Source organism: Citrus clementina, unplaced genomic scaffold (genome assembly GCF_000493195.1).
Source record: "Citrus clementina cultivar Clemenules unplaced genomic scaffold, Citrus_clementina_v1.0 scaffold_1, whole genome shotgun sequence".
Classification (NCBI taxonomy): domain Eukaryota; kingdom Viridiplantae; phylum Streptophyta; class Magnoliopsida; order Sapindales; family Rutaceae; genus Citrus; species Citrus x clementina.
In genome coordinates, this window is record NW_006263303.1 from 2,814,738 (window position 1) to 2,873,330 (window position 58,593).

The 58,593-nt window shown below is 34.5% G+C and overlaps 7 protein-coding genes and 2 non-coding genes across 10 annotated transcripts; 5 read left to right on the forward strand and 4 right to left on the reverse strand.

Moving 5' to 3' along the window:
• Window positions 1–2,377: 2,377 nt before the first annotated feature.
• TRNAF-GAA lies at window positions 2,378–2,450 on the reverse strand. The gene has a single exon. It is a non-coding gene; the product is annotated as a tRNA-Phe (tRNA).
• Window positions 2,451–7,152: 4,702 nt separating this feature from the next.
• Window positions 7,153–8,435, forward strand: LOC18054533 (60S ribosomal protein L37-3). The gene is made up of 4 exons (XM_006450556.2): window positions 7,153–7,261; window positions 7,377–7,512; window positions 8,063–8,164; window positions 8,258–8,435. Exons 1-4 carry the CDS (start codon window positions 7,259–7,261, stop codon window positions 8,302–8,304), a joined length of 288 nt encoding a protein of 95 aa, XP_006450619.1. The 5' UTR covers window positions 7,153–7,258; the 3' UTR covers window positions 8,305–8,435.
• Window positions 8,436–9,062: 627 nt separating this feature from the next.
• On the reverse strand, window positions 9,063–11,864 carry LOC18054535 (GTP-binding protein At2g22870). Its single transcript, XM_006450555.2, has 5 exons — window positions 11,283–11,864; window positions 10,700–10,769; window positions 9,814–9,976; window positions 9,323–9,567; window positions 9,063–9,188 (listed from the first exon to the last, which is right to left on the reverse strand). Exons 1-4 carry the CDS (start codon window positions 11,755–11,757, stop codon window positions 9,349–9,351), a joined length of 927 nt encoding a protein of 308 aa, XP_006450618.1. The 5' UTR covers window positions 11,758–11,864; the 3' UTR covers window positions 9,063–9,188; window positions 9,323–9,348.
• A 617-nt stretch (window positions 11,865–12,481) lies between these two features.
• LOC18054534 (beta-adaptin-like protein A) lies at window positions 12,482–19,299 on the forward strand. Its single transcript, XM_006450557.2, has 11 exons — window positions 12,482–12,732; window positions 13,040–13,556; window positions 14,098–14,222; window positions 14,817–15,015; window positions 15,406–15,634; window positions 15,752–15,918; window positions 16,092–16,301; window positions 16,969–17,079; window positions 17,202–17,378; window positions 17,566–18,012; window positions 18,551–19,299. The coding sequence occupies exons 1-11, from the start codon at window positions 12,680–12,682 to the stop codon at window positions 18,836–18,838; spliced, it is 2,523 nt and encodes an 840-aa protein (XP_006450620.1). The 5' UTR covers window positions 12,482–12,679; the 3' UTR covers window positions 18,839–19,299.
• A 1,427-nt stretch (window positions 19,300–20,726) lies between these two features.
• Window positions 20,727–22,440, forward strand: LOC18054890 (pentatricopeptide repeat-containing protein At2g48000). Its single transcript, XM_006450558.2, has 2 exons — window positions 20,727–21,036; window positions 21,282–22,440. Exons 1-2 carry the CDS (start codon window positions 20,764–20,766, stop codon window positions 22,278–22,280), a joined length of 1,272 nt encoding a protein of 423 aa, XP_006450621.1. The 5' UTR covers window positions 20,727–20,763; the 3' UTR covers window positions 22,281–22,440.
• A 7,602-nt stretch (window positions 22,441–30,042) lies between these two features.
• On the reverse strand, window positions 30,043–32,399 carry LOC18054892 (protein sym-1). Its single transcript, XM_006450560.2, has 3 exons — window positions 32,114–32,399; window positions 31,295–31,413; window positions 30,043–30,852 (listed from the first exon to the last, which is right to left on the reverse strand). The coding sequence occupies exons 1-3, from the start codon at window positions 32,261–32,263 to the stop codon at window positions 30,444–30,446; spliced, it is 678 nt and encodes a 225-aa protein (XP_006450623.1). The 5' UTR covers window positions 32,264–32,399; the 3' UTR covers window positions 30,043–30,443.
• A 4,071-nt stretch (window positions 32,400–36,470) lies between these two features.
• On the forward strand, window positions 36,471–39,732 carry LOC18054893 (pentatricopeptide repeat-containing protein At5g25630). Of its 2 annotated transcripts, none has more exons than XM_006450562.2 (4): window positions 36,471–36,717; window positions 37,081–37,307; window positions 37,546–38,457; window positions 38,601–39,732. In XM_006450562.2, exons 2-4 carry the CDS (start codon window positions 37,203–37,205, stop codon window positions 39,495–39,497), a joined length of 1,914 nt encoding a protein of 637 aa, XP_006450625.1. In that variant the 5' UTR covers window positions 36,471–36,717; window positions 37,081–37,202; the 3' UTR covers window positions 39,498–39,732. The 2 variants fall into 2 exon arrangements, with proteins under 2 accessions (XP_006450625.1, XP_006450624.1); XM_006450561.2 differs by having other exon boundaries at window positions 36,471–36,652.
• Window positions 39,733–40,226: 494 nt separating this feature from the next.
• On the reverse strand, window positions 40,227–41,461 carry LOC18054894 (rhomboid-like protein 11, chloroplastic). The gene is made up of 5 exons (XM_024177993.1): window positions 41,336–41,461; window positions 41,182–41,222; window positions 40,923–41,089; window positions 40,780–40,842; window positions 40,227–40,452 (listed from the first exon to the last, which is right to left on the reverse strand). Exons 1-5 carry the CDS (start codon window positions 41,389–41,391, stop codon window positions 40,294–40,296), a joined length of 486 nt encoding a protein of 161 aa, XP_024033761.1. The 5' UTR covers window positions 41,392–41,461; the 3' UTR covers window positions 40,227–40,293.
• An 8,143-nt stretch (window positions 41,462–49,604) lies between these two features.
• LOC112096031 lies at window positions 49,605–49,711 on the forward strand. The gene has a single exon (XR_002904189.1). It is a non-coding gene; the product is annotated as a small nucleolar RNA R71 (small nucleolar RNA).
• The last annotated feature ends 8,882 nt before the right edge of the window (window positions 49,712–58,593 follow it).

Consider the following 58,593-nt stretch of genomic DNA (forward strand, 5'->3'; position numbering starts at 1 on the left):
AAATGAAGCTAAACCTAATTAGTGTGTGATTTTGATTTCTTTGCGGTGAGTCTACAAAGATGCACTTCTTTATCGGTAATAAAAACATATAAATAGTATCTCTGCCCTTACATTATTCAGTTTAAAAGTTATACAAGTGTTTAAAGCTATTTCGTCAAACTGCACAATTAGGAATGGTAATGGGCACCGCTCGCAGATGGTTTGTCATTACCAAACTCAAACTCACACAAAATTTAAATTACCAAACCCACCCGTAACCCGCGGTGAGTTTTAATTTTTTTAAGAAAACCCACCCGCTGCAGATTTTGACAATTACCAAACCCACAATAGTATCCAACAAATTTTTTGCCCGTTTATACGTTTAAAATCACAAATGTTCAATATATAAATTTACAATAATAATCTCAAATTCCACATAACATACTAAATTTTAAATTTAACCAATGTAAATGAAAAATTAAAATTTCAACATCAATCCTACATAAATTCTCAAATTTAAGTATAAAATACACAAATCCATTAAAAAAAACTACAAACTAGTATCTAAAAATAATAATTACATTTCATATTATTGTTCAATACAAGCTCCAAGAGAAGATCTTCATTTCATTCACCATCATTAGCACTCATCCAACATGATGCCTACAATAATGATTAAGATTAATATTTTTCAAAAAATAATACTTTTTAAATATTAATCTGAAAAAATAATAATAATGAAATAATTCATGCATTAAGTTAAGAAAAATAGTTCATACAAAAACACTTTGATTATTTGGCACTTTGCATAATTGTATTATTTTCCTTATATGTTTTTTAGATTAATTTTTTTTGTGTAAAATTAAATTAAAAGTATTTAAAAAAAATTGCGGGTTTAGCCGATATTCATACGGGTATCCACCGGATATTGGGCTAATACCAAATCCATCCGCATCCAATTACAGGTTTCAATTTATAATACTAAATCCGCCCGCAACCCACAAAATTATCCGCAATGGATATATTTGGGTGAATTTACGAATTTGCGGACACAATTATCATCCCTATGCACAATTTACACAAGATGATCATATTACAATCTAAATCGTCTCATTTGGGATAATTTTTTTATATTTAATTTTCCCAAATTAATCTCTTTCCTTTGTCCCAATCTTTATGTCTCATTCAATCCAATCCTCACAAAATCTTTCTCTATGCCTGTGTAATATAATTTGCTTGGTGGTTTGCAAGCATGCATCCAACCCACTTGGAAGTTTCAACTTTTTTCTAACCACTTTCTCTTCTTTTCAAGAATCTCTGGGTTTTGAGTGGATTCGTAATCTTTCATTTGAGAAAAAAAAAATCAATCAATCACTTACTGATCACTCACTCACTCACTCGCACCAACCAGATTTTGCCCTTTTTAATTAGGGCATCATTGCATGTTCTTGCTCACTTTGCCAGCACTAATATATTGGTCAGAAACAAGCAGGATTTTGGAAACCTTGAGGACCATTCTCGTTGGAAAGTCAATTTTTTTCCCTTGTCTTTTTGACTCTTTTTTTCTCTAATTCAAATTTTACTATGAATGAGTAGTAAGAGTCTAAGACGAGATGCTCACAAGCTTCCAAGTAATGGGGAAGGAGAATATTAATTAACATTCTTTAATTACTATCTTAAGTTTCTTTCAAAGCAAATAAAACAAAGATTGGGCTGAGGGTGATTTTAACATTCTAGTTCTCAGCGTAGGCTGACACCAAATCTCTAAAAATTTCATGAAAGTCAATGGAATGAAGATTACAAAATCAAATGAATTTGGACGTTTCCTTGCATGCTCTTTTGTAGCTAATGGTGGATTCTGCTACTTTTATTTTTTTTCATCTGTTTCTTTTACATTTGGATTCTCTTTTTTGTTTGAGAACTGAAAAGCTGGATTTGCTTGTAATGCATAAAGATATCTTTTATCAAAAGCCATTAATTTTTCCTTCTTTGCAGGCAACTACAAATGTGTGATCCATGCGTGATCCCCTGAAAGTTAGAAAGTTGAAGTTTTGAATATATATAAAATTTAAAAATGTTGGTTTGGCTTGTAATATTTGAAATATCTTTTGTCAAAAGTCTCGAAGGCTGTAATTAATTTCCTTAGTAGTAGACACTTACAAATATATGATCTTGGTGTACGTATGCCGTCAAAATATGAAAATGTATTTACATGGACACAAAAAATAAAGAGGAAAATTTGTTTTAGATGTAAGTGCAGGATTCACTCACTCTATATTTTATTTAAAATAGTCAAATACGATAAAGTTGAAAAAACTCAGGGGCTCGAATGCTTGATGATGATGAAAATTGAAACCCAATGCACCAAAATGAAAAAAATTCGAAAGAAAAACAATTATGCGGTGAGCGTGGATCGAACACGCGGCCTTCAGATCTTCAGTCTGACGCTCTCCCAACTGAGCTATCCCCGCTGCGATGTCCAAGGCGTTCATTTTAATTATATGAAAAAGAAAAAATTAATATTATAAGTATTTTTTTTCGGGTAATTTTTAAAAACCTCCCCTGAGGTTTGGGCTTGTTGCAAGTAGATGGCGAAAATTGATATATTTGTAAAAAACCCCCTACCGTCAGTTAAGTTTAACATTGACCGTTAGTTGACCATGCAAAGACAATATTACCCTTAACAATAGTTTGTAAACGAAAATAACTAAAAAAAAACTAAAATTATTGGTGCAAAAAGCACAAACCCTATTTTTTGACAATTTTATCCTTGTCAATTCTAAAAATTTACAATATCATAGGTAAAGATTATGATTATTTCATTTTTAAATTTTTAATTTTATCTTTCTTGTAGGAATTTTAAGGAAATATCAATAATTTAAAGAGGATTTTTAAATTTTTAAATTTTAAGTTTTTTATAGGAACTATAAGAAAATATCAATAATTTAAAAAGTGTAAAATAGCTAATAATTTTAGTTTTTTTTTTAGTTATTTTCGTTTATAAACTATTGTTAAGGGTAATATTGTCTTTGCACGGTCAACTAACGGTCAATGTTAAACTTAACTGACGGTAGGGGGTTTTTTACAAATAAATCAATTCTCGCCATCTACTTGCAACAAACCCAAACCTCAGGGGAGGTTTTTAAAAATTACCCATTTTTTTTCATGGATATAATAAGAAGAATCAATAAATACATACACCGTGATCAAGTTTTGTAGATATCTCCAATGTGGAGGAGGCAATATTTGACAAGGGGCCCACGAGATGTTACTGGAAAATAGTAATCCGAGTCAAAAGAAAATACGACTGTTTGGATACGAATCATTTATTTCTAATAGAGCCGTAGTATATATAGCTTTGAATCATTTTATTTGACTCATTCCACTGAATGAAGGTACAAACAAAATCATCTTTTGGACCACTTTTGTTTATTGGAGTCGTCAAATCCATTTTCTAAGTTAGCCTAGTTTGAATGCAGGATTGGGTGGCTTCCAAAGCAAAAGTTGTCAAACAGTAAGATAGAACCAAGTAGTTGAAGAGAAAGCAGTAGATGACCATTGCTTATCCTTGCATATAGAGACATTACATTTATGATCATTTTGAATTTAGTGATAAAATGTAGATGTGGCAGTATGCAGTTAGATAGTAGTGTGTTATTGTATATGCCTTTTTTTTTTTTTGGGTGGGGGGGGGGGGGGGGTTATATTAACAAGCATGTTTTTCCTAGTGGATAAAAGCAGTATTTTATCCTTTGTTGGTGATTGACTTGAATAATGGTAGAATAATGACTTCAATTTAGAGGTTACTGAACTATATCGCAAGTTAGGATTTTGGTAATGTAAAATTTGAAGTTTAGGTTGAAAATTATAATTATAAAAGAAAAAATTGCATTAAAAATGAAATAAAAAATATCCTTGCAATTTTAATATTCTCCGAAAAGTTCTGTAGCTTCAAACGAAATTTCTACACTAATTGGGTTGTCAAAGCTTCAAAATGTTGGGGGTTGTGTTGAAAACATTTAACCTTTTACCTTACTTTTTCAAAATTTTCAAACTAGCACGAGAGTTATTTCGCCTCACGTGAATATTGATTGTCATAAATTTATCTTGTAAATAGAAAAAAAAAAATGTCAAGAGCATCAATGCTTTATTGGCGAGAACCTCTAACGATCATGTTATATATCGCAGGGCCTTCAATTTAATTGTCAACAATAAGGCGAAAATAGCATAATTAAGTTTTTTCAATTCAAATTTTGACACTTCTCCCAACAAAAAAAAAAAAAATCAAATATGACGACATATGCTTGAAAAAATGAAGATGGATCCCGCCCAAATAATTAAGTTGCATCGTTAAGCCCACATAATTAAGTTGCATCATCTATCCCTGGGCTTATATGTGTCAAATTTATGAGTGCATAATAGACTTGTAAAAGACTTGCAGGCCTCGAAAGTTTGGGCATAGTTTAAGAGTAGAGCTTTTAACACCCTTCTAAAATCCTTATAACCCCCTTTGGAATGTCATTTCTTAAAACACCCACAATTTAATTGATAAGATATAATTTTATATATTAAAACTAACAGTCTTCCCATAAAAATTTACGCCAAAAAATATTTCTTTTTAAATTACGTATAAATCCTAAAATATTTATTTAAAATTTTTGTCTTTGTATTATATGATTTCTATTTTTTATAACCCTAAATTTTCAAAAACAATTACGTATAAATCCTAAAATATTTATTTTAAATTATTTTCTTTGTATTATATGATTTCTATTTTTTATAACCCTAAATTTTTAAAAAAGTACTTTTCAATTAAAATTTAAAATATAAATTGAAATGGAGTAGATGTAAAAAATTTGTTAAAAGAATAATTTATCTAAATATTTAATCAAAATTTTATTCAAAATAAAAAATAAATTGATTTAAGTAATTTAATTTAAAAAGGAGTCTTAAGAGGAATTTTCACTTTGAGGGCGTGTCAAAAGGCGTACTCAGAATTTTGACCGATTGAGGCGAAGGAATCTGAAATCCACACTCTCATTTAAAAATTTAGAAGACCTCCGAGTCATTGTTGGGCTAATTATGTCATATTTTTTTTACATTGTTCTTTTATGCCCCCACAAGAGTTTCTGATATACCCCATTTTATTTATGAAGCCCCCTAATAGATTTCAGTAGCCCCCACTTCTTAAGCAATTCTATGTATTTCTAAAATTACCTTATTTAATTTTTTTCCCTCTCTCGTTCGTGCTTTCCTTTCTACCTCACAATCTCTTGAATTATCAGGTCTTTCTAAAGTAATTAAATAACCTTCTTTACTCCTTTAATTAACCAAACTCAATAATTATGGTACCATGATCAATACATTTGTATTCAGATTCAACAACAGAAAAAAACATAAAATAGAAAAATTCAAACCCTATAAAAACAAGAAAACAAAAATGAAGTAAAAAATGGATTTTCATAATTTTATTTTTTGACTTTTATGATGATGATGAGTTTCAAGATAGGAGAAATGATACTAACCAGAAATATGGTTTTTTTTTTTTTAAAAATTATTTATCATACGTCAAAATTCATATAATCAAAACAATAAAAGTGTATCTAAAAAAACATATAAATGCTAAAAAAATAAAGTTGTAATATTTAATTGTATATTCCAGTCAACCTAATATTTTTGTATTATCATTAAAGTTATTTTTTTAATTGTTTTAAATTTAATTCACATGGTAACATTAACTAAACCAAAATATTGAAGAAATCAAATTATGTACATTACAATGAATAAAAAAAAATAGTATTGACTTTAAAATAAAAATTGACACACACACACAATGTTAACCGCAATTCTTATTGAACAATAATCCAACATCAACTGTTCCATATATATATCGAAGAGTTCACTTCACCGTAAGCCACCCGGATTATGCATGTATCGACTCAATAACAAAAATCCAACTTTGCTTTCAAAAAACAAACAATAAAAATCAAACTTTTCTTTTTGGGCACTGAATTCAATGCCCATCAAAGTTGATTTTTTTGTTTCAAAATTCAATTTGGCCAATTTGTATATACACATTATAAAGGATTTTATATCAAAATACTAGCTTTTAGTTTTTTCTATTCATATGTCAAAAAAAAGAAAAACAAATACCATTTAGATATTTGCATTCGGATAAATCCAAATTTCAGGTAAATTCATGCTTAAATTTAAGGAAAAAGAAATAAACATGACCTAAAATTATTAATTAATTAATTAAGTTATTAAAATTTTAAATTGTAATGAACAAATATATACACACTTAAAAAAGAATTTTATTATAAAATACTAGCTTTTAGATTTTTCTGTTCATATGTCAAAAAAAGAAAAAATAAATACCATTTAAATATTATTTAGACAAATCCAAATTTCAGGTAAATTCAGGCTTTTTCAAATTTAATGAAAAAGAAATAAACACAACCTAAAATTATTTTTTTCATCTTTGGGTAATCATAAATATTAAATAGATCCCGTGTTTTATGCAATAGGCTTTTGTTATTCGTTACTTCATTAATCAAATTCTTATAACTCAAATATGTTTTAGCTATCTTATTTGAATCGTCATATTATTTTTATGGGAAGTTATCATTTGTATACCTTATAAAAAATATTACAACACTTTGAGGGTGTGTCAATCGTCCACTCTAAGTTGACAAAATGTATTTGTCGTCCACCAAACCGTTACTTGCCGTTTAAATATGATAACACCAGAGGGGTGATTTAGTCTTTTTATATGATACAAATGATAATTTAAGAGTATACAAGTAATAATAAAAGAATTTAAGGATATACAAATAATACTTTTCAAGGGTAAAATCGTCAATTCGCTATAATTCCGTTAACTTTCATACGGCAGCTAACGGTTTGGTGATTGACAGATAGTTTTTATCAATTTAGAGTGGATGATTGATACACCCTCAAAGTATTATAGTATTTTTTATAACAGAATATCTATAGGGTATACGAATGATAATTTTCTTATTTTTATTAGATATTTAGTTTAGAAAATACTAAGTGAACCGCGAGAAAGAGAGCCCGCCTGGGTAACCATTTCTAACTGGGCTAGGCCAAACCCGAATAACCAACCCAATCCGACCCAACAGGATCCAAAGAAAAACCCTAACTCAGATCTTCAATATAAGAACACCCAAACGAAATTACAATAAAAGCTTCCCAGGCCAGCAGATTAGGGTCTAGGAATTTTTATTTTTTTTAATTTGTTTCCGCAACCGAAGAAGAAATGGTACTTTTCTCTATTATCTCTTCTGTTAAGTTAATATGTATTTGTATGTGCGTCGGTAGTAATTGTGGGAAATATAATGTAAATTAATGAGTTGGTTTTTGATTTGAGTGAAAAGGGGAAAGGAACAGGAAGCTTTGGTAAGAGAAGGAACAAGACTCACACACTGTGCGTGAGATGCGGTCGCAGGAGTTTCCACATCCAGAAGAGCCGATGCAGCGCTTGCGCTTATCCCGCTGCCCGTGTTAGAAAATGTACGTTTCATTTATTGTTGTTTAGTTTTTTAGTTGCTGTGGAATTGAGAACAGTTAAAAACTAATTTAAATTATGTTCTTATATCTTCATTTAACTTTTGGTAATCTATAATTAAAGGGCTGTGGCTATGGTATTTGCTGAGAAAGTGTAGGGAAAAACTAGTGTGTAATGTCATTGCCGCATATTACCCGTAACCCGAATGGAACTTAATTGTAATTAACTTTGATGATCAGGGGAGGCTAAGCACTAGGGAAAGACTAATTTCTCACATTCTCAATCATTTTGTTGTTTTCTACCTTGTTGTATGTGTAGACCATGAACTTTTCAGCTATCTTTAGAGATTTTAGCATTCCCATTTTGGAATTATATTTGCTGGAATCAATTCATTGAGTTTATATGCTAACCAAAGATTGTCGTGGTTGGTAATATTTCCTTTGTTATGCGACAGTCCTGTCTTTGAGCAAATTGTATATGCATTAGCATGATCTGTTATTTGGGCATGTCTGATATTAGGATGAATACTTTTCTTGTTTTTAATTTAATTTTCAGATAACTGGAGTGTGAAGGCCATCCGCCGAAAGACCACTGGAACCGGACGCATGAGGTACCTTCGTCATGTGCCACGCAGGTTCAAGAGTAACTTCAGAGAAGGTAACTTGATATTGTATTGGATTTTGCCATTCAGTTTTTGAGTGTCCTTTTGTTTTGAATTAGCGATGATTCGTTGTTTTTGTGTTGCGTTAGGTACTGAAGCAGCTCCAAGGAAGAAGAATGTGGCTGCATCTTCTTAAGCTTATGAAGGAAATGATAGTCTGTTTTATCTTGTTATTTGTATGTTTGCAAACAAGAATTTTGGTTCACAAAGTGTTACTTATTATCATTCGCAAGTTTTAAATATTGGAGAGTTATTATTTTTACTGAATTCATTTTTTAATCCTCTCTTTTATTATTCTAAGGTAAATCAATATCATAGATCCTTGTTTTTGATTTGTTAAGAGTTTCCAGCCTTGAATATGTAAATGACACATCTATTTGTTGGGTCTCTCCATAACACCGAGTCCCTTTTTCTTCAATAGCAAAGGAAAGGAAAAGTGAAGTCAGACGAAAATAAATGGTTTTTAGTTAACGGTGTTTGTGGTTTATGTTGCCCAAGGCTTGAGAGCTCTTGAATGGCAAGGCCTATTGCTCAAGACAATGCTTAGTTAAGTCAATCTATGCAATGGACCTTGAGAAATGAGAGGGAGTATTGTTAACTTGCAAGGTTTTGCTGTTAAGCAGATTTAAATATACACAGGCTGACGGTTTAGTAATGTTTGTCTCCCAGATTCTTAGGCCTCTGTTAGAAGTCATTTATGCAGATTCGATTCTTCATTCAGTTCCTCCAATTAGAATACCACAAGAACACGATAGCAAACCAAGGGGCAGTAACACTGAGCTGCTGATTGAAGAAATCCTGAATTAAAAAGCAAGTATCCGACGGTCTCATTTGATTCTATATTTCAGAGCACAGAAAGCATAAAAACTGAGGTCATGCAGCACCCACCTACACCCTTTTCGATTACAAATGGTTACATTTGGAGGTGGTGATTCTCATGTAATCAACTGTGGCCGTCATGTTCCGCCTTGTGGTTTCCCTTCTTTGACTAAGGCAAGGGAGTTGAAATCTTTTCAAGTCCTAAAAAATTATACACAATCTCAACTTGATTATTTAGTTTCCTGCAAAGGGCAGGAGGGAATAAAATGCCAGAAACTGAAAGTTAGATAAAGTATTGTCAGCCACAGGCGGCAAGAAAAGATAACCAAACCTACCAGAAGATCGACTGTGCATACTTTCCTCAGTGTTTGAGCCAGTAGTTCCGAAGCTGAGCCATGTGCAGTAGTATCTCATCACGACCTTGATTGGTAACACTGCTGGTCATTATCCACGGTGGAGCTGTCTGAAAGAAGCCTTGTATCAGCTCTTGAAAATCGTTCAGATTTTCTTCTGGTCTTTTGCCTCCATTCTTTTTCTTCTTCCGCTTGTCGCATTTGGTGAAGACTAATGTCATTGGAATCTGGGAAAAATTAAAAAAGAAAACATATTAAGGTTCATATGCATTCCCTGAAGATACAGTTTAAGCATTAATGGGCACCATGACTTTAGACATTTCTCTTCACCCTCCCCTCTCTTTTGCTAAAAGAGGATAAATATATATCAGGGAAAAAGAACCTATTCCCACTTGTTACAGAAGCCGTTCTGGAATACCACAAGTTTAACAACTACATAATCATCAGCAGGTTGATTGAAGAAAACATTTTACCTGATTCTGTCCCAGCCAACTAGCATATTCAAGATCAATAGGTTTTGCAGGAATGCTAGCATCTATGAGAAGGAATACTGAGACCAAAGTTGAGCGATTAAGGAAATAGTCTTTAGTGAATTTGTCCCAGTCGGTTCGAAGTTCCCGAGGAGCAGCTGCATACCTGATGCGGAAATGCAATAAAATCGAAAATGCACTCAACTATTTCATTGGAAAATAGAAGTGAAGTTCCAGAAAAGCTAGTTTCAGCTATACTGACTTTGGGATGAGCCTGTCCATTCCCTAGTGAACTTAAACAAATATATGTGTAATAACCCTGCTATTGCTATTGATGGTGCAAGAAAGTGAGCAACAACAAAGGATAAGATGCAGCAAGTCATAAGCATACATTATAGAGAGAGAGAGAGCTCGATTTTCTATTGTTCTTGAAAAACATGCAGAAACATAAACACATTAAACTACCATGCTTCTTGCAAGTTGAGATATCATTGGAAAACAAAAAAATCCAGCAAGTGGGAGAGAGAGGGGGCTAGATTTGGTGTAGTTTTTTGACAAATGAATGTGTGTGTAGGCATAAACACATAACAATCAAAAGTGCTTATAGAATCCAAAGTTATAATATTGTTGAAAAACAAGATAAGTCCAACTAGATTGATGAATTTGATAAAAGAACCTAAAATGATAAAAATCAATATCCACATCAGAAACTGATTTTGTTGCAAGAAATTAGAAAACAATGAACAGACAGTAATTTATAGTCTCCCGGTGTTTCATAACTAGAAAATAAGATTTTGAACTAAGTAACAGCACAGGCACAAGCAGAAAGAAACCAATTAATCCTAGCTCAAAATAAATGATGCAACCATAAAAAGTTTATAAATCATACCCATATCCAGGCAAATCCACCAAGTACCAACTATCATTTATCCGAAAATGATTGATGCATTGTGTTTTCCCTACAAAACAATGAAGGAAAAGGATGTTCAATTGAAGGTCTACCAACGGACTTAAAAAGCAGAACTGTAATTTAGATACTCCAATATCAGCGAAAGAGCAACAAAATTCAAATTAATTTTCACAACAGAGATAAGATTTTAGGAACACAAGCAATATTCCAGCAGTTTACGATTCTTGGCCTGAATTTTAAAGGCAGGTTAATGCATTTAAGGGTAATTGGTATAAATCGTATAAGTCTTAACATTTAATGCATACAACCAAGAACACAAATAGATGCTGAATCATCTGCTTCAAAGATTGAAGTCATCAACGGTATGATTGACACACAAAAGTCAGCTGGGAATTGTAACAATTTGATTAGCACTTGAAAGCACTAACTTTGGCCAAGGGGTTGAATTACTAATAACCATTACTTATCAAATGCATTCACTGTACTACAATACTGCATATGGAGACCAGAACATTACTTGCAACAAATGTAGTGAAGCAATGAAAAATAATAAGATTGATACCAGGTGTCTTAGATGTGAGAGCAAGCTTCTTCCTTCTAACAAGTGAATTAAGAAGCGAAGATTTGCCAACATTAGACCTGCCCACCAGCGCAAATTCAGGCAACCCATCAGAGGGGCAATCCTCAGTCCTAACACTACTCTTCACGAACTCAGCTTGTGCAACTTGAGCATCCCTTGCGTACTTACTCAACACTATGTTCGAACCCTTCAATATTCTCGTACTCAACGACGAATCATCGATTGAGACCTCTGTTTCCGGCGGGACAAATAGCTTTTCGAGTGATATTGCCACGTGGGGTTCTGGTTCTGGTTCTACCGCGTGGGATATGGGTATCGGTTCGGTTGTGGAGAGTGTGGATTTGAGCGCTGAGAAGTTGAGCCTGTGTTTTGGTAAGAGGGTGAAGTGTGAGCGGAGAGACAGGGGTGGCTTTACGAATATTGAAAAGTTGAGTCTTGGAAGTTGAGAAAAAAGCATTTTTCTGTGTGTGCGGTTTTCGATTACAAGAGATTTTGAGTGGCCATGTCTTCGCTGCTGCTGTGCTGTGACGAATGGGGAAAGACAGGATTGATTTTTTTTTTTTTTCTAAGAACGTACCCTTTTTTTTTTCACTGTTCAAAGTATCTTTAATATCTCTATTTTAGGATAATAACATATGGATACTTACATTTGTAAATTTTCTGAAATAGGGCATAGGTTTTCCATTTGTATAATTATAACCTCCAAATTTGTCCCAATAAACAATAAAACTCTTACTTTTCTTGAACAACAAATGGTTAAATTTCAGCTTTTCTAAAAATAACTATTTAAACTTCTTCCATCACTAGAAAAATTTACTCACTTAGATCGATATAAAGATAATATAATATATTAATTTAAATAGATTTTATAATTCATTAATCTTCGCTTAAATAGAGAGAATTCACTAATAAAAAAAATATAAATCTTCATTATTAAAACTTTTGATGTGTCCCCATAATGACTGTTTATTGATGAATTATGATGCGTTCCTATTTTTTTAGTGTGACTATTTCTTTCATTTGAGTTACCTAGGTTCAGGACCCATTTGATGTAAATTTAAAAATATTATAGTTCTTGAGACAAATCAATAGTCTAAGAACCTAAAGGTTATTACTCTTTCTTACTCGCTTAAATTCAACCCGGCCTTCTCCAACTGACCAGTCGCGTTGAGCCATCTCAGCACCACATTGTGGTTTCAAGTGGTACCGACCGTAACGTTATCATTCATCTGAACTTTCTCAGATTCACAGACAAATACCAAACTTTTTGTTTTCATGTGGTCGCTTCTTTGTCCTCGGCTGATCTCTCTAAAACCCTTGTTCGATCTCACTGTAAAATACCGTAAATTTAGCAACAGAATCTTCAATCCAGATCAGCCATGGCTCCTCCTGCTCAGGCACACCGATCTCCGTCACCGTCTCAACCGTCCGGGTAACTCTATCTTCTCCCATAACCTCAAATAATAGCCAAATAATTTTTTTTTCTTCAAAGAAAAACATCCTTAATCAAGTTGAATGCTAGGGCAGCTCTAAATCTAGTTGAATTTATTTTTTCAAATAATTATAGATAAGGGAATATCATGCTCAATGAAGTACATTTTAGTATTAATCAGTGTTTATTAGTTAAATTTTTTGATTTTGATATCAGCCATGTCGTTCTGATGTTAATGTGTATATGTAATATGTCGTTTTGGTTTTGGTTGTGTCTGCATGCGCTAATTGGACCCGTTGATTTACAGAAAAGGAGAAGTTTCGGATTTGAAATCACAGCTCCGACAGCTTGCTGGCAGTAGAGCTCCGGGAATTGATGATTCAAAGCGAGAGCTTTTCAAGAAGGTGATCTCATATATGACAATTGGCATTGACGTATCGGCGGTATTTGGTGAGATGGTGATGTGTTCGGCTACTTCAGATATTGTTCTGAAGAAAATGTGTTATCTCTATGTTGGTAATTACGCAAAAGTCAATCCTGATCTTGCGCTTTTGACGATCAATTTTCTTCAAAGAGATTGCAAGGACGAGGATCCAATGATCAGGGGGCTTGCATTGAGGAGTTTGTGTTCACTACGAGTGGCGAACCTTGTGGAGTATTTGGTGGGTCCTTTGGGATTGGGGTTGAAGGATAATAATAGTTATGTGAGGACAGTGGCTGTCATTGGGGTTTTGAAATTGTATCATATATCAGCTCCAACTTGTATTGATGCAGATTTTCCTCCAACACTAAAGCATTTGATGCTTAATGACCCCGATCCTCAGGTGTGAGCAATTTGATTTCTTTATGTGAAGGCTTAATGCTATGGTTGATTGTTTCATCTCTAATTTGCATATTTCTGATGAGAATTAATGGATTTAAACAGATAGTGCTTGAATTAAGTTTGTGATATTTGTTAACTAAGATAAAGTATCTTTAAGCACACGTTAATGAAAAATAAAATCTAAACTAATCCAATTCCCATCAACTAAAAGAAGCAACGTGTAAAATAAGGCTGAGTGTGAGCTGCAACATCCATTCCCATGGTTGTTTGCCCTGAACTTAGTTGAGGGTGGAGGGAGATGTGAACTGAACAGTAATTGGTATTGTAGTTCATCTGCAAAAACATAAATTTATTTGTTCCAGATTCAAAATTCAATTCTTCAAATATCACTTGACATACATATGATCTGTTATGCTATTACCTTTTGGATACTACTCCCATCACCTCATAAAGCATGATTGCATTGCAATTAAACCAAATTGGACACAACAGGTGATACTGGAAATGTTTATTAGTTGATTCACATTTTATTATTTCATCAGGTTGTTGCAAACTGTTTGTCTGCCCTACAAGAGATTTGGAGCTTAGAAGCAAGCACCTCTGAGGAAGCTTCCAGAGAGAGAGAAGCTTTGATCAGCAAGCCAGTTATATACTACCTTTTGAATCGGTATGCTATATAAGTTTAGTTCAGAATGTTATGTTTTGAGATAATTTTTCAGTTATAGAAATAACTGTAGTAGAGTCATATGAGGTAAATATTTTGTCGTTTTCTTTTTAAGTTAGTTCTATGCTTGAGACTTGGACAAGAATTGATTATATGTAGCAAAATGGTTTTTTTTGTCACCCCTAGCGTCTTGAAACTTGAAGTGCATGCTTGGTATGGCTTATCTAAAAGCCAAAAATGTTTATCTAATCCCAAAGCTCTTTTCAAAATTTATTATAGGACTTGTAAGCACTTATGGAATTTTAGATAGTTGCTCTAGTTCGGCTTCCCTAAGTCTAGAAATTTATCCTCTTAACAAATATGATTGTCATGATGTTTAAGTAAAATCAATTTGATTAAACTTTGAATTGATTTTCCTTCTTGATGGATGTGCAGGAAATCAATATTGTGAAGCATTATTATGACCTTTTTGGAACGTATAATGTGGTGGTTTTTAATGCATCAAAATCTTGTTAGAGCTTTTAAAAGTATTATCAGTGCTTACATGTTGTTCTGTGAAAGCAATTTCTCAGTTTTATGTCATTTCTTTCTTTGCAGGATTAAGGAATTCAGTGAATGGGCTCAATGTCTTGTGCTTGAGTTGGTTGCTAAATATGTACCGTTAGACAGCAATGAGATATTTGACATCATGAATCTCCTTGAAGATAGACTTCAACATGCAAATGGTGCTGTTGTTTTAGCCACCATCAAAGTTTTTCTTCATTTGACCTTATCCATGACCGATGTTCATCAGCAGGTGCTTGTTTATGCTTTTCCCTCAAATTTTGGTTATACACACATACACACACAATCGCAAATTCTTGTACACAACCTTTGATCCGCCATTTTAGTTGAACATTAGTTTAGTTTGCACGTACTTTCTTCATCCTAGCTAACTTTGCTCGTCATTGTTAATGAGGCACTCGTTCTTGTTAATCTGGAAGGCTGTCATAATTTAGCCTCTGAAATTGTGATTTATTAATCTAGTCATTATCTTAGAACATGATGTCAGGACAAGTAAGCTTGAGTCTAACATGATCATGCTTTGCACTTATGTTAATCATGTTTGCTCCCTGTTATCTTAGATTGATCTTATGTCAAATCATATTTATGTGAGTGGCATTTTACTTGTTCAAACTCTCTTCAGGTTTACGAACGCATCAAAGCTCCTTTGCTAACCTTAGTGAGTTCTGGAAGTCCGGAGCAATCTTATGCAGTTTTAAGCCACCTGCATATTTTGGTGATGCGTGCACCCTTTATATTTGCCTCAGACTACAAACACTTTTATTGCCAGTATAATGAACCTTCTTATGTCAAGAAGCTGAAGCTTGAAATGTTGACTGCAGTTGCAAATGAGAGCAATACATATGAAATTGGTAAGCAAACATATATTTGTTTAATCTTTTAGGCTTCTTTAGGGAAAAGTTGGCATGGAAACTTGACATTCTTCCTTCAATAATGGCAAATTCATTATTTGATTGGGCGAATCTCAGTAACGGAATTATGCGAATATGCTGCGAATGTCGATATCCCTATTGCAAGAGAGTCTATTAGGGCTGTTGGAAAAATAGCTCTGCAGCAGTATGATGTGAATGCTATTGTTGATAGGCTTCTTCAGTTTCTGGAAATGGAAAAGGACTATGTGACTGCTGAAGCTCTGGTAGATAATTATTTTTGTTCCATATTTTTCTTTACTTTTCTTTTTTACATCATATTTTCCATTTCTTATACATGCTTAAATAGTATGGCTAGTTTAAAAAAATAAATAAATAGTATGGTTAAGTACTATCTATTATCAACCATATTGATACAAGTTTCATGCATTCTGTGCAGGTGCTTGTAAAAGATTTACTTAGAAAATATCCACAGTGGAGTCATGATTGCATTGCAGTTGTTGGGAGTATCAGCAGCCAAAATGTTCAGGAACCCAAGGCGAAGGCAGCTCTTATATGGATGTTGGGGGAATATTCTCAGGATATGCAAGATGCTCCTTACATTTTAGAAAGTTTAACCGAAAATTGGGAAGAAGAGCCTTCAGCAGAGGTAATAACATTTCAGTATGCAAGATGCAAGACCCCTTTCTTAAATGTTGGTTTTGACTTAAATTGGTTAGTTTATTTTAGGGGCTTTCATTTCTTTGTCAAGAGGTTGTAGCTTCCCCCTGAACCCACCCCACTTTCTCTCTTTTTAATGAAAAATTAGGCATACAGTAAATAAAGGGGACAATCTATTGTACTTGTGGCTAAATTGGCTCCTGTGCTTAGGTTTAGTCTATTTTCTATTTGTTAGTCATATCGTTCCTTGCATCTCAATCCATTTTCACTTTCATCCTACAAAGTCAATATGTTTCAGTTTTGTATGTTTTTAGTAGTCAAGAATGTGTTGTATACTTTTGAAGCCAATTTACTTAATGCTAAGGGCAATTTTCATTGGTTATTGGTCTTGCATCTACAGAGGCTGCTGAGTTTTGCTCTTTTTGTTGCTCCTCTATGATTCTGTAGGGGTGCTTGAACAGCGAACAGTTTCCCTACCATAGGCCTGCATTCTTTGATAACTGAAAAATGAAAAAGAGATTCCATCTTTAATCAGAATTGTCTTAGTATGAATATACTAAAAAGATAAGACTAAAATTTTGCTGCTCTGTTGGAAGTTGAATTTAACATCAGCATTATTGGCTAATATATACATTATTTATATGTTAATTGGACAGGTTCGTTTACATCTTCTCACGGCTGTAATGAAGTGTTTTTTCAAGAGGCCACCTGAGACTCAGAAAGTCTTGGGAGCTGCTTTGGCTGCTGGTCTGGCTGATTTTCACCAGGTGGTTTTTTACGGGTTTTTTCCCCCTTTTTCTTTTCCTCAAGTTGTTAAACTTTAAATTAGCTTATTCAAGTAATTGAAGGTGCTTGTGTGAGAAATATCTATTAAACTAGTTGACTGCAGGATGTTCATGATAGGGCCTTATTCTACCATAGGCTTTTGCAATATAATGTATCTGTAGCAGAGCGAGTTGTGAACCCTCCAAAGCAAGCTGTTTCAGTCTTTGCTGATACTCAGAGCAGTGAAATCAAAGATCGCATATTTGATGAATTTAACAGTCTATCTGTTGTGTACCAGAAGGTAACTACAATGTCTAAAATTGGATTCCACCATTAATGATTTAATGAGTTAAATTAGCTCAATGATTATTTGAAGGCTTGATACTGGTCTTAAAATTTTCTCATTTTGAAATGGGTATTCTCTAGTAACTGTATATTTTCTAGTGGCCATATTTGGGTTGTTTACTGATACTGGTATGCAATTGCAGCCGTCTTACATGTTCACAGATAAGGACTATCGTGGTCCATTTGAGTTTTCGGATGAGTTGGGAAATTTATCTATTGCAGCTGAATCAGCAGATAATGTTGTTCCAGCTCAGGGAGTTGAGGCAAATGACAAGGATCTGCTTTTAAGTACCTCAGAGAAGGAAGAAATCAGGGGTGCCACATTTAATGTCTCTGGATATAGTGCTCCTTTATATGATAGTTCAGCTGCAAGCGTGCAATCAGAATTGGCAATCATAAGCTCCACATCAGCAGGCAGTGCTCCTTCATCTAGTCTAGCCATTGATGATCTTCTTGGTCTAGGTCTATCAGCAGCTCCTGCACCTGAACCTGCTTCGGTACCTCCTTCATTGAAGCTTAATTCCAAAGCTATTCTGGATCCAGGCACTTTCCAGCAGAAATGGCGTCAGTTGCCAATATCTTTGTCACAGGTTTATTTGCCTTTTTTGACATTAATTTTATTTTAATAAATGGCGAACCTTTTTATCACTTATGCCCAGCTCTTTTTCCTAGTTCTTTTTAGTTTATTTTGAAATTGGCTTTTGTAGTAGCAGGAGTCTTCTTTTTGGTATATTTTTAGCCTACAACACCATTTGACAGACTCTGATTTGTAGTTTGTTCATTTCTCACTAATGCTTATTAAAAGCTGTAATCATTTAAAAGAAGCATGAATTAATTCCATTACCCCTGTTTTCGAACTTTTGGTGAGAAGCTGTAGGTAAACTACACCCTTCAAACACAAAATCCTTATCATTCTCTAGTCTGTGTGAGCAGAAGGAATGCTTGTCTTTATGTTCATATTAGGAGTAGGGACCCATTACTGTGATAGTTCCTGTTAATAATGGAGTCCCCCTCGAAACTTATGAGGGAGAGCAGCGTAATTACATTCATATGTACTGTATATAGCGTATTACCAGTAAAAACATTTTAATCGCATTTCTGATAGGTGACATTTTGGCTCTGTTGCAGGAATTTTCTTTAAGCCCTCAAGGAGTTGCAGCATTGACGACACCTCAAGCCCTCCTCTGGCACATGCAAGGCCATTCCATCCACTGCATTGCTTCTGGTGGCCACTCTCCTAACTTCAAGTTCTTCTTCTTTGCACAAAAAGCAGAAGAATCATCAAATTTTCTTGTAGAGTGTATAATCAACACATCATCAGCCAAAGCACAAGTAAAGATTAAAGCCGATGATCAAAGTACATCTCAGGCCTTCTCAGATGTGTTCCAATCAGCCTTGTCCAAGTTCAGTGTGTGATATATTAAGCATCCCTGTGGTGTTGAGTTATTTTCTCACTTCCAAGCATGAGTATAATTCGAGATTTATTTCCCCCATTTGAAAAAAAAATAACGAAATTCCCCTTCTCTGAGGAAGAAAGAAAATTTCAGAAGAAAAGCCGACAAACCAAAATTTTTTGGGTTAGCAGTAGTTAGTGTATCATATGAAAGCGAGAGTTGCTTTTGGTTTTTGGTTCATTGGTATGGTTGTTTTCATAAAACTGCCAAGGGCTGCAACTTGCATTATAAGATCCCACATTGCATGGAATTCTGCAATTGTGAAGCTAGGAATGTATCTTACATTATATGAAACTTTGAAAGAATAGTGAGTGAGTTGTATTTGTATTGGGTAGGGTTGCTTTCTGGATTTTTCACTTTTCAATTCTTATTTTTGCTCTTGGCAGGCATGATTGTATACCGGAAACTCGGAATATTTTGTTTTGTCTTGTGACTACTGTTGATAGTTGATGGCTATAGAGTCAAAATCGAGATTGTTTTACTTATATAAGCTTTTTAGTATCTCAAAAGATAAACGTTGATGCAATCTTATATATTCATCAAACATCAAGTCATCAACGTAGGCATACATTTCTAAAAGATATTTGTAGGACTGGTGGTGGATCTATTTGAAATAAGTTAATATTATTTTAATTAAATAAATATATTTTTTTAAAAATAGTAGTTAAAATATATTTTTTTTCTTTAATAAAAAATAATAAAATATAAATTGAAGAGAAAAAAATAACTTTATAAAATTGAAGAGAAAGAGTTATTTTTTATTTGAAAAATCTTAATTAGAGTGTTTTTTGAAGTGTTAAATGCAAGTATGACTCTTTAAATAAATAATAAAATTTTATTTGAAAAGTTTTTTAGAGGTGCTGTGAAATTGAGAGGAGTTCTTGATTTTTTATTAGAAAGTTATCTCCACATCATATCTAACCATCTCAAAATTTTGATATGTTTTTTGCACTACTTTCGTTTCTAACTTGTATTAAGCAACTGTTTTGATGCTAGGAATTTAAATAGAATGATCATTTTACTCTTTAATGAATTAAAATATCATTTTATTTTTCAAAATTTATAAAAAAAATTATAATTATAAGAATACTTTTGAATTTAATGAAACAAATAAATCTGAAAATAAAAAATGTTAATTTTTATAATTATAATTTTTAAATAATAATTATTGTATTTATAATTTTTTTATTATTCAAAGTTAGTTTAGACTATTATTATTTTGATGATTAATTAAACAATGAAAATTGTGATTGTATGACTGATAAAAAAGGAAAAGAAAAAAAATTGAAATGAGTATCACATGTTTTTAGATCAAAAGGACTAAAAAAATCAATAATATTTTATCAATTAATTAAATGGTACACATACACCCAATCTTTTTAATATTTATCAATTAATTAAATGGTAATTATAATTTTTTAAAATTTTAAATGGTCTTTTAATTCATTTAAGAGTAAAATTGTTATTTTATTTAAATTATTAGTGTCAAGATGGTTGATTGATATAAGTTTAAAAATACAAATGATATAAAGAACATGTTAAAATTTTATGGTGATTAAATATACATGCGACAAAATAGAGATGACGTAAAGATAGTTTTTTTTTTCTATTATTTAATTAACTGATTTCTTTTTGGTGACTCTTTTTAAATAATAATAATATTAACAAAAATAAGTCTGTTGTTTTATTTCAGAAAAATTTTAATTTTGTTTGTCAAGTTTTACATCATAAAAGACAAAAATTAAAGAATTTTGAGTCTACTGTGCCGGCTAGGCGGCTACACCATAGAAGGACTTAATTTATTAATAAAATCTGGAGAACGGTGACGTTTAAGACGTTTGGAAGTTGTTAAAACCCAGAGAAGCTTGAAAGGGCGAGAGGACGAAAATGGCATTAGCATGCCGCGTTTTATCTGTAGCAAAGAGTAGCAGGTATCTGCTGATGCCTCTTAGATTTGATCGTTTGCTCTGTAACACTAACACTAACAGTACCAGTGTATCGTCTTCTAATCCCCTGATTTCGCGGTTACTTCAAGTTCCAGTCTCACACATCAAAACAACGCTTGATTCAGTGGACATCTTTGCCTTCAATAGTTCCCAATTTTCCTGGGATGCCCTCATCACCAGCCTCCAATCTTCGTCTCCTAAAAAAGCTCAATTGGTATTCCCAGCCCTTGGGCCTTCCTTTTTCCTTTTTAATAGTTATTATAGTGAAGATAATGAAAATTTTATTTGATTTTTGCTCTCAGTTTAAAATTTTTAGCCAATATCATATTGAACGGAAATAAAAATCTTAAATTATTTCGCTGAAGTTGACTTGTGTTCGAAATTTTATGATTTGAGTCCACTTTTGGGCTAGTAATATTTTATGCTGCTCATATTTGTTCAATTTTTTTGTCTTGTCAGGTTTTAGAATGGAGATTAGATAAAATGTTGAAGGGGAACGAGTCGTGTCTTGATGAATACGCCTGTTTGATAGCTCTCTCTGGGAAGGTTCAGAATGTACCATTTGCTATGCATGTGTTTACTTCGATGGAGGCTCAAGGGATTAAGCCAGATTCTGCTGTTTTCAATTCCCTTATATGTGCTTGCTTGTGCTCAGGTGATGTTGTGACAGCCCTTAGCTTATTTGAGATAATGGTGAGTTCAGAGGAGTATAAACCTAATTCCAAAACTTATGACGCCTTTATATCGGGATTTTCTAGCTTGGGAAATGTTGATGCTATGAACAAATGGTATGCAGCCAACACTGCTGCTGGGTTTTCTGTGAATGTTCAAACATATGAATCTTTAATTCATGGTTCTCTTAAAGCAGGGGATTTCGACAGTGTTGATAGATTTTATGAAGAAATGATGTCATTGGGAATTATTCCCAGTATACCCATATTGGAGAAAGTGCTCGAAGGCCTATGTGCCCGTAGAAAATTAGATCAGGTTAAAAGTTTCTTGAAATTTTTGCTGGGTGGGGGGTGGAAGATCAATGAAAATATGGCTCAGAAACTTGTAAAATGTTATTGTGAACTTGGGAGAGTGGATGAATTGGAGGAGCAACTTGAAACTTTAACGAAGTGTAATCAATCTCCTGAAGTGCTGCTTCACTTTTTTAGTGGGATTATAAGGTTGTACGCATTGTCGGATAGACTAGATGACGTGGAATACTCTGTGGGGAGGATGGGGAAACAGGGGTTATCATTCAAATCTGCCGAGGATGTTGAGATGGTAATCTGTTCCTATTTCCGGTGTGAAGCATATGATAGACTGGACTTGTTTTTGGATCATATTAAGGGTTCTTATAAGCTCAGAAGAGCGACTTATGATTTTTTGGTTGCTGGATACAGGAGAGCTGGTTTATCTGAAAAGTTGGATTCCGTGATAAATGAAATGAAATTCACAGAATATATGTAGCATGTCTTTGATGGAGAAGCGAGCAAGTTGGCTGTAATCTTCACGATCTTTTGAGTTTTGTCTTCTTAAAAATGGCAGCACTGGCTGAATGTAGACTAAAACATCATTTACTGTTCGGCAATGAAAGTATTAAGTGCTGACACTTTTCTTTTGCGGCCAAGAATTTTACAACTTCGAGAATTGGCAGTTCTGGATATTAAGGTTAAAAGCAAATATTTGAGTAATGTTTTATCACCTGCTACTGAAGAACTAATACAACAACAGGTCGTCACTCTTGCCGCACAAATACAAGACCCAAATCTATATAAATGTCAATATCTTCCCCCTCAATAACAGTTGAATAATGAATACTGATGAGAATGCATATGAGCAGCAATTTGTAAATAAGATTGCAAGCCAATGAATCAGCAGCATTCATCTAGAAATTTAACTGAACAAGGACCGCAGCTCTAATAAAGTCTCACTGTGTGAAGAATAGTTCATTCAGTAGTCTCATTATGTTTATTCACTCTGAAAGCAATGCGTGTACGAGTAGTTCTCATGATCCCCCATGGCCTTTTTGTTCCATTGAAGGTAGAAAATATATAATCCATTGCTTCCAAGAAGCATCCTCTTGTTGCTCGATCCATGACAGAAGACAGCTATCCGACAGGTAGAAGGTGTTGGAGGAGTTGATACAGCACTGGTGCGTACTGAAAATTTTCAGCTTGAACAAGCGGCCATAGACCTCCTTCCAGTATAAAGGCCGGTAAGAAATCACTTTTTACATCTTCCATAACTTGAGAAGAACTTTTCAGCAGCAAAACTCGTGCAAGGGAAAAAAGTTAGCAAATTCAAAGGTCCAAAGAGGAGCCCATCAATCCCAACTTTAGTAGCAGCAACAAAACGAAGAGAATTCGGTTGCATTAGAAGTCTTTTCCTTATAAATCGGTCCAAACCTTCATGCCTGTAAATCATTAGTAAGAACTGGATTGCTAACGAGAGAGACAGTATTTGACGAAAAGTATGCACGAACTTCTGTTTTGTCCCCTCTTTCTCTTTGATACTCACAGAGATCCTAACAATAAAACATAGAACTAATTTGGCTCCGGAGCTTCACCGCAGCTGATCTCCAAAACTTCTGAAGTGTTTAGAATAGCACATAATCATCTAATGAGGCTAATAACAAGAGCAGCCTCATCTGCAAGTGAGAAGCTGCCCATTCAAGCCCTTACGAGATATGCTTCCGGCAACTTTGATGTTATTGACCAAATACCAGTGAAACAACAGGAAATTTTGGTATCTAACCATTCATGAGCCCCATAACTAAATCAGTTACGTGCACCCAAGAAAGTACCACAGTTTACATGATTGAGGCAAAATTGCCATAGTGATATAGGATGGCACGCTCTGTACTATCATCAGCTTCTAGACTGGGGCCTCATTTCACTGAGATAATTCTCCATCTCTCGGGAGAGGAATCCGAAGCTTTCCTCAGGATTCATTAGTTAGAGAAGATTATCAAGTTGTGTACAAAATCTAAGAAGTGAACGGACGAATATAAGAATCACTTACCAGAAGTGCCCAACTGGTCCAACAAATCGAAACCCGAAGAAGCTTGTCCTAGCCACTCGTTTCCACTCGATCATTAGTTCTTGGTTTCCATCCTTCCTGTCCTTAAGAGGATTTGTCATTCTATCAAAGGACCATAAGCTAATTAGCAGTGAAGTGCGAAATCATATAGCAGGAGAACCATGATGCTCAAGAAGATGAAGCATAAACAACTCATGATTCAAAGATATCATATAATACTCTAGAGAAAAGTTTCCTTAAATGTTGTATTAAAAAAAAGAGCTATTCCAGTTAGGGATAGCAAAGGGCACTACCCGCAGCCGGTTTGCTATTACCAAACTCAAACCCGCACAAAATTTAAATTATTAAATTCACCCGCAATCTACAGTGGGTTTTAATTTTTTTAAGAAAACCCACCCGCTGCGAGTATTGACAATTACCAAACCCGTAATAGTATCTGACAGATTTTTTTACGAGTTTGTACATTTAAAATTATAAATGTTTAATATATAAATATACAATAATAGTCTCAAATTTCATATAACATACTTAATTTTTAATTTAGCCAATGTAAATAAAAAATTAAAATTTCAATATCAATCCAACACAAATTCTCAAATTTAAGTATAAAATACACAAATCCATTAAAAAAAACCACAAACTAGTATCTAAACATAACAATTATATTTCGTATTATCATTCAACACAAGTTCTGAGAGAAGATCTTCATTTCATTCACCATCATTAGCATCCATCCAACATGATGCCTACAATAATGATTAAAATTAATATTTTCCAAAGAATAATACTTTTTAAATATTAATTCAAAAAAATTATAATATTGAAATAATTCACGCATTAAGTTAAAGAAAAATAGTCCATACAAAAACACTTTGGTTATTTGACACTTTGCATAATTGCATTATTTTGTTTATATAGTTTTTAGATTTAAATATTTTTTCAATTAAAATTAAATTAAAAATATTTAAAAAACATTATGGGTCTAACAGATATCTATGCGGGTGTTCACTGGATATTGGACTAACACCAAACTCACCCACATCCAAGTGCGAGTTTTAATTTGTAATACCAAATCTACCCACAACTCGCAAAATTATCCACAGCGGGTGGGTTCTGGTAGGCGAATTTGCGGGCACAATTGCCATCCCTAACTAGAACTGGAAATTCCAGTTCTAATTTGAATTCTAAAACAAGCATTCCACATAAAATGCCCTGCTTTGATATTTATAACCAATTGCGGTGACTAGAGTAGAAATGCTAAAATATCAAAGATTGATATTTTAAAAAATCAAGATATTGTAAACGCCATTGCTGTTCTTTCAAAAGCATTTACGAATTATCATCACATCAGTCAACCATATTAATATTTCCAAAGTTCATACCATTAATCATTTCTCCAATTCAAAAGGGTTCAACTGTGGCCGCCGGTTGGCTCAACCGGTCAGCGGTAGCACCGTTTGGGTAATACAAATGTTCTAAGGTTCAAATTCTCGCCCATTTGAGGGGGCATGTACTTAATTTCCAATAACAGTATGCTTCAAATATTTAAACCAAAATGGTTCGGTGCACATTTCTTTAAAACGTACTATCATATTTACACTGGTGATCACATCACATGACCACAACTTACTTCAAGCAGTTTTAAAGGTTCTGAAGAATCTTGATTTCTTGAAAAGGGTACCAACTATCAAGAAAGAAATTATTTTACCTGATTTTCAAGATGATTCTGGGCAGCAAAATGAGTGATTGACTGAGCATTTACATCACAAAGACCCCAAAGCAAACCCGAGCTTATCATTTGTGTCTTCACAGGATGTACGTCCATACAATTATGATGACATTTCCTCAACTTCAACATTTTATATTTTCTCAATATTATAAACTACAAGGAAGAGAAGAGAGAAGAGAGAAGAGAAAAAAGAAAAAAAGAAAAGAATTGTTGAAGCAGGTGTTATGGGGGGGTGTTCTTTTCTTCTGCTTTCTTTTTCTTGTTTTGAGTTTTAACTAATGCATGGCAGGTGTGAGCATCCAAATTGGAAGCTTAATGGGTTTTAGGCGGCTGTTTCAGACTCTGGATTGGTCGATTTAGGCATGGACGGCTATCAATACACATGGGAGAGGTCTCGGGGCACGGTTGACTGGGTGGAGGAGCGTTTGGACAGAGCTTTGGCTTCCAGTGCTTGGATTTCCCTTTTCCCGAAAGCTAGAGTGTTGAGCTTGGAGGCTATGTGTTCAGATCACCTGCCAATTTTTTTGGACCCATTCCTGCAAACTCATTATCCTAGGCTTAAGCGGTTCAGATTTGAGAATGTTTGGCTTCGTGAGCAGAATTGTGTGGAGGTTGTTACAAAGAGTTGGGAGTTAGCTACTTGGCTTTCAATTCAATCTAAACTTTCTTTTTGTGGGTTTGAGCTTATGCGTTGGGGTAGTCATCTTTCTTGTGATTTTATTAAGTGGCTGGCACCTTGTAAGCAAAAAATGGGGTCTCTTCGGGGGTGTCGAGATCAAATGAGTTTGGCTGAATTTGTGGAAACAAGGAAGCGGTACAATGAATTGTTGCACAACCATGAGGTGTTTTGGAAACAAAGGTCAAAGTCACTGTGGTTGAAGGAAGGGGACATGAACTTTTGGTATTTTCATTCCACTGCTTTTACAAGGAACGAAAGAATATGATTAGGCGACTACGGAACAACTCCGGTCAGTGGTGCACTAATTCGGCTGAGGTAGATTCATTACTTGTGGAGTATTTCTCAAATTTGTACCACTCAGAAGGAAATGCTAGTGAGGATATCTTGGCCTGTGTTGCTACTAAGATCACGGCTGAACAAAACCAGGAGTTGCGGGAGCCATTCATGGCTACTGATGTTCGAGATGCGCTCTTTAGTATGCACCCCGATAAATCCCCAGGGCTGGATGGAATGAACCCTGCATTCTTTCAGAAGTTTTGGCACATTGTTGGAGGTGACGTGACTGCTGCGTGCTTGAGCTTCATTGATACATGTGAGTTTCTTGTTGGATTAAATGCTACTGCTATAGCTTTGATTCCAAAAAACTCTTAGCCCAAGTATTTAACAGATTTACAACCAATGACTTTGTCTAATATTCTTTACAAGATTGTGGCTAAGATGTTAGCTAATCGCATTAAAGGTGTTCTTAACTCGATTATTTCTGAAAATCAAAGTGCTTTTGTAGCTGGGAGAGCTATTACTGATAACATCCTAATCTCGGCAGAGATTATGCATTATTTAAAGCGGAAGAGGCAAGGGAAGACAGGGATTGCAGCATTAAAAATTGACATGTCCAAGGCATATGATATGATTGAGTGGAGTTTCTTAAGGACTATGATGTTGAAGTTGGGATTTGCTAAGAGATGGGTTGAGTTAATCCTTTTGTGTGTGTCTACTGGTACTTATAAGGTTCTCTGAGGCAATGAGGAAGTGAGTCATGTTGTCCCTAGTAGGGGTTTGAGGCAGGGAGATCCTTTGTCTCTATATTTGTTCATCATTTGTGCGGAAGGTTTGAGTTCATTACTTCGAAAACACGAAAGGGCAGGTTTGGTTCATGGAGTTCGGGTGGTTAGGGGAGCTCCGATAATGAATCATCTCTTTTTTGCGGATGACTGTTTTTTTTTTTTTAAGGCAAATGCACAAGAGGCTCGGATAATAAAACAGTCATTGGCTATCTATGGGGTAGCCTCGGGTCAAGTGGTGAATTATAATAAATCATCGATCTCCTTTAGTGCAAATGTTAGTGTTGCCTCGACTCAGTAAGTGTGCGATATTCTGGAGGTAGCAGTTACAAGCAATCATGGCTCTTACCTTGGCCTGCCATCTTCTATTGGTTAAAACAAGAATGAGGCTTTTCCGCTTCATCTGTGACAAGGTTTGGCGACGTCTACGAGGCTGGAATCAGAAGCTATTATTTAGAGCGAGGAAAGAAATTTTATTGAAAACAGTTGCACAGGCAATGCCTAACTATGCAATGAACTTATATCTCTTTCCTTTGGAGCTTTGTCGAGAGCTGGAGCGCATGATGAATTCATTTTGGTGGGGTAATAATTGAAATGGTAGCAGAGGTATAAATTGGATGCGGTGGGAGAAATTATGTAAACCTAAAGTTTATGGTGGTATTGGCTTTAAGCAGTTACACTATTTTAACATTGTGATGCTTGGAAAGCAAGGCTGGAGGCTTCTATCTAATCCCGATAGTTTGGTGGCGCACATTCTTAAAGCTAGATACTACCCGTTGTCCTCTTTTGGTAAAGCTACTGTGGGAAACAATCCTAACTATGCTTAGTGGTCTATTATGGCAGCACATACAATGATTATCCAAGGTAGCCGCATTCAAATCGGTAATGGACATCAGACCACGATTGGGGGCTCTCTTTGGCTTCCAGATCTAGATCATGGTTATGTTACTACTCCCTTGCCTGATGTTATAGTCGATGCTCCAGTAAGCAACCTCATGACACCAGGGCAACGCAACTGGGATTTGGACATGTTGGTTGATATTTTTAATGATAGAGATCAAGCTCTTATTACCCAAATTCCTTTGAGCAGCAGAAGAGATAATGATGCCTGGTACTGGTCTGCTAATTCTGGAGGTTTATTTACTGTTCGTAGTTGTTACAAGATTTTAGCTTATCTATCTGAGCCTCCTTCTAGCAATGTTTGGCAAAAAGATTGGAAACTTAAAGTCCCTGCTAAAGTTAAGCATTTTATTTGGCGTGCGGTGGTTAATGTCTTGCCCACTGCGGATAATTTACGGCGTTGTCAAGTTGAGGTACCATCTGTCTGTCCCATTTGTAACGCATATGATGAAATTGTTGCCCATTGTCTTGTGAATTGCTCATTTGCTAAATCATGCTGGCTTTTGTCTCCAATTGGATATGTGGGGGGCTGTGAGAATTTTATGGATTGGTTGGAGGGTATCTTTGCCCACTGTAGTAGTGATGATTGTGACCTTGCTGCCATGACTTGTTGGAGTCTTTGGGAGAATAAAAATGCTAAGGTTTGGAAGAATAGAAAAGGGAGGCTATCTAGTGTCCTTAATTTAGCTGGCCAGGTTCTTTTTCAATGGAAATATGTGAGGAAGCTACAGGTGTTTGATAACAATTCTGTTTCATCTTCTCATGGTGCGGTGTGTTGGCAAAGGCCTTGTGTGTGGTGGTTTAAATGTAATGTTGATGCAACAACCTTCTTGTCTAGTGGCACGATTAGGTATGGGGCTGTAATTCAAAATTCTGAGGGTGAATTTGTTGCTGCAAGGAGTAATTGGCTTATTAGCAGTTTTGGTGCTCGGGAGGCTGAAGCCATTGGCGTGCGAGAGATACTCAGCTGGCTCAAGGGGTTACCCTTCCTTCATGTTATTATTGAAATGGATAGTTTACAAGTTTTCACTGCTTTAACTATGGATAGTTTTAGTCCTGATGGTTTTGGTCTTCTTATTGATGATTGTAGAACATTAGCTCAATCCTTAGGAGATGTTACTTTCTCTTTTGTTAGGAGATCTACGAACTCTGTCGCTCATTCTGTTGCTAGGGTGGGAGGTTTTTTGTCATGTCTGGGAGAGTGGAGGCTTATTCAATCTCCTTCGTTGGTTTCTCAGTTATTGTTTTAATGAAGTTCTTGTTTCCCTAAAAAAAAAAAAACTAATGCTTGAATATTAAAACTCATCTTATATATTCGTAGTTTTTATTTTTTAACTTCTTATTCTTCTAATCTATTTCCGTGATCTTGAGTAGAAAGTAAGGGTAATATCGTCCTTTCATCAACTCAGCCCAATGAGCAACTTGATTGGGTCGGCTGTGGGCCAGAGGCTCCGGCGGCTTCAACCATTTTACTATTGGTTACTAATATCTAGGTCCCCTAAGTTCTATAAAATCACTAATAAGCATAATTTGTAATAATATTTTTTACACGGGTTCACACTAAACGATTGTGTTAAAACATATCTATTGAGGAGAATCAATTATTTAGGAATACGAACATTTGAGTTCCAACTTGAACTCAATATCAAATGTCAATCATTTATTGGATGTCCAAAATCAACTTACTCGTGTACTTTAGAAAATCTAGAATTTTTCCGGTTTATAAAATTATTCAATTTCTTGTGTTGTAACAAACATAAACAGCTAGGTGCAGGAACCTAACTCCATTCATATGAAACATTTCAGCGAAAAGCTCTGTCTACTGATAGAATTATTGGACAACCGTTTTCTCTGTGCACAAAATCAGCATCCATAATACAACAGCAGCAGCCGCAGCAGTAACAAACATCTGAAAAATCAAGAATCTGTTGCTAAAACCTCAGTAGCATCAAAGTTATGTCGTTGTAAAGAAATTTGTAACAGATTGTCAAAACTGCAACATGCAGCTCCAAGTTCACATCTGAACTTAGCCAATGGCTATATAACAGTAATTTGTTTTCCTGCCAAGAAATCTAAGACCCAAATCTCTGTTAAGGTCAATACCATCCTACTCGGGTATATTTTTCATCTGTATATATTCCCAACTAAAATACCACAAGCACTATGGGCACAGTCAAAAAGCAAAACTTATTAATGAGAGAGCAATATATGAGGAGTGGCCCTCATCCGTCGTGGCCTTTCTTTTCCTTTGAAGGTAGAAAAGATTTAATCCATTGCTTCCAAGGGGCATCCTCTTGTTGCTCAATCCATGACAAAAAACAACTGTCCAACAAGCAAAAGATATTAACATAGAGGAGCTGATATGGCACTGGCACAAACCGAAAATTTGCAACTTGAAGAAGCGGCCATAGACCTCCTTCCAGTATCAAAGCTGGTAAGAAATCCCTTTTCACATCTTCCTTAACTTGAGGAAAGCTCTTTCCAGCAGCAAAACCCATGTAAGAGAAAAAGACTAGCAAATCCAAAGGTCCAAAGAGACCCCCATCAATGGCAACTTTAGTAGCAACAAAACGAGGAGAATTTGGTTGCATTAGAAATCTATTCCTTATAAATCGGTCCAAACCTTCATACCTGTAAAAGATTAGTAAGAACTAAATTATTAATAAGAGAGAGACATATACTATTTGATGAACAAAATGCATGAAATTCTCTTTCTCCCTCCCTCTATTTCTTTGACACTCAGAGGTCCACACAATGATGTTAAGAATAAACACTCCAAAGGCCAGAAAATTTGGTCATATGAACAACTCTCAGTGAAACGACAATGCAGCAACTTATTGAACAAACTAGAAATTTCAGAACATAACCATCCATGAACTCCATAATTAAATCAGGCACATCCACCCAAAAGAGTACCACAGTTTACATGATTGGGGAAAAATTGCAAAATTAACTCGCCATCTCTCTCCCAACACAACAATCCAAACTATTTCCCCAATTTATTAGGTAGAGAAAGTTATCAAATTGTTCATAAGACATAAGCAGTTAACTAACTAATGTAAGAATCACTTACCAGAAGTGCCCAACAGGTCCAACAAACGCAAACCCAAAAAAGCTTGTTTTAGCCACTCGGTTCCAGTTGAGCTTTAGTTCATTGTTTCCATTCCCTGTATCCTCAGTGGATTTTTCATTCTATCAAAGACCATAAACTAATTAACAGTGAATCACTTACAACATTCTAAAAATATATGTAGTAAAGACACATGCATCATCATGAGACATGAAAACTATCATGTTCAAGAAATGAAGCCTAAAGAAAGTATTTGCAAAGCATGAACAACACATAAATTGAAGATATCACATAATACTCTTGCAAAAAAATTCCTAGAATTATATTCAAATAATTAGCCAATCCACTTCTAGTCTGTAACCTAGAACCACCATTCCAGATAAAAATGTCACGGCATTGACACTTTCGACAAATTGCAGTGTCAAAACAGATTCTGCAAACTATACTAGAGATACTAAAGAATTATAAAGAAAGATTGAACCAAAAGTAGCGCTATATGGAATATAAAATCCACACTAATAGGCCATACCTATCAACCCACATAAATAGAAAGATCAAAGATTGTTATCTAACAAAATAGAGATACAGCAAAAACCCTTCTTGCTCTTTTCAAATGCGTTTACGAATTAGGATCACACCCGTCAACCTAATTAACAATTCAACGCTTGATACAACCAATCATGCCTTTGATTCAAAAGGGTTCAATGCAAGAAATTATATAACAGCAGTTTCTTAAGTAATGTAAAATGAAAGCTTCTCAAAAGTAATAAGAATTTTGATTTCTTGAAAAGGGTAACAACTATCAAGAAAGAAATTAATTACCTGATTGTGAAGACGATTCTGGGCAGTAAGGTGAGTGATTGACTGAGCAGCTACATCGCCAAAACCCCAAATCAAACCAGAGCTAACCACTTGTGTCTTCACTGGATGTACGGCCAAACAATTCTGATACCATTTCCACAGCCTCAGCATTTTCTTATTTCTCAGTGGCAAAGAAGAAGAGCAAATAAAGAAACAAAATGGAATGAAGCAAGTGATTATTATTATTATTATTATGATTTATATTATGGGTCGTTTCTTTTCAGGACTTTCTTGCTGTTTGTTATGTGATTACTGTACTGACCGGCGGTTGAAGTTGAATAAGTGAATATATTAAGCGAATTTTACATTGCTACCCTTAATCCAATCCTTAATTACAGATTTTGTTTTTAGAAATAACTATAAATCTAGGTTTTATATATAAAAAAAAAGTTACCACACTTATAATTTTTATCACAAATGCTACCGTTAAGTGCTTGAGTAAATTATAAATCACTCTGATGTTGAACGGTGGAGGACACCTTATTTTCTTCTCAAAATTGCAAATGTAACTCTTCAAAATACCCGTGTGTTGTAGGAGTGTTTTCTTTGAAATTTTTGAAATTGAATATGGACTTTGATTATGGATTTATGCTTGGACTATTTAATTTATTAATGGTTGTAATGTTATATGTTAATATTAAAAAAAAGCTTAATTAAATTAACGAAAAAGCTTCTTAATTAAATAATAATAATAATAATAAGGGTGAGATTAGTAGAACCTAATAAAATACTCATTAAACCTGTTTTTAATATCTTTTTATTATTAGATATAGATTCTCCTTCAAATATAAGTTTGATACACTTACAACTAAATTTAAGTGGATTGCGATACTGATCACTCTCAATTTTATTTTTTTTAAAAAAAAGAGATTATAGTTAACCCCCTTGCACTAACAATTTAAGTTCTTTTACAATAAAATCGTTCATACTACTCTTAATCAAATTAAGTTATTTTCATAAATATCTATGAAAATTAAATGTTATGTATGTATTATGACAATATTGTCTTTAATAAGTTGAGTTAATTACCTAATTTATGTAATTTTTTATTTTTATTTTCATTATTTACGTTTTTATTTATTCTATGTTTCAAAAGTTATGTTAATTTGACAATTTTGTTTTCATATTTTTTTTATTTGACAATATTGTTTCAAAATGAAATATCTGTGTTTCAAAAGTCCATAATTTATTTTAACATATTGAGTCCATTACCTATTATATAGTTGTAGTTATTAAAATAACTTAAATTGACTGGGGGTAGTATGGACCTTTTTATCGTAAAAGAACTTAAATAGTTATGTAAGAAATTTAAGTGTAACATTTTAAAATATGAAGAAAATAAATGTCACACCTCATTTAAGTTTGGGTATAAATATTTCTTATTTATATTTATGGAGAAATCTAATAATTTTTCCATAAATGAAAGAGCGGTACTCCACATTCTAAATTTTTTATCATAAAAAATTATTTCAAATGATGTGACATTCACAAGTTGGTTGGTAAAATAATACAATTAATTCATTTAAAACTTATAAAAAATTACCAACCACTCAATTAATAACACATAATTTAAGATTAAAAAATTTAAAATATCTATTATTTCTATACTATAACTAGAACAAAGACCCCCTCTATCCCACAACTGTCTCTTCAAATTCAAGATTACCAACAAAAATATTTGCAGATGCTTTTGGAGATTTACAAAAGCATGTTTAAGCACCATCATCAATTAGAAAAGAAGTATTAACGATTTCGTTAGAATAAAAACAAAATTTACAACATATGTAGTATTCACAATTCCCAACGAATCATTGAACTTTCTTCCATGCCTAAAACTAACGAATTTATTGTTGTGATAAAATTTGTAATTTAGTATGATTCAAATACAAGTATTTTCATTACAAGTTAAGTATTTTTTAAATAGCGTTCCATGATAAAATGTTTTGAGAATTTTGTTGGCGAATAAATACAAAATTGGAGTAAGCCATTGCAACAATGGAGAAATTAGGATAAAGTCATAAAATCAGAAAAAAATGGTGAGATGGAAACTAAAAAAAATAGTAAAAAAAAAATACTTAAGACATGTATATTAGATATTTTAGCGAGTTATTGAATATTTTGATGGGTTTAAATAACTTATCGTAATAACAACATTAAATAAGGATTTTTTTCAATTTACAATTATTGTAACATTCAACTCGATTTTTCGATGAAAAAAGTGAGTAAAAGAGTGGTGGAGTCAAGTGGGCCAAGACGGGTAATTAGGAGGAAGTTAGGGGTCGTCCTTTTATCATCTCTGCCCAATAGACGGGTGATTGAGCCCGGCTTATTGACTGCGGCCAATTGGTCCAAAATAAAACAAGAGTAGAGCTTCTAACATCCCTTCAAAAATTTTATCAAATTCTTTTTTTTCAATTATTCTGGTTTTAATACTAAAAAATACCAATTTTCTATTAAGTTCCATTTACTTTTTTTTTCCCTAGTTTATTCTAATTTAACAATTTTAAATTAGCCACCCCTGACAATGGAGATGATGAGTTTATAGAACCATATAAAGTCAAGTGCATATTCTTGATGGTTCCTCCAATTGTGAACGTTGAACTTGGGAAAATATATAAGTTGCTGAATGCAACAAGCATACGCATGAGATAAATACATCGGGCAAAAGTTTTAAAACAGGTTTGTTTTTTAGATTTTTCTTGCCCGTAAATCAAATTGAAGTCTTACTTTTGCATAGATAAAGAGTCAAAAAAATGAAAAAAAAATGAAAAGAAAAGGACTTGTGTTGACTTTTCCCATTTTATAGAGAAAGAAGCAGCCCAAGAGTTTGTAGAAAATAAAAGTACCATCAGCAGCATGTTGGAGTTTGAAGAGAGAGAAACACTGTAGATGAGCTTAAATATATGTTTTGTCCTTTAATGTAATTACCAATAAAAAGAAAGACAGCGTTCTAAATAAAAATAACAGGGTGTTAATAGCGCTACCCAAAAAATAAACCATCCAGAGCTTTTAACACCCCTCTAAAATTTTTAACCATTCTTTTGAATTTATACCCTAGTTTAATTTATAAAATAGTAACCATACCCTTAAAATCAACCATCTTCCATATAAAATTTAATTTAAAGGGAATATTTTTGTTAAGTTTTATGCGCTTAATTTTTTAAAATCTTAAATTAATTTTTGCTTATTATAGTTTCTACCCCATAATCCTAAACTTTTGTGTTTGTGTATTTCAATTAAAATTTAAAATATAAATATAAATTATGAAATGGGATGGGTGTAAAATACTTTTTAAAAGAAGTTTAATTGAAATTTCGTTTAAAAGAAAAAAATTAATTAATCTGTCTTTGGTTGTTTGGGAAATTTTAATTTAAAAGGGGTTTTACTAGAAATTTTGAAGGGTGTAAAAAGGACTACTCTATGGAGGAACATAATAACGTTGAGATCCCTAAGGATAGGCTAAAATCCCATGCGGTTCCTAGTTTAAGAATGTCCAATTTCATTTAAAATCCATTAATAAACTCAATTAGTTTTTTCAATTTTTTTTGGGGGGAAAATGCTACTTCGTTTATAAAATTTCGACAAACAGCACGAAAAGAAATGTCCTGAAAAAAGTAAGTTACACATAATTACCATGATATTTTAGTTTTTTTTTTTATAATTTTATCAAAATTTTATAACTTAATTTTTGTGTTCAAAGCATTGTCGTCGTCGTCGTCATCATCATCATCGTCATCATTATGGTAATGGACTCTAGATACATTTACTTTATAAAATAAAATTTTAGAAAATTAAGCTCTATTTTCATATGAGCATGAACCCACATCCTTAACATATGTTGAGTATGTAGGTTATCACCCCATAACAAACCCCATACAATAAATTCAATTGTTCTAATAATATTGTCTATACATTACTTAAAATGAATAATATTGTCTATACATTACTTAAAATAACTTTAACTATTAATAAATTTATTATACTGTTTTGCCAACTACTCATCACACATTATATATTTATTCACCTAATTTTATTTATTCAAGTCATGCTTTTCTCTAAAAAAAGATTAGTATGTAGTTAAAATACTAAATTTTCTCGTCATCATAAGTGGGGTTTTAAATCTCTTGTATCTACACTAAGTTTTAATAGTTGAATCAAATCTTCTCCCGTGTTGTCATCAAATTGTACCTCTCATATTAATTATTCTAAACAGTAGGGACCCAGAAGTTATTTACCTCAAATAATATTTTATTCGAGCCCATTCTTAAAAGTTAAAATGAAAAAATAATAATAATAGAAATTTGTAACGAAAAAAAAAAGAAAAGCAAAATTGTCGAGAATTGCAGCCTTACCTTTTGGCTTTCTTATCTACTGTTGTCTGTGTTTGTTTTGTTAGCAATATTTGTGGATAATTTTTTTTTTGGATATTATGATTGTCCATGCACTATACCTTCAGTCTCAGAAATTCAAACTCCATCCCCCCCTCACTGTAGCCAAGAGGTACAACACTGTTAGTAGTTTTTGTTAATCCTCTTCAAATGATCCTTCACTTGGTGCCCAAAAAGGTTTATTACTTGGGTTTTTTTTTTTTTCATTTTTTTCCTTGTGCTTTACTGTCTTTAAGGTTAACTATTTTGAACTTGAGAGAAGATTATTTAGCTGTTGTAGTGTTTAAGAGATTTTGTTTGATTTATAATGTCTTGAACTATTTGCTATAATAGTTGTTGAAATTTTGCCATATCAAATACCCAAATGGGCTTTTCATTTACTGAGCTTATTTGTATGAAACAAAAAATTCCTTATGATGTGAGTGAGTGGCTCTTTAGATTTGGGCTTGGCCAACATACTAATCTGATTTATGAACTAATCTGATTTATGAACTAATCTGATTTATGAACTTGCTGATATATCCGTTGTTGTTTCTCTAGGATTTTTTTATGAGGGAATGTGGTGGTGGATAAAGTTTCAAGTTCTGGCCTTTGCATGAAATTTGTTCAGAGATCAGATTGCTTGAGATTTTCAGCTTGACGAGGACAAACTGAGAGGATCTATGGGGAAATTTGCTGAAGGGAAGGCTTTTTTGCAAACTGATGACAAATATCAATCTGGAAGTACCATTGTGAAGAAAGGATGGGGGCAAATGATACCAGCTAAGGTATGTGTTGAATATTCGGCAGTTTGATTTTGTTTCTTATTTATTTTATTTATTATTATCATTTTTTAATTTAACTTTGGTTAGCCTGGTTTGGGAAGAAAAGAATCAATTTTATTGTTCCGTAGCTTGAGATTAAATATTTACATACCATGGTTAGGCTATGAGCAACAAAAGTTTTTATATATTTCACTTCTAGATAGTTATAGGTTTAATAATTTTAAATTTGTTAACTTTGCAGAAGAATAATCCTGGTGAAAAGAAACAGTTATATTCAAATTCAAAGCCCACAGACTCCCAACCACAAACCCACTGCTCTTTCTGCATGAACAAGGAAAGTTGCCGAACTGTACGCTCAATGACAAAACTAATGAACAGTTTGATAGAAAGAGGAAAGCCCCAGGAAGCCCAGGCCATTTTTAACAACTTGATTGAAGGGGGACACAAACCATCTTTAGTAACCTACACAACCCTCTTGGCCGCCTTGACCATCCAGAAGCGCTTCAACTCCATACATTCTATTATGTCACAGGTGGAAGAAAATGGTATGGATCCTGACTCGATATTTTTTAATGCTGTGATAAACGCCTTCTCTGAATCTGGTAACATGGAAGAAGCAATGGACACCTTCTGGAAAATGAAGGAGAGTGGATTGACGGCCACTACTAGCACTTATAACACATTAATCAAAGGGTATGGTATTGCTGGCAAGCCTGAAGAATCTGTGAAACTGCTGGACCTAATGTCAAGAGAGGGAAATGTGAAACCAAATCTCAGGACTTATAATGTGCTTGTTAGAGCATGGTGCAACGAAAAGAACATTACGGAGGCTTGGAATGTTATGCATAAGATGGCAGCTTCTGGGATGAAACCTGATGTCGTTACTTATAATACAATAGCAACAGCGTATGCTCAGAATGGAGAGGCAGATCAGGCTGAAGAGGTGATTGTAGAAATGGAGCACAACGGTGTGCAGCCCAATGGGAGGACTTGTGGCATCATTATTAGCGGATATTGTAAAGAGGGTAAAATAAAGGAAGCTTTAAGGTTCGCGCGTACGATGAAGGAATATGGAGTGCATCCTAATCTTGTTATTTTCAACTTGCTGATCAAAGGTTTTGTAGAAATCATGGATAGAGACGGAGTTGATGAAGTAAGTTTTGGTATCGGAATTTTTTTTTCCTCTCTCTCTCTCCCAGATTTGTGTTTACTTGCAAAGGTGTACTGTCCTGACACTTGTGTAATTATTATTATTATTTTTTGGCTTGAATAAATTTTCTAAAATATTATTTGCAGGTTCTGGCCTTGATGAAAGAATTCAGGGTGAATCCAGATGTTATAACTTATAGCACAATCATGAATGCATGGAGCACAGCCGGGTTCATGGATAAGTGCAAAGAGATCTTCGATGACATGGGGAAGGCTGGCATAAAACCTGATGCACATGCTTACAGCATTCTTGCTAAAGGTTATGTCCGTGAACAAGAACCAGAAAAAGCCGAAGAGCTACTAATGACTATGATTGAATCGGGATTCCACCCGAATGTAGTTATTTTCACAACCATCATCAGTGGATGGTGCAGTGATGGTAGCATGGATCGTGCAATTGAGGTTTTCGACAAGATGTGTGAACATGGGGTTTCTCCCAATTTGAAGACTTTTGAGACCCTAATGTGGGGATACAGCGAAGCCAGGCAACCATGGAGAGCTGAAGAAATACTCCAAATCATGAAAGCATTTGGAGTCCACCCTCAGAAATCCACCTTCTTGCTTCTTGCAGAAGCTTGGCGTGCCACTGGATTGACCAAGGAGGCAAAAAGGATTCTAAGTAAAATAAAAAATAAGGAAAGAACCAATGAAATGGAGGCAGAGGAAGAGATACCAGTTGAAAGCTTAGAGAGACTTTATCACAAAGAAGCTACAACTGCCTCCTATCCTAATCTTTTACAGATACCAAACGTAGTTAGCAGCGATCAAAAAGGGTCAGCTGCAGCTCTTAAAAAAGGTCGAATGCTGTTAAGAGATGCTGATTCTTCTTTGGAGTGCTCGTGGTTTGCTACAACATCCATGTACCTTTCTCATTCCTGTAAATCTGGAGCAAGGTTGCCAATTATTTGCCAAAAGCAGCCTCTAGGGCAGGTCGGTATGTACAGTCAGCTTGCAAATTCATGTACAGTGGTGTTCCTGAACTGAGAAGCTATGCAAAATCTGCTTCTTGATGCAGCTACATTCATACTCTTCATCATTAGAAAAAAAAAAAAGTTGAAGGAAATTACAGTCAATATGTTGTACATAGAAAAGGGAATTTCTCATTTTTAACCTTTTTTTTCTTTATGCAAGTGAAAACCAGTCCCATCGCCATCCCAGCCCATGTATCTGCTGATATTTTCTGTACCAAAAATGCGCATTGTTTCTGCCATCCCACGTTATAAACATCCTGATTTACTTTTTCTGTCTTCGAAAAAACGTTTAGTTGTGCAAATAAAAGGCCGGCTTTTTCCCTTGAAAACGTGACTATGAAAATATTCGGGGTAGAAAACTTAACATAAACAATACTGAGCTGTGAGTTTTAAAACACGGCTTCATTTAGAAGCTAAAGGGGAAAAATTTTCTTGTACAGAGGAATGCAAACCTAAAAGCATATATGTAGCTTTTTAGTTAATTGCCCTCCCGAAAGCACCCGATTTACGAGCTACTATATCATATCTCCAGCAATTACAAAACACTTCATGACTCATGTCACTGCCATATATATTCTTCATTTTAAAATAACTTTCCAGCTCACAACTCAAGAAATAAGCTTCGTTTTCATTGTAAAATAACTTTTTCACCGACAACTCGAATAAATTTGAAGTATATCCAATCCCGCAATTCTGTGGATAAGCGTATTTAACAATTTAGATTAACTGCTGTTACAAGCAGTTCTGTCCTCTTATACAACAGGTTGGTTAATTTTGTCACAAAGTTTTGTCTCTTTTCTCGCGAAGATTCAATGCCTTATTCTCAGGACATTGAGAAGGAACTCTGCTGAGAAGCAAACCAGAAATACACCAAAGAGAGCACCAGATAAAATTGCAATGTGATTGATACTCTGCACTGAATAGCCACCAATAAAAGTGCCCGACGTTCCGGCTGGAGCTTGGGCTGCCTCCATAACCCACAGAGCAAAGCAAACAAGACTCAGAAGATTCACTTATCTCAAAAAGGAAATGCATTGCTAAATATCCCCCCCAAAAAAAAAGGTATTGATAAAGGTAGGAAAGTTGAAAGCTTATGTCAATTTTTAGGCAAAAGAAACGCAAGAATGGGTTATTTTGGATTTGGATGAAATTTGATGATGATAACATCATAAGCATCTGATTGGCCCAATACACTTGAAAATAATGTATAGTGAGCATCAATTCATCAAACTTCTTAAATTCTCGTGAAGTCAGTTTGTGTAGTATAATTTACAAGATAAGAGGGAAGTAATCACCTTCTCCACAACCAATTCGTCCAATATAAGCACCTCCAGAACCTTCCTCCTGTCCCAAGACATCTACAATAAACAAAAGGGTTTTGAAGCTTCATATAAATAAATTTTATATTGAATTGTACACATCCCAGGATTTTGAATACCTTTACGAGGACACTAATCGCAAACAACCCAAAAACAGCACCAGCGGCTCCAACAGAAACTGCATTTTTTGGTAAAATAAGCCACGGAACAAAGTTAGCAGCGGCACCTGAAAAAATGTAAGAGAGCCACAATCCACAGTTTCCTTCCTCCTCCTCAACAAGCTTCCCTGTTTAAGAAAGATGGATTAATTCAATTCATTTCAAATGGATCCTTTTCAATAATCAAATTTCATAATCTAAGACAAAATGAAACGCATACCGAAGGTGTAAAAGAAGAAAAGGTTACTGGAAAGATGGTTCCTGAAGAGAGTCCACAAAAGTGAGAAATTCAACGAAGAGAAGAAAAAATTATACTAGAGTACAATATTCATCTGTGACATCGGTGATGTTTTCGTCATCAAAATTATCAATACCTTAAAATTCTCGCCAGGTAGCATGACAGAAAGCTGCAGTCACAAATTGGTACCATGGCGGAAAATTATGATGCAAGTACAAAGATTTGATGCTACGGACCTAATCAAACCCTGGTTTTAGCATCATTCAATATGCCACGTAAAACAATAGCACTAAGAATACCATGAAAAATGACTCTCGTTGTTGATACTTGATATGGTGAACTATCTTCATATTCATGCGTTTAAACTTAATTTTAAAAGCATAGAAGCTAAAAGTCGTAAACACCTCCTTTTACTCAGCAACTAATGTTCACTAACCCTCTCTTGCTTACACTCTCATAACTAGTGATTTTGTTTCACTAGCAATTATGGATTAAATGTTGAAACAATAACAAACTTTATGCCCTTAATCGTGCATTTCCAAGCAAACACATATTTTAGGTAATTTTGAAATTTACCATGATCTCCTATGAATCCGACCTTGGAAGCTTGTTATGGAGCTTTACTGAGTTGTTACAAGCTTGATCTAGCTTCTGAATTCCTGTTTCCCTTGCTTCAGCTCAAGGATCGGCTTGCTTCACTGAATAGCCACCAATAAAAGTGCCCGACATTCCGGCTGAAGCTTGGGCTGCCTCCATAACCCACAGAGCAAAGCAAACAAGACTGAGAAGATTCACGTCTCAAAAAGGAAATGCATTGCTAAATATCCAAAAAAAAAAAAGTATTGATAAAGGTAGGAAAGTTGAAAGCTTATGTCAATTTTTAGGCAAAAGAAACCGCAAGAATGTGTTATTTTAGATTTGGATGAATTTTGATGATGATAACATCATAAGCATCTGATTGGCCCAATACACTTGAAAATAATGTATAGTGAGCATCAGATATTCATCAAACTTCTTAGTTCTTAATTTCTCGTGAAGTCAGCTTACCAAGTATAATTTACAAGATAAGTGGGAAGTAATCACCTTCTCTACAACAAATTGGCCAGTATCAGCACCTCCAGAATCTTCCTCCAGTCCCATGGCATCTACAATAAGCAAAAGGGTTTAGAAGCTTTATATAAATAAATTTCATCACTTTGTATGCATGCAGGGAATGTGAGTTTAATTTCTCGTGAAGTCAGCTTACCATGTATGCATGTCACATCACTTTGTATCACAACTTTGTGTCCAAGTAAAACATAATATTGATAACAAGACAATATTTGTGTGTAGGGAATGGGAGATTTATTGAATGAAATGGTAGTGATGATGAACCAAACAATGGCTATTGCACGTCTTCAATGCATATTTATTTATTCTCTACCCCAGTACATTCAAACTTACAGTTGAAGATGCATATTCTAAATGAAAATGGTCGCAATATTATCAAGTCATCAGAATACATCTGAACCATGTTATGTTTGTTTGAGTTGTGCTGGCTGATGGGATGTGATAGATTATCAAGATGGATATAGAAGTTGGGAGCATGGCCAAAGATGGCTCTGAGGCCGGAGAATCTGTTGCAAAGGGTTCATAATGTCATATTCTCAATACTACTGCAAGCCAGTTTGGTTTTCCTGAAGCAGCTGCCGGATCTGAGTTGTATTGATGCTTGCGAGCATTTCAAGTCAAGATCTCAGTTTGTTTTTACTGCAAATTAACCATTTCAAGTCAAGATGTCATACAGGTTGCTAGGTTTTTAGTTCTAAATGCAGGGATCAAGTTGACTGCTCTAAGAGCCTGTACTAGTTTTTATTCCCAAACCATTCAGAAATATATGTTTAAACTTTTGTCGGAAAAAAAAATTTACTGTTTATGGCAAACCATTTAGGCGTTGCGCCCGTTGCCCTTGCCCCTGCGGCCCACGTAGGTTTGGTAATTTGGTCCGATCTTATTTTTGGTCCGACTGACTCGACCTTAATTTTTAAGACTTTGACCCGAATTTTTGGGTTTCGGATTGAGTTAGGGTCAAAATTTTTAAGCCCTAACAAATTTCAGGTCAAGGTCGGACTTTAAGCTGACCCAGCCCCACCCGACCCTATTTGGAAGAAAAAAAAAAACTAACACAAGTTTTACACAAGCACACATCACTACATCACCCAACCCAAATTATGAGTTTTTATTTGTATAAGAGATTTTTTTTTAATGTTGGGTTGTGGAACTAAATTGTGTGTTTTTATTTGTATAAGACATGAGTTTTTTATTTTTTATTTTTTATGTTGGGTTGTTGAATTGAATTGTGTATGGTTAAAATGGTTATGGAATTACATGTGTGTTTTTAATTTAATTGCATTGTGTGTTTTTTATGTTGGATTTTGGAATTGATTTATGTGTGGGGTTGAAATGGTTGTGGAATTGAATTGTGTTTTTTTTAATTTAATCACATTGTGTGTTTTTAAAGTTGGAATATGGAATTGAATTTAAAAAAATATTCCTATTAATTGGTTGTTTTGTGCATTAGTTTGTGATTAATTATATTGTATATTTTACCTTTGTCTTGTTAATTATTTTAAATTAGAAAAATTATTTCTTTTGTTTTATATTCATGGTATAATAAATAGAAAGAGAAAAAAAATTAAAAAGTAACATGGATGAATTTGGGATGTGGTCATAACATTACAAGATATTGACAAATTTGAGTTGCCTAAATTATTGAATTAAAATGCATGTATAGAAGAAAATATTAAAATAACATGAATATAAAACAAAACGTTAAAAAATAGTTTAACATTAAAATAATATGAAAACTATTTCGGTAGGGTCGGGTTGGGCTCGACCCGACGTTGACCCGATTCGGGTCGGGTTAGACCCGACCCTACCTATAAAATGTTCGGATTTTTTTAGGGTCTGGCTTTAAATTTTTTTGATCGGGTTGAGTTCGAGTTTGGTCAAGCCCGAGCCCGAGCCCGAGCTGACCTTTTGCCATCCTTAGGCCCGCGCCCTATGCCCTGCCACTGTGTCGGGATCTTATTGTTATTATTTATGAAAAGTTTGTGGTCACTTCTTCAAATTCAAAAAACCCAATAAATCAATCTCTTGGAATTTTATTTATTTATCTAAAATAATAGCTAGCAATATGTCCATGCGTTCATCGTAAGGTATGATCTTTTTATTTATTTTAATGATAATTTTGTAAATCATTTGGGTTTGATGCTTTACCTCTCAACTGTGATGATGATCTGAACAATAGCAATAACTTTTGTTTACAAAAAAAAGAAAAATTAATAGGGGAGAATGACTATGAGAATGTGATTGCTGGTGGTGGTGCAGAAAAAGAGAATGTGATTAAGGTGTTTAAACATAATGGGTTGGAGAATTGTTTGGGTGGGGATGCTACTGATGTAGAAGAAGTCTTTAAGATTTGTATAATGGGTTGGAGAATTGTCTGGGTGGGGATGCTACTGATGCAGAAGAAGTCTTTAAGATTTGTAGGGTCTTTGGCATGGATCAAGAGGGAATTGTGTGGGATATGCCCCGTTTCCCCTAAACAAGCATGAATAAGGAAAATAAAAGAAAATTAAAAGAAAATTCTTTAACAAAACCATGGAGGATCCATCTCATTCGAAATGACTGCCTCAGCAATGAGTTGCCTCCCATCGAGCACTTGATTTAAGGTCCTTCAGCCTGACCTTACTTGAGTGCTTATAATGTCGATTCTCTCAGGAGTAAGACCTCATTTGAACAGTCTGTAGCTGAATGCATGTAATGCTTAACTCTATGCCCATTAACTTTGAATTCCTGGCATGTCTTTTCATATAAGAGATCAACAGCCCCATGAGGATAAATTCTGAGCAGTTTGAAAGGTCCAGACCATCGAGATTTCAGTTTTCTTGGAAATAGTCTTAGCCTCGTATTATGGAGCAGAACTAGTTGACCATGGATTAATTTCCAGTGTTGGATGTGTTTGTCATGCCAGTGCTTTGTCCTCTCTTTATAGATTCTTGCATTTTCATACGAGAATAGCTGTAATTCATCAAGCTCACATAGTTGAAGTTTCTTTTGCTCTGCTGCAGTATGTACGTCCCAGTTTAATTGCTTTAGTGCCTAATATGCTTTGTGCTCTAGCTCGAGTGACAAGTGGCAAGCTTTCCCATACACTATTCGGTAGGGAGGCATGCCGAGTGGTGTCTTGTACGTTGTTTTGTAGGCCCATAGGGAGTCATGTAAGCGCAAAGACTAATCATTTCTTGATGGGTTCACCACTTTTTCTAAGATTTTCTTAATCTCTCTATTAAACACTTTTGTCTGGCCATTATATTGTGGGTGATATGTTGTTGCTATTTTATGCTTGACTCCATATTTCACCATGGCTGCAACAAATACTTTGCTGCAGAAATGAGTACCCTTATCACTAATAATTGCTCGTGGAGTGCCAAACCTGGAAAAAAATGCTTCTCTAAAGGAAGTTCACTACTGCTCTAGCATCATTGATAGGTAATGATGCAACTTCTACCTACTTGGGATATAATCCACAGCAACCAGGATATATAAGTTCCCAAAAGATGGTGGGAAAGGACCCATGAAATCTATTCCCCATACAAAAAAAAATCTCCACTTTCAGAATGTTTGTCAATGGCATTTCATGTCTTTGAGTTATGTTTCATGTCCTTTGACACATGTCACAACATTTAGCAAACTCATAAGTATCTTTAAAAACGGAAGGCCTGTAATAACCTAATTGTAAAACTTTAGCAGCTGTTCTGTGACTACCAAAATGTCTTCCATATGTTGCAGCATGGCAAGATTGCAATATATGGGGAATTTCTTCATCTGAAACACATATTTGTATTCCCTGATTTGAGCATAACTTATACAAGTATGGGTCATCTCATTGGTAGCTTCTAACATCATGAAGGAATTTCTTTTTCTACTGAAAATTCAATTCAGGTGGTAGTAATCGACTTACTAAGTAGTTAACAAAATCTGCATACCATGGAGATCCTGGTTGCTGCAGCATTTGTGTCTGTTGTATTACTAGCAGTTGTTTATCAGGAAATGTTTTGGTGATGTCTTTGTTTGTCAATGTGCTCGCATTCGCTTCTAGCCTAGACAAATGATCTGATACTTGATTTTCAGTCCCTTTTTTATCTTTAATTTTCAAAATCAAACTCCTGAAGCAATAAGATCCATCTTATTAATCTCGGTCTAACATCCTTCTTTAAGATTAAGTGCTTGATGGCTGCATGATTTGTGTAAACTGTCACTTTAGTACCCACCAAGTAAGCTCTAAATTTATCGAAAGTAAATACTACTGCTAGCAACTTTTTCTTTGTAGTAGTGTAATAAATTTGAGCTTGAGTAATAGTTTTGCTGGCATAGTATATAGAGTGGAACACTTTATTCTTCCTCTGACCCAATACTACCCCAATAGAATGGTCACTGGCGTCACATATAAGCTCAAACAGTAGAGTCTAATCTGGTGCTATAACCACTGGTGCAATGATAAAAACTTTCTTCAATTCTCTAAAGGCTTAAAGACAGTCCTTATCAAAATGGAAAAGGTTTGTCATGTTCTAGTAAATTAGTAATGAGCATAATAGTTTAGCTACTTTGGAAAAGTCTTTTATGAATTTTCTGTAAAATCCAGCATGTCCCAAAAAACTTCTAATCCCCTTAACTGAAGTAGGATGTGGCAGTTTATTTATCACTTCTATCTTTGCTTTATCTACCTCTATGCCATTCTTGAACACCTTATGACCCAACACTATTCATTCTTGCACCATAAAATGACATTTTTCACAATTGAATACTAGGTTAGTCATCTCACATATTTTAAGAACTTCTTCCAAGTTGTGTAAACAATCAATATACGTTCCTCCAAAGACTGAAAAATCATCCATGAATACTTCCAATGTTTGCTCCACCATATCTGAAAAAATAGACATCATACATCTCTGGAAAGTTGCTGGAGCATTGCACAAACCAAAGGGCATTCTTCTGAAGGCACAAGTTCCATAAGGACAGGTAAATGTAGTCTTTTCCTTATCCTCTAGGGTTATAGCAATTTGGTTGTAGCCTGAATACCCATCTAGGAAGCAATAATATTATTTTTCAGTAAGTCTGTCCAACATTTGATCTATAAAGAGAAGTGAGAAGTGATCATTCCGTGTGGCTTTGTTGAGCTTCTTGTAATCCATACATACTCTCCATCCAGTCATTATTCTTGTAGAAATAAGTTCATTTTTCTTATTTATTATCACTGTTATTCCTCCCTTCTTTGGAACACATTGAACTGGACTCACCCATAAACTGTCTGATATCATGTATATGATCCCAGCATCCAGCCATTTGATGATTTCTTTCTTCACGACTTCCTTCATAATGGAATTTAACCTTCTCTGTTGCTCTACTGAATTGCTGTAGCAGTCCTTTAACAAAATCTTATGCATGCATCTAAAGTAGATGAAATGTCCGCCGTAGTCCATCTAATTGCTTTTCTGTATTTCCCAAGCATATCTACCAGACTCTTTTCTTAACCTGCATTCAAAGTAGATGAAATGATTACATGAAGTGTATTGTTATGACTAAGATAATCATATTTCAAATGTGAAGGTAACAATTTTAATTCAAGAGTAAGAGGTGATTCAATAGATGGTAAAGTCGTTTTCACTTTCCTGTCTGAAAAATTTAGAGGTTCATCAAATCTGTTATGTCTATTAGATTGCTTTTCTCACATCCAATCTATCTGATTTGCTGCAACATCTTCTTCTTCAAATCTTTCAAATATGGCAACTTTGATAACCTCATTACTGTAGCATCTATTTATTTTGTATGCTACAACAAGATCCACAATGCTCAGGAAATTACAATCTTCTGCCTTATCAGGACTCTTCATAGCTTCTAATACATTGAAGATGACTTGTTAGTCATTCACCCTTATTGTTACCGCTATTTTCTGCACATCTATCAGAGTCTTCCCGGTTGCCAGGAAAGGTCTTCCAAGTATAATTGGTATCTCTTTATCAGCCTCAAAGTCTAGTACAATGGAATCCACTGGAAAGATGAATTTGTCAACCTTTACCAATAGATCCTCAATATTTCATTCAGGGTATCCATGAGATCTGTTAGCTAATTACATAGTAACTGTTGTTGGCATGCACTCTCCTACTCCTAATGGGTTAAATACAGATAATGGCTCAGATTAATATTGGCTCTCAAGTTACATAGTGCTCTACCATTGTACCTAGCTCCAATTGAATATGATATTGTGAAGCTTCCTAGATCCTTCAATTTTTGAGGGATCTTACTTTAAAGCATGTGACTACATTCATGTGTTAAGGCAACAATTTTAAATTCTTCCAACCTTCTTTTTCTTGCCAAAATATCTTTTAGAGATTTCACATAATTAGGTATTTGTTCCAATGCTTCCACAAAATGTATGTTGATGTGTAACTGCTACAGCACTTCCAGGAATTTGCTAAACTGTTTTCTTGTTTTTATTTCTGGAATCTCTGTGGGAAATGAGGTAGTTGCCAAAATTGCTGGACAGCTTCAGGAGGTACCAATCTCTGCTCCTTTGATTTATTGTAAGTTGTCACCACAGGTGTTTCAACCTCTTCTTCAGCAGTTATCGGTTGGTTTCCTTCCAAAGTTGCTGCAGCTTGACCACTAGCACCAGGATCCTGATGGCTGGGTTGCTGTAACATCCTCTCATCTTGAGGAGGTTCTTGTGAGGAGTTAAGTTCCAACCTCTTTTTAGTCACATCAACATTCTTTCCAGATCTCAGATTAATTACCTTACAATGTTTTTTACACTCTCTTCCTGGATCTTCTGTATTGCTAAGTAAACTTCCCTGAGATCTACTACTCATTGCTATGGCAAGCTATCCAATTTGGTTTTTCAGGTTTCTTAGAGATACAGCTTGACTTTGCACAATTGCTTCATTCTTCACAATATATTCTTTAATCTGTGTTTCCAATGAAGTAAGTGGATCATGACTAGTGTGTTTTTGCCCTTGATTCTGCTGATGAAAACCTGGTGGTTGAGTATGCATGTTCTGTCCACTCGGTGCTGAAACATGATGATTTTGATTGCTCTATGAGAAATTTGGGTGTTACTTCCATTCAGGGTTGTAAGTATTTGAGTATGGGTTGTTCTGAAGTTGTCGGTTGAAGTTGCCTATATAGTTTACTGATGCTGGATTTCCTAGACAGTTGTCAGATACGTGCCCCTCACCACAATACACGCAAGATAGTTCAGCAACTTGCATTACCGCTGCAGGAGTAGAAGTTATGGATCATCAACCATCAATCTTGTACTTGGATTCAACCCATTATAAAAGGTTTCCAACTGTATGCAACATGGAATGCCATGATGAGGATACCTTATGAGTAGCTCTTTAAATCTCTCCTAAGCCTCATACAAACTCTCGTCTTCAAGTTGATGAAAAGAAATGATCTCATTCCTCAATTTTGCATTCTTGGTTAGTGAAAAATATTTCATTAAGAATTTGTCAGCCAAGTCTGACTATTCCAGGATGTTTGCAGCATTTGAAACATCACTGGTTTAAGTTCAAAATTTGCGGCTTCCACTTCAGGTCTGACTATTCCAGGATGTACAACTTGAGGAGTTAACACAGCATAATCTCTGATAGCCATGTCTCTGTCATCTGCCATGTAAATGATATTGTTGTTACTTAGTTATCTCTTATTAACGTGCGTGTTTTACCCCTCTTGAATGTTGACAGGTTGTAGTGGCCCATGATGATCCAAGTTTCCCACATCTTGTAAATTATCTATTTTTGAAGTAGTTTTTGAATTTCTTTACTCTCTTCGTAATTTCCTTATAGTTTTTTCAATCTCATGATCAAATTGAAATTCAACAGATCTATCTTTGCGCATGCAAGTGTTGATCTGTCAATAAATAAAACAAATTAGATCAAGTTGGCACTGTCAAGATTGACTTCACACTTTGAAAATAAACAATCAATCACCGACAACGATGCCAAAAACTTGTTGGTTATTTTTACTCAATTGGTATTGATGTCACCAATAAATAATAAAGTAATGAATATTCAAGATCGTCTCCACAAGGATTGATGTTACTAGAAATACTACAACAATCACGATAATGCAATCTACCTTTATTTCAAGAGGAACTTAGTTAAAGTTGGTTACTACCGAAATTAAAAATTATAAAAAAATAAATCAAATAAATGCAGTAATGAAGTAGATTAGATAAATTGCGTACAAAGAGTTTAGTGAGAACGAAGAAGCTGAATGATCAAACTCTCTTCATGGGATGTGCTTTTCATCAAATTAACACCAGTTGCTACAACAATTCCTATAGCACTGTGCAGAACTCTTTTGCATCCTCAGCTGTCGCTTGTTGGACTTCCCATACCCTAAAGCATCCTAACAATGACCAGTTGTTATTACACCTAAGGTATGACATTATGAACATCCACTCTCTATACCATACAAAGTGAATTCCTACTTATAGTTCTTTACAAATCTTACTTAAGTATAACCCTTTTGTGGGTGTGGGTAGAGGTAATCAATGATTGATTATCTCTAATTCTGCTTTGAGTGCAAGCATTAAACCTAAACAAGTTTGGTTAGTTAAACGTGTACTTTCAGCATGTATACTTTTTGTGACCAAATCTAAATTTTGTCGTTTATAATATTTATTTAAACAAGTTAGGTTAGTTAAACGTATACTTTTAGCCTATATACTTTGTTGTTCGGGTTAGGGTGTTGCACATTACATGTTTAAGCTATCATAAATCTCACCTTAGTGTGTTACACGTTACACTCTCGGACCATGATTTAAAGTTTGGCAAAGCCCTTTGTCAGTTACTCTTTCCATTTCCCGTCAGAACACCATGCCCAATCAGCAACGTAGTCGATGCATTGCCTGCGTAACCTACTGTAAATCATGCCCCGATGATTGCGAATTCAAGAGTTTTTTTTCCCAACGACATCGAAATTGTCCATACTAACTTCTTTAAAGCTGTGAAGAGTGCTTCATCTTTAAGGGCTCTTTTAAATGAAACCGTTGATGAGAGGGTTAAGACCGATGCCGAAAAACTGACTCAAATTCGAGCGACACTAATAGAAGGAAACATCAGCCGAAAGTATCCAGTTCAAAAGGCTGTCGGGATAATATATACGCTACATAAGAGAATTGAGTCTCTGGATTTGCAACTACCGGAGATAAGAAGAACAAGCAGACTGACCTCTCCATCTTTTTCGGCGGCCACGGTGACTCAAGATCCACTTTATAATGTTCATTCATTTATGCTATGAATTCTAGACTACATCCCTTATTAATTTTAATACATAATCTTTTCTATATGATTTTATGGTTGATTACCTCTGGTTATGCTTTGAGTAGAAGCATTCAACCTAAAAAATTTTGGTTAGCTAATCGTGTACTTTCGGCATGTATACTTTTAATGACCAAATTACAATTTTGTCGTTTATAATATTTATTTAAACATATTCTAAGAGTTTTTTTTCCCAACGACAGCGAAATATACTACACCAATTTCTTTAAAGTTGTGAAGAGTGCTTCATCTTTAAGAGCTATTTTATATGAAACTATTGATGAGATGATGAAGACCGATGCCGGAAAATTGACTCAAATTTGATCGATACTGATGGAAGAAAACATCAGCCGAAGATATCCAATTCAAATAGGTGCCGGCATAATATACACGCTGCATAAGAGAATAGAGTATTTAAAATTGCAACTGCCGGAGAAAAGTAGAACAAGTAGAATGGCGCCTCTATTATTTTCGGCGGCCACGGTGACTCGTGATCCATTTTATAATGTTGATTCATTTATACTATAAACTCTAGATTAGATCCCTTCATAATTTTAGTACACAATCTTTTCTATGTGATTCTACTGTTGATTACCTCTAGTTCTGCTTTAAGTAGAAGCATTCAACCTAAAAAAGTTTGGTTAGCTAAACGTGTACTTTCGGCATGTATACTTTTAGTGACCAAATCAAAATTTTGTCATTTATAATATTTATTTAAACAGATTTTGTTAGTTAAACGTATACTTTTAACAAATATCTCTTTATTGTTCGGGTTAGGGGATTGCACATTACCCGTTCGAGCTATGATAAATCATACCTTAGTGTGTTACACGTTGCACTCTCGGCCCATCATTTGAAGTATGAAAAACCCATTTGTCAATGTTGATTTTCATATCCAGCAAGAACACTATGCCCAAGCATTAACGTAGTCGATACATTACTTGTGTAAACTACTTTAAATCATGCCCCGGCAACTGCGAATTCAAGAAGTTTTTTCCCAACGACAGCGAAATAGATTACAACAATTTCTTCAAAATTGTGAAATGTGCTTCATCTTTAAGGGCTCTTTTGAATGAAACCATTGATGGGAGGGTCAAGACTGATGCCGAAAAGCTGACTCAAATTCGATCGATACTGATAGAATGAAACATCAGCCGAAGGTATTCAGGTCAAAGGACTACCGACATAATATGCACGCTGTATAAGAGAATAGAGTCTCTAGAATTGCAACTGCCGGAGAAATTTAGAACAAACAGAATGACGCCTCTATCATTTTCGGCGGCCAGGGTGACTCCATGTCCACTTTATAGTATTGATTCATTTATGCTATGAACAATAGATTATATCCCTTCTTAATTTTAGTACACGATCTCTTCTATATGATTATATGGTTGATTACCCTTAGTTCTGCTTTGAGTAAAGGCATTCAACATAAAAATGTTTGGTTAGCTAAACGTGAACTTCGGCATGTATACTTTTAGTGACTAAATCAAAATTTTATCGTTTATCATATTTATTTAAACATGTTTTGTTAGTTAAACGTATACTTTTAACATATATCTCTTTGTTGTTCGGGTTAGGGGATTTCACATTACCCGTTTAAAGCTATCATAAATCATACCTTAGCATATTACACGTTGCACTCTCGGCCCACCATTTGAAGTTTCGAAAAGCCCTTGGTCAATTTTGATTTTCATATCCAGCAAGAACTTCATGCCCAAGCATGAACGTAGTCAATGCATTGCCTGTGTAAGCTACTTTAAATCATGCCTCGGCAACTGCGAATTCAAGAGTTTTTTTTCCAACGACAGCAAAATAGACTACAACAATTTCTTTAAAGTTGTGAAATGTGCTTCATCTTTAAGGGTTCTTTTAAATGAAACCATTGATGGGATGGATAAGACCGATGCTAGAAAGCTGACTCAAATTCGATCGATACTGATGGAAGGAAACATCAGCCGAAGGTATCAAATTCAAAGGACTGCCGGCATAATATACACGCTGCATAAGAGAATAGAGTCTATAGAATTGCAACAGCCGAAGAAATGGAGAATAAGCAGAATGACGCCTCTATCATTTTCGGCGGCCACGGTGACTCCAGTTCCACTTTATTATGTTGACTCATTTATGTTATAAACTCTAGATTATATCCATTCCTAATTTTAATACACAATTTTTTCTATATGATTCTATGGTTGATTACTTCTGATTTTGTTTTGAGTAGAACAATTCAACCTAAAAAAGTTCGGTTAGCTAAACGTGTACTTTCGGCATGTATACTTTTAGTGACCAAATCAAAATTTTATCGTTTATAATATTTATTTAAACAAATTTTGTTAGTTAAACGTATACTTTTAACATATATCTCTTTCTTGTTCGAGTTAGGGGATTGTACATTACCCGTTTAAAGCTATCATAAACCATACCTTAGCGTGTTACACGTTGCACTTTCGCCCCATCATTTGAAGTTTGGAAAAGTCATTTATCAGTTTTGATTTTCTTATCCAGCAAGAACTTCATGCCCAAGCATAAAAGTAGTCGATGCATTGCCTGTGTATGCTACTTTAAATCATGCCCCGACAACTGCGAATTCAAGTGTTTTTTTCCCAACGACAGCAAAATAGATTACAGCAATTTCTTCAAAATTGTTAAATGTGATTTATCTTTAAGGGCTCTTTTAAATGACACCGTTGATGAGAGGGTCAAGACCGATGCTGGAAAGCTGACTTAAATTCGATCGATACTGATAGAAGAAAAACATCAGTCGAAAATATCTAGTTCAAAGGGCTACCGGCATAATATACACGCAGCATAAGAGAATAGAGTCTCAAGAATTGCAACTGCCAGAGAAAAGTAGAACAAGCAGAATGGCGCCTCTATCATTTTCGGCTGCCACGGTAACTCCAGTTCCACTTTATTGTGTTGATTCATTTATGTTATAAACTCTAGATTATATCCATTCTTAATTTTAATACACAATTTTTTCTATACGATTCTATGGTTGATTACCTCTGGTTCTGCTTTGAGTAGAAGAATTCAACCTAAAACAATTTTGTTAGCTAAACGCGTACTTTCAGCATGTATACTTTTAGTAACACAATCAACATTTTGTCGTTTATAATATTTATTTAAACAGGTTTTGTTAGTTAAACGTTTACTTTTAACATATATCTCTTTCTTGTTAGGGTTAGGGGATTCCACATTACCCGTTTAAAGCTATCATAAATCTTACCTTAGCGTGTTACACGTTGCACTCTCGGCCCATCATTTGAAGTTTGGAAAAGTCATTTATCAATTCTGATTTTCTTACCCAGCAAGAATATCATGCCTAAGCATGAACGTAGTCGATTCATTGTCTGTATATGCTATTTTAAATCATGCCTAGGCAATTGCGAATTCAAGAGTTTTTTTCCCAACGACAGCGAAATAGATTACAGCAATTTCTTCAAAATTGTTAAAGGTGCTTTATCTTTAAGGGCTCTTTTAAATGGCACCGTTGATGAGAGGGTCAAGACCGATGCCAGAAAGTTGACTCAAATTAGATCGATACTGATAGAAGAAAAACATCAGTTGAAGGTATCTAGTTCAAAGGGCTGCCGGCATAATATACACGCTGCATAAGAGAATACAGTCTCAAGAATTGCAAATGCCGGAGAAAAGTAGAACAAGCAGAATGACGCCTTTATCATTTTCAGTGGCCACGGTGACTCCAGTTCTACTTTATTGTGTTGATTCATTTATGTTATAAATTCTAGATTATATCCAATCCTAATTTAATACATAATTTTTTCTATATGATTCTATGGTTGATTACCTCTGGTTCTGCTTTAAGTAGAAGAATTCAACCTAAAAAAGTTTGGTTAGCTAAACATGTACTTTCGACATTTATACTTTTAGTGACAAAATCAAACTTTTGTCGTTTATAACATTTATTTAAACAAATTTTGTTAGTTAAACGTTTACTTTTAACATATATCTCTTTGTTGTTCGGGTTAGGGGATTGCACATTACCCATTTAAAGCTATCATAAATCATACCTTAGCGTGTTACACGTTGCAGTCTCGGTTTATCATTTGAAGTTTGGAAAAGTCATTTATCAATTTTGATTTTCTTATCCAGCAAGAACATCATGCCCAAGTATGAACGTAGTCGATTCATTGCCTGTATATGCTATTTTAAATCATTCCCCGACAACTGTGAATTCAACTATTTTTTTCCCAACGACAGCGAAATATATTACAGCAATTTCTTCAACATTGTTGAAGGTGCTTTATCTTTAAGGGCTCTTTTAAATAAAACTGTTGATGAGAGGGTCAAGATCGATGCCGGAAAACTGACTCAAATTCGATCGATACTGATAGAAGAAAAACAACAATCGAAAGTATCTAGTTCAAAGGGCTGCCGGCATAATATACACGCTGCATAAGAGAATAGAGTCTCAAGAATTGCAACTGCCAGAGAAAAGTAGAACAAGCAGAATAGCGCCTCTATCATTTTCGGCAGCCACGGTGACTCCATGTCCACTTTATTGTGTTTATTCATTTATGTTATAAACTCTAGATTATATCCATTCCTAATTTTAATACACAATTTTTTCTATATGATTCTATGGTTGATTACTTCTGCTTCAGCTTTGAGTAGAAGAATTCAACCTAAAACAATTTTGTTAGCTAAACGTGTACTTTCGGCATGTCTACTTTTAGTGACAAAATCAAAATTTTATTGTTTATAATATTTACTTAAACATGTTTTGTTAGTTAAACGTTTACTTTTAATATATATCTCTTTGTTGTTCGGGTTAGGGGATTGCACATTACCCATTTAAAGTTATCATAAATCATACCTTAGCGTGTTACACGTTGCAGTCTCGGTTTATCATTTGAAGTTTGGAAAAGTCATTTATCAATTTTGATTTTCTTATCCAGCATGAACTTCATGCCCAAGCATGAACGTAGTCGATTCATTGCCTGTATATGCTACTTAAATTATGCCCAGGCAACTGCGAATTCAAGAGTTTTTTTTCCAACGACAGTGAAATAGATTACAGCAATTTCTTCAAAATTGTTAAAGGTGCTTTATCTTTAAGGGCTCTTTTAAATGACACCGTTGATGAGAGGGTCAAGACCGATGCCGGAAAACTGACTCAAATTCGATCGATACTGATAAAAGAAAAACTTCAGTCGAAGGTATCTAGTTCAAAGGGCTGTCGGCATAATATACACGCTGCATAAGAGAATAGAGTTTCAAGAATTGAAACTGCTGGAGAAAAGTAGAACAAGCAGAATGGTCCCTCTATCATTTTCGGCGACCACGGTGACTCCAGTTCCACTTTATTGTGTTTATTCATTTATGTTATAAACTCTAGATTATATCCATTCGTAATTTTAATACACAATTTTTTCTATATGATTCTATGGTTGATTACCTTTGGTTCTGCTTTGAGTAGAAGAATGTAACCTAAAACAATTTTGTTAACTAAACGTGTACTTTCGGCATGTATACTTTTAGTGACAAAATCAAAATTTTGTCGTTTATAATATTTATTTAAACATATTTTGTTAGTTAAACGTTTACTTTTAACATATATCTCTTTGTTGTTCGGGTTAGGGGATTGCACAGTACCCTTTTAAAGCTATCATAAATCATACCTTAACGTGTTACACATTGCACTCTCGGCGCATCATTTGAAGTTTGGAAAAGTTATTTATCAAATTTTATTTTCTTATGCAGCAAGAACATCATGCCCAAGCATGAACGTAGTCGATTCATTGCCTGTATATGCTACTTTAAATCATGTCTTGGCAACTGCGAATTCAAGAGTTTTTTTCCCAACGACAGCGAAATAGATTACAGCAATTTCTTCAACATTGTTGAAGGTGCTTTATCTTTAAGGGCTCTTTTAAATGACACCGTTGATGAGAGGGTCAAGACCGATGCCAGAAAGTTGACTCAAATTCGATCGATACTGATAGAAGAAAAATATCAGTCGAATGTATCTAGTTCAAAGGGTTGTCGACATAATATACACGCTGCATAAGAGAATAGAGTCTCAAGAATTGCAAATGCCGGAGAAAAATAGAACAAGCAGAATGGCGCCTCTATCATTTTCGGCGGCCACGGTGACTCCTGTTCCACTTTATTGTGTTGATTCATTTATTTTATAAACTCTAGATTATATCCATTCGTAATTTTAATACACAATTTTTTCTATATGATTCTATGGTTGATTATCTCTGGTTCTGTTTTGAGTAGAAGAATTCAACTTAAAAAAGTTTGGTTAGATAAAGGTGTACTTTCGGCATGTATACTTTTAGTGACCAAATTAAAATTTTGTCATTTATAATATTTATTTAAACAAATTTTGTTAGTTAAACGTATACTTTTAGCTTATATACTTTGTTGTTCGGGTTAGGGTGTTACACATTGCTCGTTCAAGTTATCATAAATCCTACCTTAGCGTGTTACACGTTGTACTCTCGGACCGTGATTTAAAGTTTGTCAAAGTCTTTGTTAGTTACTCTTTCCATTTTCCGCAAAAACACAATGCCTAAGTAGCAACGTAGTTGATGCATTGCTTGTGTACGGTACCATAAATCATGCCCTGACGACTGCAAATTCATGATTTTTTTTCCCAACGACAGCGAAATCGACTACAGTAACTTCTTTAAAGTTGTGAAGAGTGCTTTATTGATAGAAGGAAACATCAGCCGAAAGTATATATTTAAAGTTGTGAAGAATGCTTTGAATACAAGCATCAAACCTAAACAAGTTTGGTGAGCTAAACGTGTACTTTTAGTATGTATACTTTTAGTGACCAAATCTTAGTTTTCTTGCTTACACATTTAAATAGATTTGGTCAGCAGTTAAACGTATATTTTTAGTATGTATACCTTTGTTGTTCGGGTTAGGGTGTTACACATTGTCCATTCAAGCCATCATAAATCATACCTTAGTTAGGTAAATGTGTAGTTTTCGCAACGAAAATTAGGTTTTATCGCTAAATGGGATCTAATTACCTTAAAACAGT

Coding starts and splice junctions, on each gene's coding strand:
- LOC18054533 (XM_006450556.2), top strand. Junction 7,513..8,062: donor CGCTGCCCGTGTTAGAAAAT/GTACGTTTCATT, acceptor TTTAATTTTCAG/ATAACTGGAGTGTGAAGGCC. Junction 8,165..8,257: donor CAAGAGTAACTTCAGAGAAG/GTAACTTGATAT, acceptor GTGTTGCGTTAG/GTACTGAAGCAGCTCCAAGG.
- LOC18054535 (XM_006450555.2), bottom strand. CDS start 11,757: ATGCTTTTTTCTCAACTTCCAAGACTCAACTTTTCAATATTCGTAAAG. Junction 10,770..11,282: donor TCTCACATCTAAGACACCTG/GTATCAATCTTA, acceptor ATTGTTTTGTAG/GGAAAACACAATGCATCAAT. Junction 9,977..10,699: donor GTGGATTTGCCTGGATATGG/GTATGATTTATA, acceptor TTTCCGCATCAG/GTATGCAGCTGCTCCTCGGG.
- LOC18054534 (XM_006450557.2), top strand. CDS start 12,680: ATGGCTCCTCCTGCTCAGGCACACCGATCTCCGTCACCGTCTCAACCG. Junction 13,557..14,097: donor TTAATGACCCCGATCCTCAG/GTGTGAGCAATT, acceptor TTATTTCATCAG/GTTGTTGCAAACTGTTTGTC. Junction 14,223..14,816: donor ATATACTACCTTTTGAATCG/GTATGCTATATA, acceptor CTTTCTTTGCAG/GATTAAGGAATTCAGTGAAT.
- LOC18054890 (XM_006450558.2), top strand. CDS start 20,764: ATGGCATTAGCATGCCGCGTTTTATCTGTAGCAAAGAGTAGCAGGTAT. Junction 21,037..21,281: donor CTCCTAAAAAAGCTCAATTG/GTATTCCCAGCC, acceptor TTGTCTTGTCAG/GTTTTAGAATGGAGATTAGA.
- LOC18054892 (XM_006450560.2), bottom strand. CDS start 32,263: ATGCTGAGGCTGTGGAAATGGTATCAGAATTGTTTGGCCGTACATCCA. Junction 31,414..32,113: donor AGAATCGTCTTCACAATCAG/GTAATTAATTTC, acceptor GGTCTTTGATAG/AATGAAAAATCCACTGAGGA. Junction 30,853..31,294: donor GGACCTGTTGGGCACTTCTG/GTAAGTGATTCT, acceptor AATCTTTTACAG/GTATGAAGGTTTGGACCGAT.
- LOC18054893 (XM_006450562.2), top strand. CDS start 37,203: ATGGGGAAATTTGCTGAAGGGAAGGCTTTTTTGCAAACTGATGACAAA. Junction 37,308..37,545: donor GGCAAATGATACCAGCTAAG/GTATGTGTTGAA, acceptor TTAACTTTGCAG/AAGAATAATCCTGGTGAAAA. Junction 38,458..38,600: donor ATAGAGACGGAGTTGATGAA/GTAAGTTTTGGT, acceptor TATTATTTGCAG/GTTCTGGCCTTGATGAAAGA.
- LOC18054894 (XM_024177993.1), bottom strand. CDS start 41,391: ATGGTACCAATTTGTGACTGCAGCTTTCTGTCATGCTACCTGGCGAGA. Junction 41,223..41,335: donor TACCTGGCGAGAATTTTAAG/GTATTGATAATT, acceptor GACTCTCTTCAG/GAACCATCTTTCCAGTAACC. Junction 40,843..40,922: donor CGATTAGTGTCCTCGTAAAG/GTATTCAAAATC, acceptor TGTTTATTGTAG/ATGTCTTGGGACAGGAGGAA.